Consider the following 72,089-nt stretch of genomic DNA (forward strand, 5'->3'; position numbering starts at 1 on the left):
GACTGCGGATGTTAATAGCATGGAAGGATATATTTTGTGGTGTAACGGATGAAGAATAAATATTTGATGACGCCATTTTAGGGAGGAATTTTAGGAGAAAACGTCACATTCAAGGATTTATGAATGGAAATAATAGTGATATAAACACCATTTAATGGGGAGATTCAGCTGGAATAGGGCTTAAAACAGGGGTGCGTTTTCTGCAACACCATTCAATGGGGAGATTAAGGAACATTGGATGAGGGTTGAAAATAGGGGTGCATTTTCAGCTGAGATTTATCTTTGCAATTTCAGTCACTTTAAGAAGAATATAAACTGTTGATTGCGAGAAAAAACTGATTTAGAGTCGTCGGATTTTGAAAAACACATTTGTTTTTGTAAGATAGACTAGTATATGATCCGTGCCGTAACGACCCAACATTCAAGCAATTAACCTCTTGTGGTGACTATTCAAAGTTTTTTTTGCTCGTAAAACTTACTCAAAAATTTAACCTATTTTCAACTCTTTTTTTAATAAACTGAAGTTTTATTTAAACAACTAACAACTGTACAACAAAGTATTATCCTGATTTTCAATTCATTTGACCCTGGCCACAATGGTATTATACTCATACAAACAACTACAATCAAATTTGTATCCTATAATTTATCTTCAGGTATTAACATTTTTTAGATATTATTAGAAAAAATTAACATGACGAAAATAAAATGTCAAACAATAATTTTTCTAATTTTATAACTATTGCTTAAATACATATAAATGAAAGGACACCGAGGAATGTCAATCCCAATGACATCCATACTACTAAATATACGTGTGCATCATACTCTAAAGGGTTCACTCAGTGGTGGAGACGGATGAAGGAAGTGACCAAGGCACCAATAGGCTGGAGCCAGGTTTTGAGGAATGGGTGTGCAAGTCGGCACAATGAGCTGGCGCAGAACGGGCTAAAATGGCTGAAATTAGGCTTAGAGCTTCTCCAATGGAATGTGTGTGAAGAAAAAAGTCCACATCCACATAGGATACACAACCATTTTTATAAAAAATCATCTCCAACCCATTGATGTGCGGATGATGTGGCAAAAAAAAAGTTAGACATCCTTTAGGTGAATTTCTAGTTTTAGACATTCACTTAAAGGATGTCTTCCCATCTTAATCACACTTTAATTAATAAAAATCATTAAAAACAAAAATGGAAATTATTTTAATCAATTATATACCTACAAATAAGTAAAAGAAGGATACAACCCTTTATGGGTTGGAGATAAAATTTATTTTCTCCTAATATTTAGGATTTTATACCTAGAGGATGTCTTAAAAGTGATGCCACATAGGAAACATCCACATTCACCACTGGAGAAGCTCTTAGATAACTAAATTGGCTTGGAATCCAGCTGGGCTGGTTTTCCGCCCCTGGATTCACACTATTTCTGACTACAACTAATCTGTTAATCTAACTTTGAATCATTTTCTTCTGCAATGGTCTATATGGTTCTTTTATTTTCTCTTTGGATTTGAAGGCTTCAAGCAAAACACCAACTGTGGTGAGTTGCCATTAGCAACATAAATCATCTTATTCTACCACCAACACGTCCACCTCCACTTGCAAATTCGGAATACATCTTTCAACTAAGCAGAATGATTTATTTATTTCATTTTACACTAATATGCTAACGAAATTAAATAAAAACGAAAGTAAGACCAAATAAAGGGATAATAGTAACACCAGATGCAGAATCGGAAACCTCCAAACTCCTCCATAAAAACTATTGAATTTATTGAATAATAATGGTCAAACATAAACCCCAAAGTGCAACAACAATAATTCAAGTCATAGTATGGAAAAACGTAAAAATAATCAGGCTTCCACCCACTCAGCCACTCTTGGTGAAGTGGTACCAAAGCAATTCAGCAATTTTGATGCAAATCCACCACGAGCAGCAAGCACCATCCGTTCTCTGTATCGAATGTTATCTTATTTGGATGATGCTCCACACACTTGGAATGGAAGGCATAACTCCTCACAGAGTTGGATTAGTGTTTGAACATCTAAGTACACAAAAATGGATAACAAAGAAGTTGTTGGACATTTAAGTGAGGAAGACGCAGATAGGTATAAATGAGCATTTGCACAGCACACAAAAAATTGATAATCAAATAAAAGTGAGAGTTTGATTTTCTTTTCAAAAGACAACTTTTACTGAGCTGAGAAATCCTTGTACATATTACAAATAATGAATTAATGAAAATTACGGTCAATATTATGTATGCTCAAGTATGATGTCTAAGGGCAGGAAAATATCCCATGAAAGCTACTCTAGGTGTACTATTATGGTTACTCTTGATTAAGGTGACATAGTTTCTTTACTGACCAATAAAAATAGAATAAGAACTTGTTTGTTTGCAGCTGACTCGGTGTCTGGGTCTGAGTCAACCCCTGACTCGCACCGAGTCAGCAGTCAGATCGTTTGTTTTCCACTTATTGTAACCCCTGACTCGTGAGATGACTCACTATCAACCTCTGACTCGGACCCTATGGACTCAGGTACAGAGATACCCCTAAATCACTCGCTCCAACTCCTGACTCGTACGAATTTTCGAAAATACCCTTGTTGGGCATATAACTCGTTTCATTTCCTTTCTCTCTTTTTTTCTCTCGTTTCTTCCATCCATCGAGACCAGCGATGGAAAATGATGAAAAACCCGATATGATATCTCATTCATCCCCTTCTCAACAAATCTAATCATCTCCTTCATCGGTATCAACTAATCTCTCCATTGTTTCAACTCATCATCTCGTTTTAAAAGGGTCATCAACGTCAGGAAATAAAGAAGAGGGATTAAAGGTTTCAGAAGGTATACTAATTTTGTTCCATCTTGTTTCTTTTAGATCCATGGGTTTCCTGTGATGATGGATTATATCTGGGTCTATTTTGTTTTGGGGTTAAACATTTGTGGATGTTTTGGGGTTAAACATTTGTGAATCCATTGTTCTGTATGTGTCAAGCTATTAAGAGATTATTCTGCTTTCAGGGTTAAACATTTGTAGATGTTTTTACAAGGTGAGAAGAAAAAACCCCTTTACTTTTCAAATCTAGGATTTTAATAATTTCTGTTTATTTTCGATGATTTTTTATTTTTTTGGAGATTTCTTTCTCGGCGTGGTATTGAAATTGCTGATTTCTACTTCTGATCCTTGCAATTATTGATTTCTTTAAAATACTGAGTTTTGTGTAGCATTTATAAACCCTAATTCACCTTCTACTTTTCTGATCTTTTTCACAACAGTTAAGATCTAGGATACCACCACTGCTGCTCAATTTCAGGTGATTCAATGTCCCCAGTTATTCTTTTGTTGAAGATTTAGATAGTTTCGAGACTTTTTTATTTATTTTTTACATTTCAATGGTCTGTGTTGCAGGTGGATTCTTAGTTTGCAGGACAATTTGGAAATTCTTGGTAACTTGTCATTTGAAAATTACTTCAAAACTCAATCTAGAGAATCTTAGATTGTTGAGATTCGTAGTTCCATCCGCAGATTGGTAACATGAAGTTAAAATTAAGAATCTCACTTCATTGTGCCTGTGATATCATGTTTGGAAGGAAGGAAGGAATTGTTTCCGTTAATTGTGCCGATTAGATCGATTATGCCAATAATAATTTGTAAATTGGGATTCTGTTGAATTTAAAAGCAACTTAGGATCCATTTTATAAGCACACGTTGAATGTTTAGCTTTTAATTTTAAGAAATGCCCATTGAAATCATACAGTGCTTTGTAGAAGCCCATGGGGTTTATCGAGTACTTGTGTAATAGCATAGTGGATTAAAGATTTTTATTTGTATATGTGGTTATGGTTGAAATGGTGTTTGCAATAGAATTTTTGGGTGTAATAGTATTAGTGTGGCCTAAGCAAAGTCTAAGGTCTGATTGTAATGGAAACAAGATAGGGATATATGTCAGATTTTGGCAACTAAAGTCGAATCATTAATGGTGTATGTAATGGAAACAAGATATGGATATTGTCTGACTTTGGAAACTAAAGTCGAATCATAAATGGTATATATGGGGTTGGCCCTGCTACATGTTCCAAAGCGTATGTCGCTGAAACTGGTGGTTTAAGTTTTCCTCTTGTTAATTTTGTATGAGATCAGTTCATATCTTCCTTAGTGTATGTATACCTGGTATACTTATTTAGATGATATTTCAGTGATATTAGTTAGATTTATAAGTGGTGTACTTATTGGTATACAGGACACTCTTCCTTGCTAGTATATGTCAATACATTAGGGAGTAGTCGTCTTCCATGCTTTTTGTCATTCTTTGAATACCTTAGTACCTCCCTCATATTTGTATCTTGCATAATCACATTGTTTATCTCGTCTGGTAGCATTAATGTTTTGATATCGGTATGAGTTTTCATTGGGTATGAGTTTTCACATTGTTTATAATTCTCCACATCATAGCTTGCTTGCTGGACCAAAGTGCATCAGTACTTTTCTTTTAAGAGCCAAAGTGCATCAATCCTTTACGTTTGCATAGGCCATTATCATTTGAATTTTCGTGGTCCAGGGCAAGTAGATGGTTGTGATCATAGTCGACAAGATGTTATCTGATGCATAAACATAGATGACCTATAGTGGTCATACCAAACCAGTATTTTCAATCTAGAGAATTCATTATCACTTAAGCACATAGCAGTAGTATCCCTAGTTGTCTCTGAGTTTGAATCTGACATCAACAACGGACATTTTTAATTCCCTCAGTTGACATATTGATTTATGGTTTAGCTTTAACTAATTATCTTTAATAATGTTAATTACTGAGTTAATGTTTATTGTTTATAAATAAATGTTGTTTGGCTGCATTGCAGGGATAGTTCGCATACAATCTTATACATTAACTCAGTACGCAGATATTTGTTGCCATCACTGGATCCTAAAGCAGGTATTTTCTGCTCGGCCTTTCTCCCGTTACATATAAAATAACAATGTACATACTATGTTTACTTTCTCAGTAGCTAGCACACTCTCATCTGTTTCAAATTACCCACGTCTTGTATTGTTTTACTTTATGCTAGTTCTCTATGGAGAAAAAAGAAGATGAAAAAGCAAATAAGATAACTTTTAGGAGCGTTCCAGAATTTAGAGGGTTATTTATTGACCAATGTTTGGAACAAGCTACTGAGCATGGGTTTTCTGGAACTTCTTTGAAGCAAACTTCGTGGGGAAATTTTTGCAAATTCTTTTCTGAGAAGTATGACTGCACTATCACCCAAAAGAAATTGAGAAACCACTGGGATTACTTGCGCGCCAAAAGGAATAAACGTCTTAGAGAAGGTTCTTTCAAAGGTGTTGTTGGTGCATTGGATGGCACTCTAATTAGTGCCAGCATTCCAGTCGAGAAGCAAACACCGTATAGAGGAAGGGGAAGAGGAGAATGTAGCCAAAACGTTCTTGCGATATGTGATTGGGATATGTAATTTTTGTATGTAGTGGTTGGATGGGAAGACACTTCTCATGACTCGAGAGTGTTGACCGAGGCAGTGCGTGATCCATCTTTCAAGTTTCCTCTACCTCCACCAGGTAATATCTCTATTTTAAGTCCAATTTTTCTGCATTGGGTTTGTTTTCTTTACTCAATTTTATTTAGATTCTTGTGCACTGCGTTCTTATATATTTGAATTGTAGGAAAAATAAACCGTGCTGCCATTATATCATTCAGTCCAAGTATTTTCCATCTTAGGCTGTGTGAAGTGTTCATCAATTGATCACAATATCGAACTCTACTTAGATTATTTCAGGCCACCCCTGCGCCTGTTGGGATGGGGAATCTGTTCTTTGAACCACCTGTTAAACTACCCACCAAACTTACCAGTGTTAGAATATATGATGTTGTAGTTAAAGTGTAAGCTTTCTCAGATCTGCATTTCTGCAAGGGATAAAGTAGAGATGCCTGATGTGGATTTCTTTGTTTGTCTTCCGCTTTTTTTATTTGAACTATCTTCTTTGTAGTCTTTTGGATATCAATTAATAAAGTTTTTGAATTAGAAAAAACAAAAGAACCCTCATTTCATAGAAAGGTGAATAAGGCTTTTGTCAAAATTGTCTACAAAGAGGGCAACTAGGATTTATTGTTGGTAATATCCCCTAAGCACAGTTTCATCTGAATGTTTGTATTCTTGGTTATAAAGAAATAAGAGATACATACCCAGTCTCTCATCATTCATCATTCATTGTGCCCTTTGATAATCATTTTGGTTTCATCCTCTGTTAGGCTCCATTGAGTTGTGTAATTTATTTTGATTATATTGGCTTGTCATTTAGTAACCAGTACTACTTCATAATGTTTTTGTTCAACTTCATAATGTTTTTGTTGAAAATTTGTAGAAAAATACTATCTATGTGATGCTGCGTACTCTCATACACAGGGGTTTATGTGTCCGTATCGCAACATAAGGTATTGGATAGGTGATTATCGAAGAGTACCTCCAATAGCAAAAGAGGAGAAGTTTAATCAAGCCCATGCTCAATTGAGGAATGTGATTGAGAGAGCAATCGGGATATTGAAAGTAAGATTTCCCGTCTTAATTAAAATGCCTTCTTACTCATTTGAGACTCAAAGAGATATCGTAATTGCTTGCATGTCAATACATAACTTTCTACGTCGTAATGCATTAGATGAATGGCTATTTAAAGAATATGAGAATGAGACATTTGATATGAATGAGACACAGGTGGAAGTCGAAGTGGAAGAGGAAACGGAAGAAAATGCACCTCGTCTGTTTGGACGACAAGAGCAGATATATATGAACAACTTACGTGATGAGATAGCTAGCCTCCTTTAAATTTTGTTGCTTCTGCTTCTTTTATGTTTGTAGGAATGAAGTCTTTAGATTTTATTGTTTGGTAATGTTTAATTCCATCAAAAAGAGAAGTTGTTTAGACTGGTAGTGAACAATTTGTGATGTTACATAAAACTTCTGTTACATAAAAAATCCGAGCAATTAACTTCTGTGTAATTTATTTTGAGAAGTTTAAGCCAATGTAATTTATTAAATTGAAATCTAATATAATTAACTTCTGTTTAGAGAAGTTGTTTTATGGAATTAAAAATATCATATAGCTAAAGTTTGCTCATGGGTTGAAGTTTTAGGTTGTTAGACTAGTAGTGAACAAGTTGTTTGAAATGTGCACAAGGGCATTTTCTGTCCAAAAAAATCCACTCAGCTGAGTCAGATCTGACTCACAAAACAAACATATTTTCTGACTCAGACCTTAGTGAGTCAGATCCAGATGAGTCAGGTGATTTAACTCATATCCAGACGACTCAGATCCAGACGACTCAGATGAGTCAGCTGCAAACAAACACCACCTAAGGTGACGTAGTTTCTTTAGTGACCAAGTCACACAAAGCACCAAATGGAAATGATTGACATAGAAATGAGATAGTGGCTTCTCCAACATTTTTGATACGCAGAAATGAGCAATAGGTTCTACGTTGGGATATGTCTAGAATTTGTCTAAAATGACAAAGTGAGAAATCTTCGGACGCCAAAGTGTCATTGTCCTCTTTAGGTCTTCTTAAAATGGTTTGTTACGGGTAGCAGATGTTGGAAAACGATTAATAAAAAAATAATTTTTTAAAGTTTTAATAAAAAATTATAATTTATTGTTTTATTTTGTGAATGAGACTTTTTAGTCCCACATCGTGGAGTTTCCAATTTAGTAGTTTTAAGAAACTATATAAACCTTTTAGTCCCACATCGGGAAGTTTTTCTTCTTAAGTTGTATTTGTCAATTATATAAACAAATTCATTATTTTTGTAAAATCTATGGGAAAGGGTTGCTCTATATTTAGAGGGAACCCAAAGGGAAAAAAATATTTTATATTGTTGTCTCAAGCGTTCGAGATTTTCTTTTATGGTTTTTTCGGAGTTGCCAAGCTCAAGTTGAGCATCTACTACATATGCTAGTAGTAGGTGTATTAGGGTGTTTTATCCTGGAGATATCCGTCCTGTGAGGGCTATAGCATCACTCTTGAGTGTAGCCGGGCGCTAATGTCTTAAGGGCAACGTGTTGAACACGTGACTCACTCTGTTTTTCCAAAGTTTTTCCTTGTTGCTGTTGCAGAGATATAGGGAGCTCATTCGTTTCATCAAATCGATCACTTCCACTATAAAGGAGCTAAGTATCAATAACTTTTGCTTATTTGATTTTTCCTTGTTTTTGATTATTGCACGCAACAATCTTAAGACATTAGTATTTGTAATAATAAAAAAATGGTTGGTTGGTTTGTGAATCATGGATGTTAATTGTGGAGTGAAAAACAAAAACGAATTTTTGGTCAGCTGTAGAGTTTCGAGTTTATCTCTTAACCTATAAGGAATTTAGATGAAACCTTTGACACAAAGTAGTATACATCCTCATAGTTACCCACCTAAAATTTCAGAAATTTTGGAGTTGTCAAAGTATTTTTTTGATATTTTACAAAACTGAGAAACGTTCCTGAAAAATACTGACGGGCAGAATTTTGTTGTTAACTAAAGTAGTTTTTATGGGGTAACCATGAGTTTTTTGATATGGTGGTTTAAACGAAGTTTATAAATCTAGATATTATCTTCAAAACTCATATTTTATCTGAACTAAGGTTTGTGAAATATGGTGTATTAGGTGATTGGGAAATTATCGTGTCCGTGGTCAGAGTATAAACGAAGTTTGTGACATGAAATGAAAAGGAACATGGCTACCAGGCGCATGTGGATGAACACAAGTCTTCCAAAGATGACAAAGGCGAGAACATCAAACACAACTCTAAGCATAGTCTTCATAATAAAGGTATGTTTCGTAAAACTGAATCCAACATTACTTTAATTAAGGGTGATTGTTATGTTTGTAAAATTCCTGTCCATACGGCAGTAAAGTGTAGACAACATAAAACCTTAATAAGTAGAAAGTTAATGCTAATTTAGTTGAAATAAAATGAACCATGATGTCGGAAGTTATTTTAATAACCAATGTGAGAGACTGGTGGGTGGACTCTGGAGCCACTAAGTATGTTTGTTGAAACAGAGACCTGTTCACCTCTTATTAGAGGATAAGGGATGTCGAGAAACTCTATATGAGTAACTCATCTGCGACAGAGGTTGCATAAAAGGGAAAGGTCGAGCATACGTTCATATCTGTAATATTCTCACACTGAATGAAGTTTTCATGTTCCGAGCATATGAAATAATATTGTATCTTGTTCTCTTGAATATGGTAAAAGATTGAAGATCTTAATTAAATGTGGAAAACTTGTTATAACTAAGGGTATTGATTTTTTAGGCAACAGTTATAGGACTTAGGGTTTATATAAGTTTGAAGGAAAATCTGATGAAGTGAACATAGTTGATTCTTGTGCTTTCTTTTGTGTGTCTTTGAATTTTTTGCATGGTAGACTTGGAACCGTAAAATTATAAGTCAATGTATAAACTGCCTAGCATAGGCTTCGTACCCAAATTTAGTTTGGATCTTGAACACAAAAGTGAAATGAATATGCTATAAAATCTTTTAGCACAAATGTTCATAGTAATTATAATCCCTTAGAATCAATTCAGTTAGGCCTAGTTGACATGAGTTCAACCCAAAACCACTATGGTAAAAGATGGTTTATAACTTCCGTAGATGATTGTACAAGGTACTATCTTGTATAATTGCTTAGGGATAATGATGATGCCTTAGAAGCCTTAAGATGTATAAACTTGAAGTTGATAAACCAATTAGAAGCCTTGAACATATTAATTGTATCCTTAAGGAAGATTACCATGTTGATTAGTTCAGGATTACCTGCGGTCTTGTGGGGGAGGAAGTCCTCTTAACTAGTATATCCTGAATATAGTACCCTTAAGGATCAGATGAAACTCCATATGATTTATGGAAAGGTAGATGACCTTCTTATGAATATGTCAAAGTGTGGGGGTGTTTGACTAAGATTGTCATTCCTCTTCCTAGAAGAACTAGATAGAAACCAAAATGGATTGTTGTCTTCATATAAGGTATGCTGAGTATACTTCTACATATAGATTTTTGGTTGTGTGTTCTGATTTTTCATACTTTTGGTGTGATTTTTGACTTTGTTGTGAATACTATTACATAATCTAGGGATGCTGAGTTCTTTGAACATGTTTATTCTTAAACCTGTACCTCATTAGAGATGTGTTGTTGATCCCCTAGATTTATTTTCAAATAGTCAGAACTTATCTTAAAGGAAGATGAAGTTAAGGTTGAGCCTAAGAGAAGTAAAACAATTAGACTTGAGACTTTATGAAGCCGACTTCATAACATGCCTAGCTGTAGTCTAAGCCCTGGACTTGTAAAGAAGCCTTGATATCTACTGAAACCCCATTCTGGTAAGAAGCTTCATTTAGTGAAATGGACTCAGTCCGTCGGAACCTGACTTGGGAGGTTTATAGTTTACCTCCAGAGAGTAAGACCATGAGATGTAAATGAGTCTTTAAGAGGAAACATTAGGTATATGGAACTGTAGAAAAATATTAGGCTAAGTTGGTAGCTAAAGGCTATAAACTAAAAGAAGGTGTATATTTCCTTGATTCTTATTCACATGTGACGAGATTTACTTACGTTGAGATGCTAATTGTTATTGCTGTCATAAACAAATTAGAGACATCAGATGGATGTTAAGACAACTTTTCTAAAATCGTGAATTAGATAAGAAATTTACATAGACCAACCTGAGGACTTTGTAGTGAAAGGTTATGATGACAAAGTTTGTAAGTTGAACAAAATTTTGTATGGTTTATAAAATAAGCACGTAAACAGTGACATGGAAAATTTGATCATGTGATAATGTGTAGTGGATTTAAGTTAATGAATCTGACAAGTATATTTACAAGTAACTTGTTAAGGATGCCTGTGTGATTGTATGCTTGTATGTTGATGATATGCTTATACTTGATACAAACATAGATGTGATTAATTCCACTAAAAACATGCGCTGAATGAGAACGTTGACTTGAAAGACTTAGGCCCTGTTGATGTAATCTTAGGGATGAGGATTAGAAAATAATCTAACATATGTAGTCTTAGTCATTTCATTATTTTGAATTTGTGCTTAAGAGATACAATCAGTGTGATTGTAAGCCTTCTTGTACTCCGTACGATTATTCTTGTAGACTCAAGAAAAAAGGGTAATGGAGTATCTTAACTTGAATACTCAAGAGTTATAGGATGTCTGATGAATTTAATGAACTGTAAGAGTCCAGACATTGCCTATATTGTGAGTAAGTTAAGTAGATATAATTAGTCCAGAGCAATAGCATTCAGATGCACTAGTAGAGTATTATGGTACCTAAAATACTCTATTACCTTTTATTTGATTTATCAAAGGTATCTTGCTGTCCTTGAGGGACTTTGTGATGTAAACTGGATAGTTGACTCAGAGGAGTCTAAGTCTACGAGTGGATATGTTTCACTCTAGCATCAGGGTTTGTTTTTGGAAGATTTACAAACAAACATATATTGCTCAATTCATTATGGAATCTGAGAGTATTGAGTTAGATAAAGCACGAGAGGGGGCCGAGTGCCTAAGATGTTTTTAGAAGACATTCCTCTCTGGCATAGGCCTGTGCCAGCTATATCTATACATTGTGTTAGCCAAGCTATAATAGCTAAAGCTGAAAATAACTAATCTCAATCGGTTATTTCCATTGATTGGATAAAGTCCAAGGAGAATATCGCGCAATCTTTGACGAAAGGTTTATCCCAAGAGATAGTTAGAAATGCATCGAGGGGGAAGGGGCTTAAGCTCATAAATTAAACTTTTCATGAAGGATACTCAACCTTGCTGACTGGAGATCCCAAGATCAAGGTTTCGAATGAGACAACTAATTTGTGGTGGATAAAGGTAAACACTATCAGAGAATTTTATTCTCTGTCCCTTCCCTATGGTGTAGACGTGATAGTGTGACTGCATGTGAAGGATGATTTTTAAGAAGTCTTAATGAGTTCTATAGTTTCAATTTAAGATTGAAGTGAGGTGTAGCAGTAACACTCTTTATGGAAACTCACCTATCTGGATGAGGAAGTGTGCCGCTTCCTATGAGAATATGAGATTTGATTCTCTAGAGCATTCTGAGAAACATGATTTGTCCAGGGCTAAATTGGACAAAACGGCACGATCTTGGCAACAATCTTGGAGATATCACCCGTGGTTGTTATCACGAATTACATCAAATGCTAGCAGTTCAAGACATAGTTCACTGTCTCTAGCAAGTAATTCTGGTAATATCTCACTAAGCAAAGGTTCAAGACCTCATGGACACCTCTGCCTAAAATGGTATTTCCTGTGCTTTTTATGTGATTTTCGTTTTGATGGTTTTGGTATTACTGGAACTTAGGACCTAAAGGTCACTAAGGGTTCACTAGTTCATGCTTTTTCACTTTGGTGAAAGATACCTATAGTCTCACCATGTGAGAACTAAAGATGAAAGCTCTCAATACTATTATGATTTATGCAATCCATAGTATGACCCTGGGGTCAACACACTTTTGTGTGAGGGAGAGGACGTAGAAATGACTAGTATGATTCAACACTTGCACGATCAGTCTGTTTGGATTGTGAGGTTGGGATGTTGATTTACCAAGATCTATCTGTGTTTTCATGTTTTATTGAGTTTTCATTCATGTGGGGGATTGTTGGAAAACGATTAATAAAAATATAATTTTTTAAAGTTTTGATAAAAAGTTATAATTTATTGTTTTATTTGGTGAATGAAACCTTTTAGTCCCACATCGTGGAGTTTCCAATTTGTAGTAGTTTTAAGAAACTATATAAACCTTTTAGTCCCACATCGGGGAGTTTTTCTTCTTAAGTTGTATTTTTCAATTATATAAACAAATTCACTATTTTTGTAAAATCTATGGGAAAGGGGTTGCTCTATATTTAGAGGGACCCCCAAGGGAAAAAAATATTTTATATTGTTGTCTCAAGCGTTCGGGATTTTCCTTTATGGTTTTTCCGGAGTTGCCAAGCTCAAGTTGAGCATCTACTACATATGCTAGTAGTAGGTGTATTAGGGTGTTTTATCCTGGAGATATCCGTCCTGTGAGGGTTATAGCATCACTATTGAATGTAGCCGGGCGCTAATGTCTTAAGGGAAACGTGTTGAACACGTGACTCACTCTGTTTTTCCAAATTTTTGCCTTGTTGCTGTTGCGGAGATATATGGAGCTCATTCGTTTCATCAAATCGATCACTTCCATTATAAAGGAGCTAAGTATCAATAACTTTTGCTTATTTGATTTTTCCTTGTTTTTGATTATTGCATGCAACAACAGAGACACACACAATTTACATAACAAAAATCCTGATAAATTGTCAACTTTCACATTGCGAATCAATTGTGCAAACTATTTTCAAAATTGAGATTATACTATACCTCCATGACAGGATGCGCAGTTGTTGCCAAGCAAGATTAGGAATGGCTGGGACATCCCTTTAGCTTTCTTTGGAAAAAAATTTACCTCATGAACTATCATTAGAATAACTCACTTCCGCACTTGTGCAGAGAGCAGTCGGATTGAATTTGGTCGACTTGAATTCCGATAACAATTCACATCCACCACTAACAAAAGCAAAGTTATTTCTGATGTGTTCAATCACTTCATCTATGTTTTCTAGAAACGGAACACCACCGTGGAAAAGTCTGCAAAAATGCATATTTTAAGATGCTCAGTAAAGAAAACATGAAGACAGTAATCCAATCAAACTAAATTGAAAGAATATAATTTCACCCAAATTAGACCAATGTTCTAAAATGAAAGCACTCAATTTGTGAAAGTGAATACAAAGCCCTACCGTAATAAAATCAGTGGCTATAAGATAAAGTTACAATTGAAACCCGCAAATAAGTACCCAAAGCCTAAATTTAGTAAAAAAAAAGAAGTGCCCTTAAGCTGTATAGGTGATATTCTTTATTCTTTTCCTACAGTAGTTTTCTCTTGCCATTAATTGCCTCACTTGTTGTACATGAAGATGTAACCTGGAATTAGGCTAAAAAGCTATAGAAAATAAGACATATTAGTTAGTATGATCTGTACTCGGTAGTTTTTCCTAGTACGATATCTAGCAAAACACAGTTAAACAAACCATAGTCAAATAAAATTGTATTTAAAAAAAAAACAACTTGTCAAGGGTACTACAACAAAAACAAAACAAACGAAAAAAAGACGAAAATGCAGCAACATTACCTGCGATGGATACACCTCCGATAAAGGTCTATCAAGAAACAGAGATACAATATAAGAGATGGGTACCTGATTTGAAAAGATATGAGGATTCATGAACTGAAAATATACCTAGTAGTCTTGATGGAGTAGGCGAATACGGTGAAGATGATAACGTTTGTTCGGGTTTATGTACGCAACATTTCAAAGGGAAAATTGTGGTTCTAGTGTAACGTATGAAATTGATTACCCTGAATCAAAGGGATTTAAATACAAATACCGGTTTTGGTAATTGAAAGGCAGAACGGCATATCCTTTAGAGGAGAGATTTTTTTTCTTTTTTCGTAACTGAAAAGAATCCCTAAATTATGGTTGTGATAACTGCATTTATCAGAGTTGAAGAAGGCAAGAATTGATCTGAGCGGTTGGAACATGGCTTAGAAGGGTGATCGATTTTCAACCACGATTTATCTTTTCCGTTTTGAGAAGAATGAGAGCCGTTGATCACAAAAAAGATACCATTAAGAACCGTTAGATGGTTCAAAAACCATTTGTTTAGACACCATTTTCAAGAACTTAACTCCATGTCTGACTGTAGAATACCACATGTCAAGAGTTTAACTCCATTAAGATAAACCGAATTAATCCATCTTTCAGACAGAGTGGCAGAACTAAACTCATGAACAAAGAGTTGTAGAATTTCTTTAAATGAAAATAAATATAGTCTAGTACTGAGAATATATTTAAAATACAAAATGGCAATTCTAAAGTAAATCTTTACAGTGAACTAAGAAGGGAGTTTGGATCACATTGACTAATTGACACAACTTGGATCACATTGACTAATTAAGCACAACTTGTTGGCCAGATTTGAGATGAAAATTATGGAATGTATTTATTATCAGATGAAAATACCATGCCATTCAAGAAATAAAAAAATGACATATTGAGATTGCCAGTTGGTTATAGTGAAAAGATTATTTGCTTGATTGTGGATTGGCCACTCGTATTTCAATTTCTTCGCAACTATTCCAATTAGCAAGCTAAAAACTATAAATTGCTACTCCAGCAAATATAAAATCACACTCTGTAACTGAAAATCACATTCCATAATTTTCATGTTCAACTTTGAAAATAAAATAAATACATGTACCTTTCTCAAGTAAAGGCAGGCAAATTTCATATTCTTGTTTATGTTAAAAAACCAAAAGATCCTCAAAACTTTACCCGTGCCGTAACGGCCCGGGCTCTGGATTTGTAATGGTGTTGCGTGTAGTTAGGACATATTTATTTTTTAAATGTAGCATTAAATGTTTCTTGATTGTACTCAAGTCGGGTTATTTTACTCTTAACAACCGGCTTAGCTGTTTTTTTTTCAAGGCATATATACCACTTAATAGTGCAACATCAGGTCATGTTTTTGCTTAGGGGTGTAAATTTTGCCCGGCAGCCCGAGGCTCAGTACCGTCCGTCCTGTCCCATGACAGTCCATGGGTGACCGTGGCCCTTTACGGGATGGTCAGACCTAGCCCATTTAAATAAGAGGGCGGGCACAAGTCATAATTCAAATTTTCTTGCCCGGTCCAATACCCTCCCTATTATCCCGTCAATGCTACCCGCCAGTGTTATCCATTTACCTAGCCTAAGTGACTGTTCCAATTTTGTTTTATCCAAGGGAACAACGGTTGCAGGAGAAGATCAAACGATTCAACTAACTTCTCCAAAGCTAAACACCTTATATCATAAAGTCCATCATCAGGCTATCATAACTCAAGGAAAGGTATGAGAAACTTGGTGCAGGTCCATAACTCCGCTCCTTTAAACTTGGTATAATAGCCTACAGTTTCAGGAATATTACCTCGACTTGGTGAGTCCATAACCATCAGTAACTCAATTTCCTTAAAATGATCGCAAGGAAATGCAAGACCTGAATGCTAAAGTAAGCTAACAAACATATAAGCTAGGAGACCCAAGTGTTACACCAAGCTCACAAACCATGTCCGCTAAAGTTTCAGAAAATATGGCCTCAACTTGGTCACTCAATTTTCTTTGTACTTGGAACTTCCATTTAATGTGCTTTGATGATCTGACCTTTTCGAAAGATATATGATATCATTGCAACTTAATCGCCATATATTATCAGTAAAGTTCAATTTTTATATGTTGATTCATTTCAATCTTTTTTCAACCTTTTGTGTCATTAGTTCTCATGCCTCTCAATTCTCTCATTACATTCTATGATTGAGAACAACACACTGGCCATGTTTTCTTAACAGTGATGATTCTTATTACTACAATCCTTGCTAAAAAATATGTGATACGTAGGGAAGAAAAAAGTACCATTACAAAACAAATTTAAAACATTTTTAGCAGGTTAACAGTAATAAAAAACAAAGTCTTTCATTTTTTTTTTGGGAATTTTAACAAACTGCCACACTTGCAAATCCCGATTCAAGAAACTGCCACCGTTTTTTTCAGAATTTATTTAATGCCACAACCGTTAGCACTAACGTCTTGGACCCACATGATTGGTCAAACTTTTTTGACTTTGTCCAGATTACTTACACGTGTCTTATGTGGACGGCTCAAGATGTCGTGCACGAGATTATTACACGTAGCACAGGGTAAATGACTATTTTATCCTTCGTGGGATTGAAAACAGTTTGCAACTTTGTATCGTTTCATTTTTCTTCTAGGGTTTGCTCGTTCTCTCTGTCCGCTCTGTTCTCTAGTGGAAGAAATTAGGGTTTGGGTCAGTTTTCAGCGGGATTTTGCTTAGGTTTAGTGTCTGAGTAAAGGGTTGGGGAGCGATCGAGATTCAGAAAAAGAAGGGGAAGGACAAGCAGCAGATATGGTATGATTGCAAACCCTAATTTCGTTTTTCTGAGTTGAATTAGGGGTTTTCTCTTAGGTTTCTGTTTCTCTTTCTTGTACTTTTTTTCTCTTGCTCTATGTCCGCTCTGTTCTCTAGTGGAAGAAATTAGGGTTTGGGTCAGTTTTCAGCGGGATTTTGCTTAGGTTTAGTGTCTGAGTAAAGCGTTGGGGAGCTGAAGATGAAGAAGAATAAGGGGAAGGACAAGCAGCAGATATGGTACGATTTCAAACCCTAATTTCGTGTGTTTGATGAGTTTTATTTTAGGAGTTTTCTGTGTGAAGTGTGGAATTTTTAAAACCCTAATTTCGTGTGTTTGATGAATTTTATTTTAGGGGTTTTCTGTGTGAAGTGTGGAATTTGATGAATTTTATTTTGTTTGTTCATTTACAGTGATCATACATATTATCCATATAGAGATATCAATGTGTTTGTTGTGAATAGTAAACTTAATTTGCTATTCCCTCACATGGATAGAGATAGAATTGACCTTAAGGAATTTGAGAAGATGTTGCGTGTTAAGTTGAATCTTGATGAAACAGAAATTCCAAATTTATATTGGACCATAGACCCATGTCTGCCTGAGTATTTGGTTACAAATGAAGACTTGTTTAAATTTTGGGAGCATGCTGTACCTGATGATAAAGAGTTTTAACAGATCCGCGGATCCTGAGTTCGTAAAAGATGTGGTACATGAGAAGTTAAAGCAGACAGCTGGGGCCTTAATTCCAAAGCCTAAACACATTGCAAGAGACTTTTTTGTAACTCATAACATCAATATACCTTATATTTGTGCATGGAAGGCTAGAAATCTTCTTTTAGAAGATCTATTTGGTAATTATGAAGACAGCTACAAGGATGTACCCATCTTTTGTGCAATGGTGGCTCATACTAATCCAGGGTCTGTTGCTAAATACACTTATGGGAAAAGAGGTATACATTATGTAACAGTGGTCTAGGGCTTATTCATTTATTTGTAAGTGGTGCTCAGTTATTTAATGGTTGGTTACTAAATGTGCAGATAAGACATTCATGAGCATGACTATTTCATTTGCTGCACCAATGAGAGGATTTCAGAAAGCTTGCAGGGGAGTCATAGGTTTAGATGCATGCCATCTAACTGGCAAGCGTGGTGGTGTTCTAATGGCTGCAAAAGCAATTTATGGTCAGAATTCTCTGGTGCCTTTAGGCATTAAGGTGGCTAAGAGTGAAACCAAGGAGAGCTGGACTGGGTTCCTCAAGGATTTGGCTCCAGCAATCAATGCACATCATGCTGGCAGAATTACCTTTATTTCTGATAGGCAAAAAGGGTTGTTGGAATCTGTTCCAAAGGTTTTCCCTGGTGCAAAAGTTAGATATTGCTTCAGGCACTTGTACAAGAACTTCAAGAAGTACCACAAGGCACCAACCTTGCACAACTTATTGTGGAATGCATGCAAAGCTTACAAAGTGAGGCATTTTCAGGTTTGTGCCTCTCTTTTTTAAATATCCCTATGTTTTTGATTCATAGTTAGTAGGTTATATAATAACTCAGGTTACTATAATGTAGGAGCACTTTGACAACATATGCAAAGAAAGTCCGGCTGCTGGTGAATATCTTAGGAAAGAAGATCCAAGTACTTGGTCTAGGGCTTATTTTGATCCCCTTAGCTGTTGTGAGCATATGAATAACAATTTCTCAGAATCATTTAATTATGAGTTCTAATATGAGAGATAAACCAATAATCCAACTAGGCATGATGTATGGTCAGTTAGTAATGGGTTTGTTATTTAAGAGAAGGGAAGAATCTGCTAAGTGGAATCAAAATGATTTGGTCCCTGCTGCTGTTAAGTTGATAAATAAGATGCTTGACTTGGTTGGGAAGTTTGATACAGAAGGAAGTGTGGTTGGACAGGTTTATTTGGTAACTAATGTGTCTACCAAGAAAATTTTCACAGTGAACATTGTAGACAAACAATGCACTTGTTTGCAATGGCAGCTAAGGGGATTCCCTTGTCAACATGCTGTATGTGCATTGAAACTGCTCAGGCCAAACTGGAAAGAGTAAGAAATTTTGTAATATGCTATTACTTTTGGGTTGTAATATGCTATTACTTTTGTTTCTGTAAACTGACACATTTGTTTGATTGGTTGAACAGTTATTGTGCTCCTTACTACTCTGTGGAATATTATAGGACCATATATGCAGATGCTGTAAATCCACTAGAAGACATAAGTGATGGAACTGGGAAGATAAGGTACTTTTTTCAGCATTAAATATATATTGAATGTGATGCATTCACATTTTCTCTACTTTATTATATCCTTATTTTTCTCTACTTTTTTCTCTACTTTATTATATCCTTATTTTTCTCTACTTTAACTTTCTCATTTCTTTTAGGGTTAGGGTTTCATTTCTTTACTTTAACTTTCTCATTTTTTCTCTTCTTCTTATCTTAATTGGCAGGCATCCATGGACATCAACTTAAAGCCTCCTCCTTATCAAAGAAAAACTGGAAGACCAGCAAAGAAGAGGAAGAGGAGCTATGATGAACCTGAAACTGTGGTGAAGAAAAGGAAATGTGGAAAGTGTGGATCTACTGCTGGTCATAATAAGAGAACCTGTGCTGGTGGTGATGTTGGTAAAAACCCAACTGGATTCATGCCAAGCACCGAGTATGATGCTGCAAACTGCACCTTCACTAGTAGAGATCATCCTGAAAGTAGCAGTGCAAGGGGTAAAGCAAAGGTGAACAAATCCAGAGGTACATCTTCATTTGTTGGTGAGTCAACAGGACCTAAAAACTTTGGAAGAGCACCAGCAGAACCTAGCACCCATGGATCTACACAAGATGTTCTGAATTTCAGTCAGAACTTTACTGGTATTGGATCTGTTAGTCAACATATTCCTGTCACAAAGGGAAAGAAAAGCAAGGCTAAGAAGAAGTAGAAGTGTGTGTGTGCTTCTTGTTGTGTTAGATCTTTTTTTTTTGCTTTAGACACTGATATCATAGTGTTAGATCTGTTTTTTTTTTATGTACCAGAATTCAGTTTTATTTTGATGGATAATCTTACTTTATGAATGGAAATGATATTAGTTAAGAACTAATTACATGTTAATAGTCTTTTGAAGTTCCTTACATATGGCATTGAGATTGAAACTTGAATGGATAACCCTATTTTTTGCTGCAATGAAAAGGTGGTCTGATACCCATCTAAATGCTTCACAATCTGTGCAGATCAGGTAAGCAATGTTTCTATTGTGTTCATTTTTGCATCTTCTCAGCTGCATTATTGACTTGCATTGCTCTTTGTAGCATTCTTGCTTATGCAGTGGGCATTCTTTGTAACAGTGGGTCTCTTCTCCACAAGCACAACAACAATTCTCTTTGGGTAGCTTGATATTCTTGGATTTGAGTGGATGACTGGCAGAATCAAACCATTCAAAGTAGGTGCAGGTAGGATTTGAACACTTCAAGAACATTTCTCCATCTGTTTCTCTTGTGCTGGATCTTAGTAGTTGTCTTATACCATTACAAGGTATATGTTTGCATCTAGAGTACATCCAGGGACAAACCTTAGACTCATGACTTCCTTGTTCACATGTTGGACATAGATCTGGGGTAGTTTGCTGTCTAAATTTGCTGCTGCTGCTGCTCTTGCTACTACTACTGCAACTGTTACTACCTGGAGAGTTTATAACCTTTTGGCTCATTTTTATGTGTTGAACTTCTGAAGAAATTGACTAATGAAGAGTTTGGGATCTTCATTAGTATATATAGAGCTTCAAGATGATGAATAAGACCGTTATAAATCCAGGTAAAATATGGATCGTCGATTTTTTCTCTTAGATTGATCCCACGTGTATTCCAACTGTTAGCAAATCTTGCACGTTTTTCTCACGTGCACCGAGTCGCGAGTTAACTCACTACTCTATAGCCGGTTAACTCAATCCCAGTGAACTGATTAACTCAATCCCTGTTAACTGATTCAGGGGCTTCTATGTAATTTTGGACGGGTTATTTAATGCCACGTATGCACTAACAGAGACTAACAGCCGTTAACCGTTATCTCAAAAAAACGGGATGAAAAAAGTCAAGAGTATGGCATTTAATAAACTCTGAAAAAAACGGTGGCATTTTCAGAAACTGCATATTGGAAGTGTGGCACTTTATTAAAATCCCCTTTTTTTTTAAAAGCATAAGAAGAGAGAACCGACCACTTCTAAAGTTAGGGCGACAGCAAAATCGACTTCTTACATCTCATAATCATCAAATAACCATGGACATGAAATTCAGGATTTAGCAAACTAATTTTTGAATAAATTTCTTAACCCATTCAAGAATTTATGGAACCTTAGTGATATCTAAGCCATCGATTTCAGGTCATCACTTTCTTTGCCGTTAAGAAGAACATAAAGATAATCATCAAGGCACCGTAGGCAAGAGTGCTAGGATCCTTTCGGAAAAAAAAATACAAAGCTATTAATTACCTCTTGGATCTGTGCGCTTTTCCATGATGAGCCATCTCCAGTTCTAATGCATTCCTTAGCTGAAAGTGCGGTAGAAAGAAAAACATCAATCAAGATGATTTATCCACTTGTTCTTCGATTCAATATAAACATATACCAACTCAATACGAAGTATGAACAGAAAGACATAATGATGATACCAATACTAAATACTAACTTGAAAATTATGTTATTCAGCACTAATGAATTCCAGCAAAATGATGCACAAATACCGTATAAAGTTACATCTAAGAGTTTATTATGCAAGTTTAGCTTCTTTTAGCTATACCAGGTTCTTTTAGCTATTTTATAGAATTAAAGGAAGAAAAATAGTTTACCGGTTTTTCTTAGTTGAATCCGTAGGGAATGAGGTTTTTAATTCAGCAATTACAAACATTTCTAAGTGCATAACGAATGTGCGATACCTGTTTGGAATAAGAGAATTAAAAACTCATTTGATTAACTAGGCTAGGGATAGGGGAAACTTGGAGGAACTAAGGATATTGGTCATGCCTTGGGTGAAATATTTACGGGCGAATTGTATGACGTTTACACATCATTTTTTGTGTTCCGAGACTTTAGGTTTCAAAGACAAGGTTATTGATAGTGATATTGGCATCTCAATTGTGCAGTTTGGGATTATTTATTCCTACATGAAACAGCAGTACACACAATTTTTTTTTATCAGACAATACACACAAGTTTGATCAGCTTTATACTTGATAGTCTAATTGAAAGAGACATAATAGCCTGGTGGTGACATTGGTATCTCACCTATGCATGTTACATTTGTGTGTTATAGTTTTTTCAAACGCAATTTATGAATGAAACTTAGTTTCTTCACTGATTTTGACTTACGTTTGTTGTAAATTTGAATCAGAAAATATCACAACGGCTACATAATGCCGGAGCACCAGTATATCCGACCCACAAGATTATGTTAGCCTTTCTACCAAGTCCTATTCCGATAGGAGTATCGATTTGTTTTTTGCAAACCCGTCCTTGCAATTGGTTTGTATTCATTGAACTGATCATTAAAAGTGTTGAATTAATCAGTTTCACACTAGCCACATATCTTGAGAATTATTCCTTTACAGCCACCATGGTATTTGGCCATATCCAATTTATTTTGATAGATTTTCGAGTTGTATGCCGAAAAATTAGTATAAGTGGGAGCGAGTTCTAGCTAAGTGCAAACGTGTGGCTACCAGTTTTACCAACACACACTTTTTCTAAAATTGATATTAAAATTTAAACCTCAGATAGGTCTATTACCTACAAGCCCAGGTAGGTAGGAAAACAAAGAGAAAAATTTCTCATTCCGATGCTGACGAGTTTCGAACTTAGGTCGCTGGTATCATCACCCAACGACTTTACCAACACACACTTATTAAAAGTGTAATTTGATTCATTACTTGAATTTGATTTTTCAAGCACATTAGAGTTGGAATGTTGCATTGTATGAAATTCATTTTGCTGCACATATTAGAGCAAGAATAGTGCATTTTATTATCGCCGGTCCCCGGAATTTGAAAATTGTTGACTAGAAATATTATATATTACTTGATACTCATAGACATGCAGTGTGGTACAAGTCAAACGAAGACTTGACATTTCACTTTAACATATGCTTCACTAAAAAATCAAATTCAGGTTGATAAGAGCAACTCATAAAAACTACTACTTCCCTAAGTTCCTTTCAAGAAAAGTCGAGCCTTTCACTTTTTTAATTGTGCCCTATTTTAAAGTAAAATTAGAAGTAAAATTAGAAAAGAAAAGGTGAAGAACTCACCATTTCCATCGCGAAGTGGGCATTGGAGTTCAAAGCCCAACTTGAGTAATAAATATTTATATTATTGTACTTATCAACTATAACATTTTATAAATCAGTCGGTAATTTTGAATATTGACTCCGTTATGCTGTAACGAGCAACATCATAATTAAGGAGGAGTATTAAAAATACCAGGAATAGCTAGGGTTTGTGGTGCGCACAATGCAATTGTTGGTAGTAATGGTTGGGTGCCTTTGGTGAGAATTAACGCTCTATTTTGAATATTTATGATTTATATGAACTTCACGTGATTGTAATTTTATGGGTGCTTTCCCCTTGACAATAAAAATATATCATAGATCTCATTCACCAAGAGACCAAATCTCGGACCGTTACGGCACGAGTCATATCTTAGAATATTAACTGTGCCGTAACGGCCCGGGCGGTTTAGGGATGTATTCATTTTTGCTTGTTTAGGGCCTTTGGCACTGGAAACAACTCAGGGTACCCGATATTACACAAAATTGTGCAATCATTTTCAAATAGTAGCACATAAAATGAAGAAAACTATTGAATGTGTTTAATTTACCCTTCCATTTTTGAAAACGAATAAATAACTTTCAAATAGTTTACTTTTTCTTATATCATTCATTGTTGTATAAGATGATGAAGAATGGTGTTAGTAGATTCTCCCAAAACTGCAGAGATAAGGCGAAGATAAACAACAATGGTAGAGTCGTCATCTTTGCTTCCATAGTTATCAACTTTTGTTGCCGATCTCTTCTAGCACGTTCAACGTTGCTTAACTATGTCTCTATGATGGATATAACATCCTTGATGTTCACTATTATTGATCTCACTCTGTTGATAAGACTAACTAAATGCAACGCAGGTACAACTGAATGATACTTTCTGAATCCATGTGTGATTTGGCAATGTGATATATTTTGGTTAGTTGTTGATAATTAATGGATATTCATGACTCTAATTTCATCAATATCTTTAGCAATTTTCTTTAGTAGTTGTGTGGATTCAAGAATTTGTAACGTAGTCGATAACAATTTTCTTGACTCGTCTAGCTTGTCGTTGCGGAATCCATCCATGGTTTGTATCCTTGCTCTGTCCACCGCGTGATTTGAATTAAACTCCTCCGAATCTCACAATAAGTTTGACTATGTGCAACTTGGATCAAGTTTATCATGTTGCGGAATCTTATATCGTATGACCCAAAATGAAAATAAATTTCCAACCACAACGTGAAAACAAATACAGCTGCACTTTTTCCATCGTCTCCAATTGAATGAGATAAACTAAAGTATTGTAGGAAAAAAAAGAAAGAAGATAAAGTTCATTCAAAGAAGAAAAGGGAAACGTGGATTGTTTAAGTTCATTATTTTAATTTCCATTTCAATCTTCATTGTTTCAACACAATCAAAGAGTAAATGACAACATGCATATTCATTACTAATTAACCCTTATGTTACATACTTTTCCACTGACCCTCTGAAAGCATTTCACAGTTTTCTTGTATGATAACCCTCACTAACACAATATCAATCACCTCATTCCCTCAGACAACATCTTGAAATCCCATTTCCAGATTCTCTGTCGTCCTCAAACAGGTTGAATAAATCCTTTCTAACAGTTTTCAAATTAGTCTCTAGCTTCTCAGAAAATACTTTCAGCTCATCAATTCATTACCACACAATTCATTTTTTCTCGGGTTTAAAAAAAAAGTATGCTTTCTGTCTGGAATAGCCTGACAATCAGTTAATCACCACTAAACTTTTTTACAGATAACTAAATAATGGTAGTTACATGCGCCTTCTGCGAGTAACTATACCATTCGAAATGTGATGTACCTTTTCATTGTCTTTATCTTCCGAATCACATCAAGTGCATCATGTCAAAGAGGTTTACTCCTAAAACTAAAATTAATTGTCTTTATAAAAATCAAAAGAGAATCATAACAAAACCCACCAATATCAACTTCAATACATTGTGACAATATCCCATACAATGCAGACGAACCCGTAAAATTCAATGCGGTAGCATCTAGGCTTCAGCAAGTAAGGGAATGTAGGTATTATGAGATTTCAATGAGAAAATAAAATAATAAATCAATGTTTCAAAATAATACCTCTACACGCAGTCCAGCAGGGAATGTAGGTATGATTGTATAATCCTTTGTGCCGTTGTATGCTACTGCTTGGATATCAGGGATAAGAACAACTAAACATGTGCCTTCAAACACTACTATGGGCTTGCACGAAACAGTATCGGTGAGATAGGTGTTATCAACTCGATTAGAGATCTTCGAATTCAGTGAAACTTCATAGAGAGGAATCAGCTACAGCGCAATCGAGAGGCTAAACCTCTATATCCCACCTGGAGAACAGCCACTGTTCGTTTCAAGTTGGAAAGGAAAAAATATTCTCAGCAGCAATGGTGAACTATCTAAGGGAATATACGTTACTGATGCAGTGCAGGGGTTCAAATCTCCATATGATGTTCTTAGAAACTAACGTGTGAATTTCGTCTCCCTGCCACAAATCTGATGTGCCCAGATATCAGAAAAGTAAGACATCAAGAGAAGAACACACTTGTACCTATAAAGATTCAGCCTAGAATATTGATTACATGGGTTGTTCTACTTTTCACCCTATTAACGGGTTCTAATCAAGCAACAAACAATGTTAATTATGTCTACATATACCACGCAACCCTCATGCCCATAAGATCTTCTTCCTGCAGAGAGCCTTTAACACTAAAAAAACCCCAAAACGTAAAACAAACAAAGGGTTTGTGGATTAATGCAACATCATTCTAGGTTATTTCAGTAGTTCTATATACTGTAAGATTGTATCAATATCCCAAAAAGGCCAAAACTCAACAATCAAACAAAAATATCAGTTGGCCGGACATAAAAACTCACATTTATCATCCATCGGCAACACATCCAAGCTGATGACTTTGCTGTTCCCCCTTGAAGTCTAGTTCATTATACTTTTTTAATATCCGGTCTCGAGTCATCCATGCCTACCATTAATCCATTTGAGGAATGTGATCCAAGGTCTTATAATGGTTTTTACAAAAACAAAATATAAAAACAGAAAGGTGGATCATGATTAGGATTATGGAAAACAATACAAATTTGGAAAAAATAACAACAGTTTTATCAACCAACTTGGGATAATAGAGTTGTGTAATTGACCGACCTCTGGAAATGAATGGAATCAGTGAATATTCACAGCACATAGGTGACAGATTATGAACTACTTTGGACAATTACGTTGTCATCTAGCATGAAATCGTCCAGGCTGGTGACCTCGTTGGTCGCCATGAAATCTAGTTCATTCCACTTTATTGATATTCGAACGCGAGTCATACATTTTGTGCCTTCTTCGGCCTCACCAATATGGGAGAAAGTTTTGTAGGCGGTTGGGAACTTTTCGAAGGGCTGCTGGCAATCTGGGAACCCATTGTAAAACAGTGATGGGGTATGCTCTGCACAAATCTAGAACCAATTCAGTACGCAAAATTCACTTGAATGATATAAACATAAAAATTTAGACAGGAATCAACAAAGCCTAGAAACCCCAAAATTTTCAATCGAACAATAAACACAATAAACCCTAGATGTTCACAGATTTTACAAACCGAAATCTAAAAATCAATAGATTGCTGTTTAGAACTCTGATGATTTAAACAATCCAAAGTTATAACATAACAATTAAATTATTACGAAATAAACTGAAACTAATTTGGCCATTACCTGGTATTGTTGAGAAAGGATTCGACTGAAACATGGCAAGATGATGATCTCGTCCAGGGTTTATGTAGGAATGGTGTTGCACGTAACGTCTGAGAAGTTATTACTGTGACTTAAAAGCAAATTGCTTTTTTTCCTTAAAAAAGATTGGAGGATCCAGGCAAGGAGAGAAGATCATGGGACGAATCGTAACGGAAGAGGATAATAGAATTGGGAGATTATTACTCGAAGATTGATGCCTTAGATTGGCGCTGTCATAATTAGGAATTTTATTGCAGTGTTTTATGAATGATAACGGAAGGGATAAATATTGTCTGGGTGATTATGAGCTGTTGGATGGGGTCGTCAAACGTGGGTTGATTATCAACCACGATTAGTCTCTCCACCTTTCCCAGCTCCGAGAGCAAATGATGGCCGTGCATAGGAAAAAAAGCCACACCGAGGACCGTTAATGATACTCGGCAACGGTAGCTATACCAGTGCAAGATCGAGGTACCTGACCACAAATAATGAAAGTAGATCAGACAAACAACCTTAATTCACACGAAAAGAAAACGGAAAAAAAAGAAAGAAAACAATCAGATTTGGCATTTGCTCGGCCGCTTTATATAGAGACACCAAACTCAGAAATCCATAAAAGAGAACCGTCTTTATTCTAGAAAAAATATTTCTGATATCTAAAAAGTATAAATTTTTTACAAAATCGCCTTGTTACGGAATTTCCCCCCAATAAATATTGAGTATCTTTTCACAACTATATAAGAATTTAATCAATTTAGGTATTTCTTTTCAAAGACATATCTATAATATTTTATTTTATGACAGTTTAGGAATCTACATTATCTCCGTATCACCGTAATTAGTGGTTGCAACTATTTTTGTATAAAAAATATTTTCACTTGGAAATAAAAATATTTTTACTTAAATTCTTTTCTTAATAAAATATATTACATATCAAGATATAATGAAATTAAAATCGACTTAATTTAATTTATTTTTTATTTTAGACTTATTTCCTTATAATACCATAATTAGTGGTTGCAAATATTTTTGTATAAAAAATATTTTCACTTTGAAATAAAAAATTCTTATTTAAATTACTTTTTTTAGAAAAATATTACATATCAAGATATAATGAAACCAAAAATCGACTTTATTTAATTTATTTTTATTTTAGACTTATTTTATTTTTTATTTATGATATGAACAAAGTTAAGAAAAATAATATGAAAATGAGGTTTATTATTTTGTTATTGCTTAGATTTTTGTATGCTTAACTTTATATTGGCTTGCTTTAGATTTTAATTTTTGCTTCAATTTTTTGTTTCAAATTCTAACAGTTATGTATTTTTTTACTTTTGGATATGATCACCAAATAATTTATTTGCAAGAAAGACAAAAGGTTGGGTTCAAAAGTTAGTACCACTATCAATTTTATTTTTTCTAATTCTCATCGGGAGTGTAATCTTATTTTTTTTAGTTTTAATTGGTAGAATGGAGTTGTAATTTGGAAAAGAACGCTTCTAAAAGTTGTAAACGGGCATTGGACATTTAACATTTTTTTATTTATCAATTATCTGATTGATCTTCATGCATGATTGATTTACTCTTTTGATTTTTATGATGAAATTGTGAAAGTGTGATTTTTGATTTAATGTATTTTTGGCAACATTATATTTTTTAGTAATTGCTTTAGGAAATAAAAAATTCGTGGGACCAGAAAATAATTTTCACATTTTTTGTTGGGCCACGTCAAACAAAATTCCTTTTTAAAAAATTTAGTGGGGCCAGAATCAACCAAAAGCTCTAGTTAACAATAACGCTCGAAAAAACTCTATTTTTATATAAAGAATAGGTTGTGCAATTCAAAAAGGGCTTGCAGCGCAGCTTGTTGCTCGCTTGCCTGCTATGTGATTTTTTTGGTTTATAATTGAATTGATTTTTATTTTATTTTAATCATAAATTTTCGAAATTAATATAGTAGTTTCCTTTATCATTTTTATATTTTTTTTCAGTATAAAAGATCAAAAAACATAAATCTTATTATTTTATTCCATAAATATGTTAAATTGATTTTATTTTTATTATAAATTTCCGACATTAATATAGTGTTTTTTTTGTCATTTCTAGCTTTTTTTTCTTTTCCTTACAACAGATTTTAAAAATATAAATCTCATTAATTTATCCATAAATACGTTGAATTGATTCTTTTTATTTTTTTCATAAATGTAAGAATAATATAGTATTTTTTTTACTTTCTGGATTTTCCATAATAAATACATGAAATTATTAAAGATTCAAAAAATACAAATTATATTATTTGATTCCATAAACGTGATGAATTGATTTTTTTTTTATTTTAATCATAAATGTCCGAAATTAATATAGTAGTTTTCTTTATTTTCTGGATTTCCACAATAAATACAGGGAATTAATATAACAACTTTTCTAAATAATGAGGGTCGTCCATCGCGTGTGTTCCAACAATCCACTCAATCTACACCGCACATTATCAGATCAATGCACTATATCTAACAAAATTTCATCCGACGAATACGAATGGTTTCTCAATTAACCAATGAGAGCGCGAGGTTACGCTCACCAACCAATAGAAGAGAGGGTAAACTTCGCCAGTGCTACTTTTATTCTGGAGTGAGGGATGATATTGAATTTTTAGATTGATGATTTTTAAACAACTTTTCATCGTGTAAAATAAATCTTGACCTCTAAGATCTAATTTATTATGTGAGGTTTCAGTCATATATTTTGCATTCATCATCTATAGAGCATTGTTCATTGGTTTTGTCCCGATCAAACCTATTTGGTATGCCTATGAATAGCGTCACCATTTGAAGCCTTCTGTATAAGGCTAATTTACTATTTAGGGGAGCCTCTTCTTTTAATTGTTTATGGATGATATAAATTTGTTTACCCAAATTTCAGTGTTCCATGTGTCTTAAGTGCTCAATATTAAGATGTTGGAGTGAACTGATATTGTCATTTGCCATAAGGTGTGTACCTCTGGTAGTCTAATTTAAGAATGTTCCGTGATTAGGCTCGTATTTTAAGCTTGTCCATCTAAGACCGTCCATGAATCCTATCTTATAAATAAAGAAGTATATATTTATCTTTATGTGGAACTTTACATTTTTATCTTGTATATATAAAACACCCACGAGAGAATAAGCTAGGCAGACATCAACTACTTACTATTATCCCGTAAGCAAGAAGGAAAGACCACGATTTATAATTAGCGGGGATGATACCACTTTATATAGGAAAAAATTATGTGATCTCAAATTGGTATCCCCTAGTAGTTGGGGTATCAGCCAAGAGCAGTGTTATTCCGTACGACTTTGCGGGAAGTTATTCCGCTCAAGCGACTTCTTTATCGTTAGATCATGCTAAAACTCAGATCTAACAGCCTTGAACCCTTTGGGGGAAGTGGTGGGCCTTCCCTAAAAGTGGTGGGTCCTTTCCTGAAAGTGATGAGTCCTTTCCTGAATGTGAATCTAACTGTTGATTTGATCATCCAACGGTAAAGAGGCCGCTTTTACGGGAAACCATCCCGCAAAGTTGTGTGAGATAACATTTGTCATCAGCCAATATAAATCATGAAAATGACAGAAACAAAATTTATTTACAAATTACAACAAAGCTCTTTAAATGTTGCGTCGTTAGGTTTGTAGCGAAACAGTAAGGAAGAAGGAAGAAAAAAAAAGTATTTACTTGACTATTCTCTCGAACTTGTTTAACAATTCCAAACCCCGCAAAATTCCTATTCACTCTGTTTTAAGAAAAGAGTTATTTTTCCAATTTGCACAATTATTAAGACAAATATGTGAGAGAGTAACTTTTTAAATTTATTTCCAAAACCACCCTCAACAAAACCCTCAAAAAACCATTTTATTACCATAATTGTCACTATTATCATTAGTATGGAGAATGACGGTTCTGGATGTCCAACCTATTATAAATGAAAATATCTCTTTTAGGGATACAAAATTTAAAAGGAAAAATAAATCTTTTCCTAAAATGGAAGGAGTAGTAGATATCTGGCCTATCCGCCTATGACCAAAAGATTTTGTTTCTCTCATGGAAAGTGGTAACTAGATTGAAGGAGCCGGAGAAGGCCACCAAAGTCTGTTAGAGTATCAAGAGATCGATGTAGCACCTCGAGTACGTTGTATTCCCTTGACTATCCTTTGGCTCATGGGTGGGGACTGGGGTTGTTTTTCTTTCGGGATTATTACTGTTTCGTAATTATTATACGAGAATTAATTTACACAAGAAGCCATTGAGATGCGCAACACGTATGATTCGTCAGCAATTATATATGATCACAATAAGAAGCAAGACCATGTACCAGTATATTCAGGTGACAAATCATAATTATATATAATTCAAATCAAGAAGAGTAGTACAGAAATATAAGTAAATTTTTACTAAATCTAATGTGTCGCACTAGTTATCTTTGTCCTGAAGATGGGGGTTCCGAGGCTGGCCAGGTATTAAGTCAGGCACACGCTTCGGACCACCAAGAGAGTTCCCTTTCTCTAGTACAAACACTAATGCAATGAGCACTATAATCGCAAAAAAAGCCACACCCTTGAAGTCATAGTCGCCGCCGTCATCATAGTCATCATGGTAGCTGCGACTGCGACGGCGACCACCACCACCACCATAGTTGCTGCGCCCGCGATTTCTCTTCGCTGTAACCTGTGTGATAAATACAAGGGATACGAAGAGGAAGAGAAAGAAAAAGAGAGCTGCTTTCCGTGAACTGATCATCATCTCTTATGAGGTTTTTTTTTTTTTTACCGTAAGAATAACTAATAATAAGATAGATACATATATAATGAACCAAAAATTCTAAGTTAACCAAATTTAGAGAACTTCATAATGAGAAGTTTATAGATTTCTTAGTTAAAATTACTACGTCAAATTTGGAAACCAAAATAAAGAAAAAAAGGTAAGAAAATTGTGCAGACAAGGAAACTAGTTATAGAAGGCTATTTCCACATTAAAATACAATCCTTGACAATGAGCAGTAGCAGAATATATTCTAAAAATAGGTAAATACTTCTACTGATTATATCTAGATATATGTATGTAATTTAACGCCCCTCAGTTTCCAAGGCCAATATGCCTTTGCTGGTATCGCCAATCGTAGTCATGCTATCTGTGTAAGATAATTCTGAGGATTCTAACAAGTCCAGACGTATTTTACTATCGTCTTCATCTATATCATCATCATCCAAGACATCAGGTTTATTAGAAGACAACACCATTAATCCATGCAGCACCATTGCTACTTCTTTCATTGTAGGCCTCTTTTCTCCCTTCACTCTTAAGCATTTTTGTGCCAGTTCACCCATCAGTTGGATCTGTTGGTGCCCATGTACACTACTGATCAGTTCATTCTCATTCCTTACCAAACTACTGTCAAGAATCGCAAACAACCTGCCTTTCCTGATCGAAGATAGGAAATAACTTGACAGGTTTTTATCTTCGACGGGTCTTTTGAAACAAATTACTGCTTCACCTGTCAGTAATTCTGCAAGCAGAACGCCGAAGCTGTACACATCGCTTTTTTCTGTTAGTTGCTCTGACTGCATGTATTCTGGATCCAAGTATCCAAAAGTGCCTTGAACTACTGTGCTCAACTGATCCTGGTCGGTAGGAATCAACCTGGAGGCACCAAAGTCCGAAACTTTTGCTCTGTAATCCTTGTCTAGGAGTACGTTGCTTGATTTGACATCTCTGTGAATTATGGGTATGGAAGCTTCAGCATGCAAGTATGCTAACGATCCTGCAACTTCTGCCGCTATCCTTAAACGATTCTCCCATGAAAGAATATCGGACGCAGCTTGGCTCTCCCGACTCTCGTGTAAATGTTGGTGAAGGGTCCCATTGGTAACAAATTCGTAAACCAGTAGAGGAACTTCGCTCTCTAGACAGCAACCCAAGAGCTGAACCACATTTTTGTGATTGATTTGGGATAGAACAACAATTTCATTTATGAACTGCTCACTTTGTTTCCTATCGACTACTTTCGTCTTCTTGATTGCAACCACTTCTCCGTTCAGTAAGGTTCCTTTGTATACTGTGCCAAAGCCTCCTCGCCCAAGAATTTGACTTTCGTGATAGTTGTTAGTCGCCTTGCTCAACTCCTTCTCCGTGTATATAGTGACAATTGATCGCCCCTTTCGCTCTCTACTGCTGCCACCGATACTACTTGCAGTATCCTCTTCACGTTCTTTAAGGAGTCTATTTAGAAATAAACCGCCATTTCGTTTATAGAGCTCCTCCTTGAGTTGCATGTGTTTTCTTTTCCTATATCCCCAATACAACCAAAAGCTAGTCACAAGCAGAAGAGTGAAGCTTAGGCAGGCAGCTGCATATACAGTAAAATTAAGGTTAGGTGGGCAATAACACGTGTAAAATTAAGCTTAATACAGTTTCCACCCCTTTTTAGAATGATTTGTATATAATGCACCCAGGTTCTGATTGCATGAGTACAGATACCGATAATAATCTTGTAAAATTTGCCCTCGTTGCTTTGCTCCAAGCAATTGATCAGGATGCCATCATTGTAGTGAGAACGATGTTTAGGTGGGCAATAACACGAGTAATCCCCATCCGTGTTATTGCATAAGCTTCCAGGTGCTTTACATGGGTAAATATCCTTGCTGCATTCATCAATATCTGTCTCCCAACACCAGAAAAAATAAAGGAAAAAGGGTCAACGTATTGCAGTAACAAATTCGTAAATCAGTACTGGTGATCGATCATTCTTATAAAAACTGTTGAATAATTGTAAAAAAGGGTAAACATTATGTACCTTGGCAACCACCAGTAGTACTGTTGAGAAAAGGATTCCCTTCGTAGCCCTTTTTACAGGTACAACGATACCCTGGGACACTATTACTACCCGATATGCAATCAGTATTAGGTCCACAGGCATAACTTGCCAAATTTCTTTTAGCGTCATCGCAACTCACATAACCAATAGTCCAATCGATTACCACGGGAACAGTTTCAGTTCCGTTATTCTTGAAATTTTTGAGGTATGCCGTAGAGAAGTTAAACGAACTTTCTTCAGCTAAAAAAGCATAACTGATTGGATTGAAATTCAAATCTCTAAGAGTGTTGTTTATGTAACTAATTGATGCTAAATATTTCGTTAGCCCAGGTGGGATTGAGGCCACACAACAACCGGTGCCAGTGCAAGACCCATTAGTAATACCTTTTGTTGTACTACTACAGGTTGACAAACAGCCTGTTGCAGTATGATCATCCACTTCATTTAGTCCTAATAATGCCACGATGTTGCAGCCGATAGCTATGAACTTGTTTTCTGTACTAGAGAAGGTGAATTTTCTCAAAGAAGCAGAGGAAGTATTGGTTGTCTTCGCATCAGAAAAACGTCTGGCTATGGAGACTTCTGCAGTCATCTGGCCATCGGGTATTGATAGATTTGAGACGATATTGTCTTCGTACATTGGTTTGGGTGGGTTGAAGTGAGTTTCATTACATGTTATTTTGAACCATTCGTCTAAGAAACAACCATCACCGATACCGAATGGATAGGGTATGCTGACGTTCCCGCACTTATCTTGGCAGCCAGGCTTGGTTATTATCCCAGAAGCAACATTTGGTGTTTCTGTAGAAGATGATAATGGCAGCCACAGTAACAAGAGGAAACAATGAAACTTTGGGAAAACATGTAAACCCATGGTATATGAGTTTTGTGGTTTTAATTATTTTCTCTGTATTGATAAAATATCTCATACCTTGATGTTACTTATATCCCTCATATGTGCGATCACTAGGTGTTGCAGCCACACACTACGCAATCACTGATCTTTAGCATTTTCTTCCTTTTTCTGTGAAGTATCCTTTGACAAGTCGTAAAGCAATTAGCGGCAACTCCGGACGTGGAGGAGTCCACACGCACTGCTCTTGTCTTGTCTACAAGACTTCCAAGTCTTTCCAAAAAAAGTTACGAATTGTATTGGATTCGAAAAACTAAAATGTACGGATCTCTTTACCATAATCACCCAAATTTAATGTTGACAGCGAAGATAACTCCAATAGGCAATAGGAAAAAAAGAATTTAATTGTTTTGGTTTACTGACCCTTTCCCTAAACCAAGCCCAAAAATCTAGGCTTTAAGCTAAATTGACGAACTAATGAAACCCCACAAATAAAGAAAAAAAATAAAAATCTAGAGTTAAAAGGGCAGTTTGGAATGAACAAATTCCAAGTTTGTTCATTTTGTTCCCACCATGAAATGATCAAACATGAAAAATGGATGTTCAAGTCAACGGAAACAATTTGAACACCGAGAAGGAACATCCAGCACGCGCTTGTACTAAAAGCGTGCGGGCTTGTCAAAGACGCTGGTGTTGGAAAAGAACTCGCTGGACATGAAAGAAAAAACTCTAGCGTTAAAAGCAAAAACGCCTCTTGCTTTTTTCTCTCCAAAACCTGGTTATTATATTTAGGGTTGGTATTTTATTATTTATTTTATTATTAAATAATCAAATGGAACCCAATTTTTATTAATAAAATCATTAGTGAGATCTAATTCTTATTAATTTATATTAACAAAATCATTAATGGAATCCTAAAACATCACATTTGTTCATTTTAACTTGTTTTTCATAATATAGAATGGAGTTTGTTCATCCACATAGCTCATCAAAACAATAAATTTGTTGATTACCATACCAACCGCCCTAAAAGGATAAGATTGGAAAAACTAATGAAACCCCTCGATTATTCCTGCTTTTGATGATGATCCCAATCCAAAATTCTACAGTATAATAAAAAAAAATAAAGAAAAAAACAACCAACATTCTTGTTTTATATATTGCATTACTGTACACTTGGACCGTAGTAAACAATAATCTCCATTAGTTTATTTGCAAATCTGGTGGTCCAAAATGTAACATGTTACTAATAATATGTCTTTTTTATTTTTTTGATCAATCAGCTGGGATTACTAATAACATGTCACTGGTGGCTGCATTCCAATCCCCACCCACCACCACCAGGCTGCTTGATGGGGGTTTCTTGAATGACTGCTATATTTGATCTTAATTTGACTAGTGTTGGTGAAATGTAACACAATCGACTTTATTGAAGTTGCCATGTTATTGACAGGTCACAACCTCCAAAAGAGGACCATACACCTTCCAAGGTACTTTCTTAAGTGACAGCTATTAGAATATTATAAAGGGAAAAATATTGTTTGGTCTTCTTTAGGTGGTCCATTATGTGTTTGGTCCTTTGGTTTAGCGTTTGACCCATAATTATTTAAAAATATTAAACTCGTAAAAATACCCTTCTATGTTAATTTTATTTATTTTCTCGTAACAGTTCATTTTAGAAATGAAGTCCATACAAAAACCTAAAAAAAACAGACTTCATTCCAGAAATGAAGTAAGGAGGAAGTCAGGGGCATCCCATCAACTCCAGTAAGGAGGAAGTTAGGGGTTCGATTCCCACCATAGCAGAGGTTTGTATTTAATTAGTTGTATAGAGGGGTTTGGCGGGGTTGGGTCTAGCAGTGGCGCTAGTCCAGCTGGCTACATTTGGGTAGTGGCCTGGGTCCAGCTTCAGCCTATCAAAAAAAAAAGAGAGAGCATAGCTCAGTGGTATCCCATCAACTCCGGTAAGGAGGAAGTCAGGGGTTCGATCCTCACCATAGTAGAGGTTTGTATTTAATTAGTTGTGTAGAGGGATTTGACGAGGTTGGGTCTAGCAGTGGGGCTAGTCCAGCTGGCTGGATTTGAGTAGGGGCCTGAGTCCAGCTTTAGCCTATCAAAAAAAAATAATCCAGAAATGAAGTCCATATAATAACCTAAATAAACAGACTTCATTCCAGAAATGAACTCCATATAAAAACCTAAATAAACAGACTTCATTCCAGAAATGAACTCCATACAAAAACCTAAAAAAACAGAGTTCATTCCAGAAATGAAGTTCGTATAAAAACCTAAAAAAACAGAGTTCATTTCAGAAATGAAATCCATATAACAACCTAAACAAACAGACTTCATTCCAGAAATGAACTCCATATAAAAACCTAAAAAAATAGAGTTCATTCCAGAAATGAAGTCCATATAAAAACAGAGTTCATTTCTGGAATGAACTCCATATAAAAGCAGAGTTCATTTCTGGAATGAACTGCAGCATCATCATCTTCATCATCTTCGTCGTCTTTAACAACAGCAGCAACATCTTCGTCTTCAAAAACACCACCATCTTCATCATCAACGGCAGTAGCAGTAGCAGATCTTTATCTTCTTCATCTTCTTCATCAAAATCAAGATTAACACCATCGTCTTCATCGTCAACAGCAGAAGAAACAACATATCTTCATCTTCTTCATCATCTTCATCGTCAACAGCAGCAGAAAAAAGAAAATCAAGATTAACACCATCGTCTTCATCTTCTTCATCATCATCATCAAAATCAAGATTAACACCATCGTCTTCATCGTCAACAACAGCAACAACAACATATCTTCATCATCTTCATCGTCAACAGCAGCAGAAAAAAGAAAAAAAAAACCTAAAAAAAATCGTATTCAACAGTACCAACATCATCGTATTCATCGTCTACAACTACCGATCTAAATATCTAAATCGATTTTCACCTTCATCACCATCATTTACAACAGCATGAAGAAAAAAAGACGAAAAAAATGGAGACGCCATTAACAGGAGGAAACAAAAGAAGAAATAAAAAGAGAGAGAGAGATAGATCTGGAAAGATGAGAGAGAAAGTAAATCTGAGAATGATTTATTCTCTCTTACTTTTTGACTATATATATGATCCTTATCCAAAAGGGTATTTCTGCCACTACAAGGTGACATTTACATCATCCATGACATCACCCTAGGACCAAACCATAATTTTTAGGACCAAATTATAATTTATATTACCAAATAGGACCAAACAGACAATTGACTAGGTCCACTGAATTAGACTGTCTCTAATATATTATTTTTAGGACCAATTGGTATTTCCTTGTATTATAAACCGGGTCAGTTTGCTGTTGTTCAGTTTTTAACGGGTATTAGAATATTATGTCATTTATCAACTTCACAAGGGCGTTTAAGTAAACAACTTAGACGGTCAAAGTTAGCCTTCGACCCTAATGCATCAACTGCATCTTCTACGACCCATTAGGCAGCAAACATATGACATATTTACAAAATATCTCAATTAGTTACGGACGAAGAGAATAAGATGTTGGACACAATTCCATCTCCAGAGAAAATTAAAAAAGCAAATTTTGATCTTAACCCTGATAGATCACCATGACCATATGGGTTTGCAGGTTGATTCTATAGATTGGCATGAGACGTGATTGGTAAGGATTTTACTTTAGCAGTGCAGTTGGGTAAAAAAATTTATACCTAGAGGATTAAATTCAAACTTCTTACTATTACTACCAAAAGTTAAGAATCCAAAGAGGGCAACCAATTCAGGCCAATTATTTTGATGAACTTAAGCTTTAAAGTGTTCACAATAATCATCACTACAAAAATAGATGTATTATAAATAAAATTGTCACACCACATCAGGTTTTTTTTATAAATGGCAGAAATATTCAAGAAAAGATTGTACTAGCTTCAGAAATAGTGAATTATATGGAGACCAGAAGGAGGGAAGGAAATCTTGGATTGAAGCTGGATATCACACAAGCACACGACTCTTTGAGTTGGGATTTCTTAGTTCAAGTCATGAAGCAGCTGGGGTTTCTCTAACAAGTATACACATTGGTTAAAGGTGTTGATGGTATCTGCTAGAATATTCCTTTTAATCAATAACGGTCATGTGGGTTATTTTAAAGTGAGAAGAGGATTAAGACAGGGTGATCCCTTGTCCTCTATCCTCTTTGTGATAGTTGAAGGCTTGTTAGGAAGAACTTTAACTCAAATGGTTCATGAGAAGAAAATAATTCCAATGATGAATGGAAAAAGTATAGCTCATACACCCTTATTTTTTGTAGATGGCATTTTTTTCCAGCAATGGTGATAAAGAAATGGTAGGAAGTTATTACAAGTCCTAAAGGATTATCAAGCTCTTCTGCTCAATGCATTAGTTTGGAGAAGAGAAAGTGTTTCATAAGGTGTACAAGTGAAGTGAGAAAGTAAAAAATTGCTGAAAATGTAGTACGCCTTTGTCGATATCTCCAGATAAATATATGGGAGTGACTCTAACTCACGGTGCTATCAAAACTCATCATGTTTGGATTTGTGTGAAGATGATGCAGGAAAATTTAGCACGGTGGAAAGAAAAATTGTTGTCTTTTCAAGAAAGGCTTATTCTGGTAAAATGTGTTTTATGCAGCATACCAGTGTACAATATGTCTGTGTACAAATGCCCTAAAAGAGTACTTAAACAATGTGAGAGAATCATAAGAAATTTTTTGTGGTTAGGTGACCCAGCAACAAGAAAATTTGTGACTCTGAAGTGTGTATATGGTGTGTTCTTCATTGTAGGAAGGTGGTTTGGGGTTGAGAAGACTTGAGATCGTTAAAAAATCTCTTCTAATGAAGCTATTCTGGAAAATTCAAAATGATTATAATGAATGGGATAGATATTTTCAAGAAAAATTTCAAGATAAAAATGGAGAATGGATAGGATATTACAAAAAAAAATATTCAGTATGAGCAGCTTAAGAGGTGTAAGAAAACACAAGGTGGCTATTAGGTGATGGTGGAAAAATATCTCTCTGGAAATACAATTGAATAAAAGATAAACCACCACAAACCTTATATCATGTGAATCAGTTATATGTTACAATATCCAGATATGAAGATATCAGATTTATTTCTCTCCGGTGAATGGGTGATACCAACTAAACTAACATCTATGGTTGAGATAAATGGACTTCCTATAGTGGATAACAATGAAGATATAAGGGTTTGGTGTGTACCCTCATTGGTGATTTTTCAGTTGCCTTAGATGTTGATTGTATCATACATAAGTATTCAAAACTGAGCTGGACAAAAAAGGTATGAAATGCCTCTACTTATCCAAGTGTTTCAAGTAATGTGTGGAAATTATTCATGGAAGTAGATGCTACTGATGAAAACTTAAAGAAAACAAATTTGAACATAGTTTCAAGATGTGCATTGTGTAAAAATTATGAAGAGGATTTGAAGCATATTCTATGGCAGTGTGAAAATAGTAAAAAGATTCGGCAAAGGATAGGGAATATATCTAACTTTGTGAAAATTATTCAATTTGCATAACATAAAAGCCCAACAGTAAAAGAGATATGGAGGAACTCCTCCTTCATAACAATGAAAGAACTCTGGATCATGAGAAATAAATGCATACTTAATAGGTATTTTTAAATAAAGGAGTAATCAATAACATAATTTTAAGCTTTACTCTGGAATGTGATGTGAAGATGAAAGAATTCATGTGGAATATTGCTTATGATATGGAGATATTGAGATTTTTTTGGATGAAGTACATGAATGTCCGAGTAATAGAAGTTTTGCTTCCAACTGCCATCATTTAACAAAGTGTTATTTGAAAAGGCGAGGGTACCCAATTATACCTCAATCTAAAACTTTTCCTACCTATAAGTCCTTTCTCCGAAAGTGGTTGTCTATGGATTGGGTCGAGACAATACATTAATCGGTTCACACTTCATGTGATCGTATATGGATACGAGATCGAGATAATACAACAACGAAGTATGTTTACTTGATATAAAGGTTCAGACTTAACCAAACACAATAGGATTGCTTATCAAGTAAATAGGAATTGACGTTTGTGTAATTTACTTTACATATAATAAAACAATTATAATGTGGAAAATAAAAGTAAATGACACAACAATATTTTGTTAACGAGGAAACCACAAATGCAGAAAAACCCCGGGACCTAGTCCAGAATTGAATACTCTCAGGATTAAGACGCTACACAAAATTACACTAACTTCGGATAGTTGAGACCAAGTAACTAACCCTATAGTTCACCTAGTTCCTTTTGTATTCCCACGCCTCCAACTTATAACTAAGTCACGTACTTGGAGCAATTCCTTTGGTTCGTATTCCAAACAGTAAAGGAACAACAAATCTTTTTGGTATTAACTCTATTCAACCAAGTGATATGATTCGGACAAAGGATCTTCCGTTTATCTCAACATAAACTCCTTCGTCAGGTCCTTAGATCTATCTTATATTCAATCACCCAAAGGTAATCGATTAAGATTAATCCAACAACACCTTTAATCCGAAGAATCGTGTTGATGCCGATCTACTCAATTAATAAATCCAATTTACCACAAAGATAAACCGATTATTAATCCTCTTTTACCGAAGCAAGTGTTGTGCAAACCAAAGATTATAAAACCCAAGTCAGATCTTCAATATATTCTTTGTTTTCAAATCTTCTTAAATCTTCAATAAAAACCTGCGCACAATCACTTGAATCTCTTGTGATCAATCACACAGATGACGGAGTCTGTTAACAATGGATTATCAAGATCATATGTAGAACTAACAACAGTCTAAAGATCCCTGTCGAAACTCTGAACTAGTTTGAGTGAATCTTATATCAGAAGAGAAGATTCTCAAGAATAAACAAACTAGGTGCAATCAGATTTCAACCACCGTTAGTCAATCAAATCAATCGAAGACAAAAGATAAACCGCAAATATCTATTTTCCCACCAACGGGTCGCGCTAGAGATCCTCAATCCAAAAGAAGACTTTAAACTGAGCGGTCGTAAGAGATTTCGCCTAATTAGGTTACTCTCCTCTCCGAATAGGAGGCTACACCATTAACAACAACAAAAGATTAAATTTGTTGTTACGAAGGATTAGTTTGCTAGAAAGGCAAACTTCGAGTATTTATAGACAAGGAAGTTTGGACACCAAGGAATTTCCAAAACCGGAAATATTCTCAAAATACTCATTAAAGCACAGATTCGGTTTTCATAATTCCTGGAAATGCTTTGTCCAAAAATAACGATCGAAATCTCTCGGAAAATCTAATTAGTAAATGCACATTACTAATTCTGTAATTTCCCTACAAAATGAAATTTATAACCTTAATTAAAAGATTCTTAACTTACTTATGTTTCGATTCTGGGATTCTCTTCCCTTAGCCGTTAAGGAATATCTTTGAACAATTAAATAAATAAACATTTACAACACGTGTTCAAAGTTTGTCGACATCTTAACTTTGTAAGTTCTCTTTCACACTCACAACCTTGAAACCGATTTGCTTCCAAGCAAGTTTAGAATTGGTTCCTATGACTTTCAAGAACTATGTGATTGATCAAGCCAACATTCAACCACAATCATGGGATACGGTTCTACCAAAAAAAGTTTCGGTTCTACCTCCATGTGAGTACTGTGCATAGTCACACTAGCTTTCCAAAAATTCAGTTGACTAGGTAGTAGGATCGGTTCCCCACATATATATGGTATCTAACTTATATGTGTTGCACATGTCCATAGGATCGGTTCCCCTTTGCCTAAAAACGTGTTGCACATGTCCATAGGACCGGTTCCCTTTTCTGCTATAAACCTTGTTGCACCCATGTTTGAGGGTGAAAACAGTTTCTGCTGATTTTGGTAATTTCGAGTGCGTGGGTGAAAAACGTGTATAAACTCTAAACAATGTACTGCAAGGGAGTACTTTGATTCGAGAGATCAATCTGTACAAATCCGGCCTAAACCAAGAAATGGCCATTCCAGACTTGCTTCGGTCACAAAGTGAAGGAAAAGGGTTGGTCTAGGGAGGGAAGCGAAGAGAGTGTTGAGACCAGAATAATTGATTCGTGAAGAGTAGTTGTTTGACGACTTGTATCAGAAAGTGGAAAACTAACAGATGGGAAAGCTAACAAGTGATTTATGAATGTTGTATTCTCCTGACCCAAAACTTGTCCTTTGGTGGAAATATATGAGACCTATTTATAAAAGTCGCGAAACGTACCCTGGTATCGTAAGAAGTGGAAAGGGTTGAGTAAATGGAAGAAAGCGGTAACGGGTAACGCATGGAATTGATGTTTCCATAATGAAGGAAACGTTTCACCATTACTTATTGTATTTACTAAGTGCCTCACTCTTATGACACTTTCTTGTAACGGGCGTAGTGTACGTCGCACGATGTAAACCGCCAGACCAATACCCTGATGAGCATTCCCCCGTTTGTGACATGTTTTGATGTCTCGAGTGTTTTGTGTAGCATGTTACTATTGTTTGGCAAGTTGATCTTGGGATGCTTTCCGGCTTGGTGATGACCTTCGACGGTCGAGATTTTGCATCTTGAGAGGAAGGTTACCCGTTGATTGTGGTTACCTTCCTTTGGTAGCCAGTGGTGTGGCCACAGTGCTGGCATGGCTTGCGCATGCTCTTGGCGTGGCTAAATAGGGTATGGTGCCGTGACCATAGAATTGGCATAGATAAGTGTGCGCCGTGTCCAAAGAGTTGGCAGCATAGCCAAAGGTTGTCACAAGTCGTTTGGTTTAGTGGCGAGCTTGTACGGCTGAGATTTGCATCTCAGAAGGAAGGATAGCCGTTGATTGTTGCAACCTTTCGTTTGGAAGCCAGCGGCATGGAGGCATGGCCGGCATGGCTTTGGCGTGGCCAAATTAGGGCTTTGGCACCGTGGACAAGTGTTGGCACCGTAGCCAAGAGATTGACACGAGTCATTTGATAGAAAGTTTGTACGGCTGAGATTTGCATCTCAGAGGGAAGGGTAGCCGTTGATGGTTGCAACCCTCCGTTAAGCATCCAACGACATGGAGGCATGGACGACGTGGCTTTGGCATGGTTTAAGCGCGTCCAAGCTAGGATTTTTGCATAGTTTTAGGCGCGACCAAAATTAGGGTTTTGGCGCGGCCAAAATTAGGGCTTGGCATTGGGCCAAAAGTTACCACGCATTTGGTGGCGAACTTGGACGGCTGAGATTTGCATCTCAGAAGGAAGGGTGGTCGTTGATTGTTGCGACCCTTCGTTTGGCAGCCAGTGGCATAGATGCATGGCTTTGGCGTGGTTTGTGCGCGGCCAAGCTAGGATTTTGGAATAGTTTTAGGCGCGGCCAATATTAGGGTTTTGGCATAGTTTAGGCCCGACCAAAATAGGGCTTGGAATTGGGCCAAAAGCTGCAACGTGTTTGGTGGCGAACTTGGACGGCTGACATTTGCATCTCAGAAGGAAGGTTGGTCGTTGATTGTTGCAACCCTTCGTTTGGAAGCCAGTAGCATGGAGGCATGGCCGTCATGGTTTTAGCGTGGTTTAGGCATGGCCAAGCTAGGATTTTGGAATAGTTTTAGGCGCAACCAATATTAGGGTTTTGGCATAGTTTAGGCGCGGCCAAAATTAGGGCTTGGCATTGGGCCAAAAGTTGCCACGTGTTTGGTGGAGAACTTGGACAGCTGAGATTTGCATCTCAGAAGGAAGAGTGGTCGTTGATTGTTGCAACCCTTCATTTGGCAGCCAGCGGCATGGAGGCATGACCGACATGGCTTTGGTGCGGAGGTGTGGCTGGCATGGTTGGTATGCCTTTGGCGCGGAGATGTGGCTGGCATGGCATGCCATTGGCATGGTGGTGAGGCGGGCATGGTTGGCATGCCTTTGGCGCGGAGTTGTGGCTGACATGGCATGCCATTGGTACGGAGATGTGGCTGGCATGGCATGCCATTGTCACGGTGGTGCGGCTGGCATGTTTGACATGCCTTTGGCGCGGAAATGTGGCTGGCATGGCATGCCATTGGAACGGTGGTGTTGCTGGCATGGTTGGAATGCCTTTGGCGCGGATATGTGGCTGGCATGGCATGCCATTGGCTCGGCGGTACGACTGGCATGGTTGACATGCCTTTGGCGCGGAGATGTGGCTGGCATGGCATGCCATTGGCACGTTTGGCTAGCATGCGCGGCTGCATGTGTAGAGATGATGCCAGTCAGTACCGAGGGCTCTGCCGTGGAGCATGGCATTTACATAAAAAAAAGGTACCCCAGTAATTTTACGCAGACATGTTGAATGGTTTAATAAATGTGCTAGTGGCGACATTATTACTCAAGTGTGACGTCACTGTTTGACTAAGTTTTTACGATTTTAACCCTAAACTAAAAACCACCATCAATATTAAGTCCTATGCTTAGCTCGGAACAGGGGCATTGTTGCGAGGTAAGCATAAGATGGTGACAGACAAGGACAAAACGAAATGGCAAGTTATGAAAAGATGGTCAGGAAGATCCGTCTAACCTTTTAGAGAAGTAAAGAGAATTCGTGATTCCTGTGTTGGTGGCTTTGCGTAGATTTTGCTCGTGGTGCTGCTAGCTAGGATGTGGAGTGGTTGGTGTTGCTGCCTTGGCTTGGAAAGCCCTTGGAATGGTGTGGCTTAAAACAGAGCCGCTGGCGTTGGTCAGCTTGGAATGGGATCCGCAGGTATTGTGCGGCTTGGAATAGAGCCGTGGGAATTGTATTGGCTCGGAGTGGAGTTGCCAGCGTAATATTGGCTTGCAACGGGGCTGTTAGCGTAAACTTGGCGTGGGCGATGGCATGGTGTGAGCGTTGGCATGGGCTCGGCATGGCATGAGCGTTGGCATGGGCTTGGAATGGCGTGTGCGTTGGCATGGGCTTGGACGCTGGCTTGGTGTGGGTGCTGGCGTGGCGCAGCGTTGGCTTGGCACGGCGCTGGCTTGGCGTGGCGCGGATTGTTGGCACCATGAAGCTTGTTCTTGCGGGCCCAATTGCCTTTTTCCATACATAGCTCAAATAGGAATTCCTTTCCTTATTCAAATTCCAAAAGTTTCACGCCTATAAAAGGGTTTGCTCTCCTTTTTATCTCGTATCTTTGTTCTCATGTCCTTGCGCTAGCGGTAGAGTGGTAGCAACAAAGCGGGCAAGCATATTCCAGATATTTATTCCTTCTTTCTCTTTCAATATTTTTTTCTCCGCAAACCCTGGCCATAGGTGTATCTTCCATGAATTTGTAGAAGTATTTCAACGTGAAAACCGCAGTAATGTTAGCCACCTCAAGTATAATGCAAAATAGGCATGCACGGGCAGGTGACTGCCACCAAGTCCTTTCCCACGAAGACCTAGTTTTTAGGGTTTCCTCCTTTTCCTTGGAGTGACTGCGTGCATAGTTTCCGCGGTGGGGCGTACTTTCTTGGCCGGGTGCGTACTTTCCGCTGCAAGGTACGACTTTGGCAAGGGGCATGCTTTCCGCGGCAACGTAGGGTTTGCCAGTCCCCATTTCTTCGGTTATGAGCGTTATGACTTGCAACTTAAAACAAATTGGTCCACGTCCAAAATGGATTCTCCGTTGTTGATAAAATAGTTTTCATGCACTTTTTAGTAACTTATCTTCGTACCCATTTCTTTGTTGTAGTTGAAAACGTAAGCAACTTAAGAAGGTTTCGTTGGGATGTCACCTGAGAAAATCCTTGCCGCGGCTTTGAAAAATATTGGAAGATCTAATCCAAACATGGATGATGAATTTTTTACAACGTCCTCCATAGCTAGGAGAAGTCATCCTAAGTTTGTGCCTGTCCTTCTGACTGGTTCATAGGGTGAAGGAGACACCCAGTCGGTTCCACCAGGTTGTGTAATACGATTTTTCCTTCAGAGGCAAGAGTATCCCGCTTCTTCCATTGACTTCAGAATCTGTCAGAGTCCATTGCGTTCTTTCGACAAGTGGATGTAATTCATGATAAGTCAGGATTGCGTAAAATTTTTTTTAATCAAAGCGCAAATCATTGGCGCTGTCACAGCTTCTGCGGCGCCTCAAAGCAGGAAAGATATCCCGAGCTTAGTTGCTTTCATCTCCCGATGGTGTCCAGACACTCGCACGGCCATATGCAGGTGGGGAGAAATGACTGTATCTTTGGAAAGTGTGGTTGTCTTGCTGAACCTTCCCATAACAGGGAGTCTTGATATCACCTTGTCTGAAGATGAAGAAAAAATGCACGCTGCTCTCGTTGCAAAGTCAAAAGGCTTTTTCCGGAAGGAAAACGAGACGAGGTGTTTCTACAGCTGGTGGGTGTATCAATGGTTCCTAGATGAGTCGGAGCCAGATCAAAACAATAGTACGCTTCATGTCGCGGCATTCTTGATTCTTTGGTTATCCAGGGACATTTTTGACGACGACTCTGGTAAGAAGGAAATAAGACAGGGTCTCATTAAGTTTGCCATCCGATTAGCGAAAGGTGTTTTTCTCCCCATTGGCGGCTTGTTTATCGGTTCTCTGTACACACATTTGGATCATCTGGTTACGGACATGCGTGCTTCAAATGGCTACATGAAAGTGGACTCGTACGTCCATGTTTCTTTTCTTCAAGCGTGGTTGTGGGAGCATTTCGAGAAGTACGCTCCCAAACCGCTGGCTTTACTTCCCGAGTCTTGGGGTGGTTCTAGGATACTTCGCTGGGTGAACAGGCGCCCAAGACACTACACCAAATTAATGGATTAACAACTCAAATTCGCAACAGGTATAAAGCAGTTGCGAATTATCAACCAAATGTCGTTGTTGCTATATTTTCGCAACAGCTTTCTTCTGTTGCGAATTTCGTAACTACTCAGGTTCTGTTGCGATTCGCAACAGCTTTCATTTCAAGTGTGCCACTCGTGTGTGTGGTCGGTCACACATTGACCCATCTTTACGCCCCTATTTTCAAGTGCTCCATAAGCAGCAAAATTTACTTCAACCCATTGACCAAAAACCAAGTACACTACTGTACCCGACCATTCTCAGCCACAACTCATTAACCCTAGTCATATACCTTAACAAACTTCTCCACTTAAGAAAATCATCAGCAGACGAGAGACCCTCTCTTTCCCAACTCTCGTTTTTTTTTTCTTCTCTCGATCTGCAGTTTCTCAACCTTTAGTCTCTTGTTGATCTCTGTCTCTTACTCTTTATGTTCCTGATTCATGATGTTTGTTTGAAGCGATCGACGAAGAACACCTAAAACCTAGAACACAGACTCCTCGTCAAACAACATCATCAATGGTTGACGATTTTCAAGACTTGGGTGATATGGGGTAATTCTCTCTTCTCTATTATTGTTATCGATTTTCCCCAAAATCAATTAGGGTTTCCAATATTCTGCTATTTCGAATATTGAACTGATTTGTTGAACTCTCTTCTTTGTTTTTCATCAATTTTCTCCAAAATTTCAATCAGGGTTTCCAAATTTTAGCACTTCGAGCTTTTTGAACTGATTTGTTTAACTCACGGATACGAGGATGAACCAGTTGATGATGGTTATGGTAAGTGAATTTATCAAATTTTTTGTTGGGTTCTTTATTTAGGTTTAAGTTTTTTGATTATATTAATTTGTGATTGTAATTGTAATAATTGTGGTATTTATAGGAATGAGATGAAGAGGAGGTTGAAATTAACAATCTTGCTGCTGGTGGGGATGTGGTTGTATAAGGTGAAGAGAAAGAAGAAGTTGAACCAATTCAAGAGATAGGAAGATGTCTTAGTTTATGGCTAAGTATGAACATCATCAATTCATTGTGTGACAGGTCATGGGATGTGATTACAAGGAACTCCCCATCACGAGATCATATAACAACTTATTACCGGGTCACATACATCTCACTAAAAGGGGTATAAGTCTTTATCTTCGTATCTTTGATCTATTGATTAATTCTGTTAGTCTCATTCTATGCATGCTATACTAGAATGAATGAAGATATGATGCATGCTCCTTGATGTACGTTTTATATGTTGTAAGTCTAAAATCTCTATAATGTGAAGCTAATCAATCTTTATAATAAGAAGAGAGTTTGTATCCAATCCCGGAAATGATATCATTTGGGATAAGCTTCCTTCAAATTGTAAACTTTTTCACGAGAAGAGTTTAGACATCAGGTTCATTTCTTTCAGTCACCAGTTAACAAGCAGGAAGGAGATCTGGTTTTATTGCCGTAGCCGTCGAGACCAAGCAGTGATGTTATGGATGTTCACCATGGAGCAAGACTCCGGGAAGAATAAGAAGGAAGATGGAGTGTATCTGTTGGTGTTGAAACTGAAGAAACAGGGAGGAAGTAAACTCTGCTGCCATACAAATTCAAAGTGAAAGAGGAGATCAAAGAAGGGATAACTAGTCTGCAAAGGATTAAGATGAATTGGGGTTTATCTATATTTCATATCTGTAGGGAAGGAGACACAATTGTCTTTTAAACCGACAGCATGCTCATGTTTCCTTCATCACCAGAAAATGCACACTTGGTGCCTGTAGAAATGCCTGAAAGACGTTTCTTCACAACTCAGAGTGGCTCGAGCGTATGGTTTGTTGGCTCGAGTTCAGAGCTGGATTGAGCTCGATTTAGAGCTGATTTTAGGTGTTGAACTGGAATTGTATGGGCATCAGAAGTGGTTAAATTTGTGGTGATTTGGCTGAGTTCTGGCAGTAGCATAAAAAGAAGGAATGAGTAGTTGTTGGACTGAGATGGGCATTAACAAGGATTTTGGGTGATGTTAGAAATCAAAGAAGACAGAGAAGAACCTGATGTTGTTGTTGCTATAACTGACGTGCCATAAAACTGCAAGATGGACACAGTTGAAGCCATAAGGTATCCCTTCTTTTCTTTCAAAGGCGTTAATTATTTTACTTGGTTTCAAGATTCTCACCAATGAATTGTTTCTTTTTTTGTTACAGTAAAACACTTGTGGTACAATGGCAAAGATTTCCTCTAGTCAGGTTTCTCTATTGCCTCTAAAACTTTAAACAGCTTAAAGCATGCAGTAGCTTTTAATTCTTGAATAGTGGACCATGTAGCATTTATAAATGGCTAGGGGATATGCGTGGATTACTGAACACTTAACAGTATGCCCAAAAACTGATTGTAGAATCCAAATGGCACCTATTTTTCGTTCCATTTCCACTCAGATATGCTGGAGACCTCTAAGATAATTGATTATTTTACATGGTAGTTTACACAAATCTCAGAATTCTTCCCGTTTTCTCCGTTTTTGTTTGGTTTCTCATGTACCTCCCGTTTCAGGTGTCGATGGTTCTCATCTACATGCATATATATTCATGGGACCAAGATACTACCAGAAGCTGAAGCACATGGTAAAAGGGTTTTTCAGTTTTTCTTAGTTTATATTGTAGACACCCATATTCTGGTCATTAAGCTTAGGTTGCATAAACAACTACCTGTACAACTTTGATTTGAGTGAACGGAGTGCTGTTTATAGGCACATTGTTCAGAAGATCTTAAATTAAAAGTTGGTTATGATTCAGCGGTGCGACTTGGCTGGGCATCTCTTTGGGTAAATGTTCCTTACTCTCATTTCTCAGTATCACCTATCTTACTCTCAGATATGATAATCTCCCACCCGTAGGGAAGAACAGAAAGAGAGGAAAACAAAATTGCAGCAGAAATCAAGAAGCTTCGATTGAAATATTAAGATCTTCACAAACTGCAGATTTGGTGTGTTTCTTGCTGTCACCTACGTACTGTATCAATCAGGTTAGTTTCTCTATCGCCCCATTTTATACAAACAATAATCAAAACATTGGCTTTGTTTCATTGTTTACCAAATTGGTCTGATTTACTTGAAATCTTTTCACTTTTAGTTGAAGAAGACATCTATATGGGAGGTGCAGAAATTGTTTAAGGGAATTTTCTGGTAAAGCCCTATGATAATTCGGTTTGGTTCAAGCTGTGGTTTTTCATCTTCTACATTTTATCCTATTCCAGGTAATGTAGATTATAACTGCAGTGATTAAATTGCAAACTGTCAAGTTGTTCTAAGGTTTTATGCTCAGCTTCCTCATAATGTACTATTCTGTTACAGAACCATTACTTTATCATCAGTAGAAATGCATAAATGCACAAGTTGATTGACTGACATTGCACTTTGCAGGCTGTAGCTGAGAGTTTACTGAGGGGGTCCATGGTACCAGTGATTGGGTAAGTGATACACTTATTCAAGTCCCTATTTTTTTAGGTAATATATGAAGTGACTTGTGTGTCCGAATATGTAATTTCTTCCACCGCCAAAATCTTGCATGATTTATGTCCATTTTTTGTTTTAGAATGAAGCTGTTCTGTTCGCTTTTATAGTTACTGATTCTTAGATTATGTGTGTCGTATTGTGAAACCTAAATTGGGCTGCTTGTAAAAATTTTCGGAGTTTGAAAAATATCGCCAAGATGATCAGTTCAGTTCTGGAAACAGACTAGCTCAACTACTGAGCTTCACTCATCAGAAGTCCCAACACTTACTCGAGTCTCATTGGTCTCTAGTATCTTTCAGGTATAAGCAAATCATTAGCAATAGAGTATATACTCTGAATTATGAAGTATTCTTGCTTTCTTTATTTGTTATCTCTGACTATATGTATCTGTGACAGGTTCTTCATCATCTTGGTCGTATTTACAAGACGAGAATTCAGCATCCTCGTGTGACCATCCTCTCAAAGCCACAATAATCTGCTGCATTCTGATTACTCACTGTAAGAGATTGTAACATTCTGTTTCTATATGGAATCCTTATAAGCTAAAACAAACATAGTTGCACCAGCACAGTGTAAGAAACAAGAACATTTTTACATATGCAATTCAATCTTTCTTAATGCAACCTGTTACTTGTCTTTGATGTCATGAGTTCCCTGCTTTTTATTGCATTTGGTTCCCTTTTTGGTGTAGAATGTCTTTGAGGTTTAAACCTGTGGGAATGTCTGTGTGAATATAGAATGTGAGAACTATCAGATTGAATTGCCGGATATAAAACGAATCAGGGTTTTGCAGGGAACTGGGGTATTGCATGATAAATTGGGGGATATCAGTTTTGACTAGGTCAACGAAGACTTGACCTTCTTTTGGTTGCAAAAACTTTAGCAACGACGTAAATATGTTGCTAAATATGAACCGGAACAACTACATCATGTTCTACTAAAATATATCCAAGAATAAAATTAGCAACTAAGTAGCAACAGTTTATTTCTGTTTTTATATTTTAATTTCACAACAGCTTGTTTCTTGCTAATGCCGTTGCTGACCGAAATTAGCAACAGAGCTAGAGATGTCGCGAAAACTGCTACAATGTGTTTAGCGACGGCAAAAATCTGTTGCAAGCCTGGTCAGCACCAGATTTAAGCTGTTGCTAAACGTTAAATTTGGTGTAGTGAGATCTGGCTCAAACCTGGTTGACTTCCTTGACAACTCCTACACAATCAGCTTTCGTCCATGGGCTCCGGTGCATGGCTCCATAGTTCAAATAGACACTTTTGCCTCTGTTCCGAATACATATTTGCTTTCTGAAAAGAATACGAGCATTGGGGAGGTTGTGTTCATGCGAAGTTGCACGCCTAGTTATGTACCGTCTTTCTTTCGAGGATCTTGTCAGGCAGTCTCTTACAACAATGATAGGGCGGTCGACATATGGGATTTGACCAAGGGGTCCCGCTCTTTCGTCAGTTGGCTGTTCCAGAAAACTTGTTGCCAGCTGCTCTTGATGCTAGTACTCTTGCGCCGGGTATAAGGCTTCCCTTCTTGCTCTCGGCACGAAATTCTACAACAACTTCTAAGTATAACATATTCTGGCAGGACGAGTCCTTTCCATTCATGGATTCGTGAATGACATAGTGAAGAATACCTGTGGTAAGCCTTCTACTGCAACTTTAGCAAGACATCCATTATTAAGGGATCCTTCCTCTCTCAAACGGAAATCTCCTAATACGGACACAGACAGTCCCCGAAAGAATGAGCGAAGGTCGAAAGATCGCACGGGTGGTTTTCGATCAGATTCAATGGCCCTTGTGACTTTCAGTTCTTCCAACGTTCGGGTATGTATTCTTTTTCTTGCCCACTCAGTTGGATTGCACAATTCTTTCGTTATTGAAAATCTTTCCTTATTCCTTAACCAGGACGTAAACGCCTTTGCCCAGCTTGCACGTAGTCAGAAAACGGCGGCTCTCGCAGCAGAGAGTGGCAATGCTGAGCCTCAGAGAATGGCGGCTCTCGCGGAAGAGGATGACAATGCCAAGCCTTCTTGCGGTGAAGAAGAGCTCGAAAATAAGGAAAGCTCGGAATCTAGTGATGATGAAAATAACTCTTCCAACAGCAGCGCTGAGTCTTCTTTTAGTCGGTCTGAAAGTGAATCAGTGAGTGTTCAACGCGTTTTTCTTCTTCCTTTCTCTCTCTTTTTTTTTTGAAAAATGTCTAAACCACGATATCGCAGGGAGAAACCGCACCTGAAGATGGCCCTGAGGCGGAAAACCATGCAAATGCAGCTTTGTCTCCAACCGTGGAAGCTGCGCCTGGCGACCCGGAAATGGAGGTCGATCAAGATAAAGATGTTGTTGCGGCTCAAGTAGCGGAGAGTGCTCCAGCGACCGCTGGAGCTATTTTAGTTAGGAATCCCTTTCCAGTTGCCGGTTCGGATGCGGGCGCCGTTTTCGCTCCTTCATACTTAGTTCCTTATAAAGATCATGTGTTGATCGGCGGCTTCAGCGTGCCAGCCAAATACGAGACGTTATATACCAAGATATGGGAAAGGTATGGACACATCGCCACAAACAAAAAATTACTGATCGGTTTGTGCTGGTCAAGCGTGTGGAGGAAGCTTTATTTTCGATTGACGACATGTGCAAAGTGACTGTCCATCGTGATGTGTGCGTAGACCACATGTTCAACGTTCCCTGGTTTGTTGAAGGTTTCTCTGAGATCGAAAAGTTTCAGACCACGGCGGCTGAAGGCCCTTCCACGGATGAGGTCGCGCAGCAGGAGGCGGACATCAAAAGGTTATCCACGGAGCTGAAGCTGAAACGGGCGGCTCTTGAAAGCACGAAGGAGGCTTTCTCCAAGAAGAGCAAGCCATTACTAGATGGTTTTCCTTGAATGTACTCTTGTCTTCTGAACTTTTTTATTTAGGTTTTTTTTTTTGTTTTTGAAAGGCGAACAAAGCGCCTGGTTCATGGTTCGATTTGAATTGTTAGATAATCGTCTCTTATGAAGGTTTTGGATTATTCTTTTGTAATTAATTGTTTTTTTTTTAGAATAATGTTGTTTTTGGTTATGACAATATGTGGCCTAAATACCTTAGGAGAGTCATGGAGTCGTGAATGTTGTGTTGTCAGTAGCAAGTATGGGATGAAACATGGGGATAGTATGGCTGTCAGTTTCTACTATTTATGTGAAAATTCCAGGTAGTAGAACATGCAGCTCGTCTGACGAGACTTACTTGCTTTTAGAGTCTCCCAAAAAAATGGATCTCCCGTATGCAAATCTGAGTTTTTGTGGGCGGCGGCGCCGTGACTGTAAAAAGTCCCCAATCATTCCTAAGTCCCCAGTCCTTCCAGAGTCGTCTGATAACCGAGGCGGCAGCTAGTCTGCTTCCATCATCTCGATATCTGGGTTGAAAAGATGGAATCGGAAATCGGGAATTGATATTGTGACCTATAGATTAATCTCCCACTGTGGTCGCCAATTGTTTGAGAGTGAAAACAGTTTCTGCTGATTTTGGTAATTTCGAGTGTGTGGCTGAGAAACGAGTCTAAACCCTAAACAATGTACTGCAAGGGAGCACTTTGATTCGAGAGATCAATCTGTACAAATCCGGCCTAAACCAAGAAATGGTCGTCCCTGACTTGCTTCGGTCACAAAGTGAAGGAGAAGGGTTGGTCTAGGGAGGGAAGCAAAGAGAGTGTTGTGACCAGAATAGTTGATTCGGGAAGAGTAGTTGTTTGACGAATTGTATTAGAAAGTGGAAAGCTAACAGATGGGAAATCTAACAAGTGATTTATGAGTGTTGTATTCTCCTGATCCAAAACTTATCCTTTGGCGGAAATAGGAACGTACCCTGGTCTCGTAAGAAGTGGAAACAGTTGAGTAAATGGAAGAAAGTGGTAACGGGTAACGCCTGGAATCGATGTTTCCATAATGAAGGAAACGTTTCACCATTACTTCTTGTATTTACTAACCGCCTCACTCTTATGACACTTTCTTATAACGGGCGTGGTGTACGCCGCACGCTATAAACCGCCAGACCAATACCCTGATGAGCATCCCCCAGTTTGTGACATGTTTTGATGTCTCGAGTGTTTTGTGTAGCATGTTGCTATTGTTTGGCAAGTTGAGATTGGGAGGCTTTCCGGCCCGGTGGTGACATTCGACGGTCGAGATTTTTCATCTTGAGAGGAAGGTTAGCCGTTGATTTTGGTTACCTTCCTTTGGTAGCCAGTGGCGTGACCACGGTGCTGGCGTGGCTTGCGCATGCTCTTGGCGTGGCTAATTAGGGTTTGGTGCCGTGACCATAGAATTGGCATAGCTAAGTGTGCGTCATGGCCAAGGAGTTGGCAGCGTATCCAAAGGTTTCCACAAGTCGTTTGGTTTAGTGGCGATCTTGTACGGCTGAGATTTTCATCTCAGAAGGAAGGATAGTCGTTGATTGTTACAACCTTCCGTTTGCAGCCAGCGGCATGGAGGCATGGCCGGAATGACTTTGGCGTGGTCAAATTAGGGCTTTGGCATTGTGGCCAAATTAGGGTTTTGGAACCATGGCCAAGAGTTGGAACTGTAGCCAAGAGATTGCCACAAGTCGTTTGGTGGCAAGTTTGTACGGCTGATATTTGCATTTCAGAGGGAAGGGTAGCCGTTGATTATTGCAACCCTCCGTTTGGCAGCCAGCAGCATGGAGGCATGGCCGGCGTGGCTTTGGCATGATTTAAGCGCGGCCAAGATAGGATTTTGGCATAGTTTTAGGCTCGGTCAAAATTAGGGTTTTGGCATAGTTTAGGCGCGGCCAAAATTAGGGCTTGGCATTGGGCCAAAAGTTGTGACGCATTTGGTGGCGAACTTGGACGGCTGAGATTTGCATCTCAGAAGGAAGGGTGGCCTTTAATTGTTGCAACCCTTCGTTTGGAAGCCAATGGCATAGAGGCATGGTCGGCATGGCTTTGGCGTGGTATAGGCGCGGCCAAGCTAGATTTTGGCATAGTTTTCGGCGCAACCAAAATTAGGGTTTTGGCATAGTTTAGGGCTTGGCGTTGGGCCAAAATTTGACACGTGTTTGGTGGCGAACTTGGACGGCTGAGACTTGCATCTCAGAAGGAAGGGTGGACGTTGATTGTTGCAACCCTTCGTTTGGCAGCCAGCGGCATGGAGGCATGGCCGGCGTGGCCTTGGGCATGGTTTAGGCGCGACCAAGCTAGGAATTTGGCATAGTTTTAGGCGCGGCCAAAATTAGGGCTTGGCATTGGGCCAAAAGTTGCCACACGGTTGGTGGCTAACTTGGACGGGGTGAGATTTGCATCTCAGAAGGAAGGGAGGCCGTTGATTGTTGCAACCCTTTGTTTGGCAGCCAGCGGCATGGAGGCATGGCCGACACGGCTTTGGTGCGGAGTTGTGGCTGGCATGGTTGGTATGCCTTTGGCGCGAAGATGTGGCTAGCATGGCATGCCATTGGCACGGCGGTGCGGCGGGCATGGTTGGCATGCCTTTGGCGCGGAGATGTGGTCATGGCATGTCATTGGCACGGAGATGTGGCTGGCATGGAATGCCATTGGTACGGTGGTGCGGATGGCATGGTTGGCATGCATTTGGCACGGAGATGTGTCTGGCATGGCATGCCATTGGCACAGTGTTGCGGCTGGCATGGTTGGCATGCCTTTGGCGCGGAGATGTGGATGGCATGGCATGCCATTGGAACGGTGGTGCGCCTGGAATGGTTGGGATTCCTTTTGAGCAGAGATGTGGATGGCATTCCATTGTCACGGTGGTGCGGCTGGCATGGTTGGCATGCCTTTGACGCGGAGATGTGGCTGGCATGGCATGCCATTGGCACGGTGGTGCGGCTGGCATGGTTGGCATGCCTTTGGAGCGGAGAAGTGGCTGGAATGGTATGCCATTGGCACGATGGTGTGGCTGGCATGGTTGGCATACCTTTGGCGCGGCAAGGTGGTTGGCATGGCATGCTTTTGGCGCGGAGATGTGGATGGCATTGCATGCCATTGGCACGGTGGTGCGGCTGGCATGGTTGGCATGCCTTTGGCGCGGAGATGTGGCTGGCATGGCATGCCATTGGAACGTTTAGCTGGCATGCACGACTGGCATGTGTAGAGATGATGCCAGTCAGTACCGAGGGCTCTGCCGTGGAGCATGGAATTTACATAAAAAAAAAGTTACCCCGGTAATTTTACGCATAATTGTTGAATGGTTTAATAAATGTGCTAGTGGCGACATTATTACTCAAGTGTGACGTCACTGTTTGACTAAGATTTTACGATTTTAACCCTAAACTAAGAACCACCATCAACAACCCCGTACAAGGATCGGTTCCCTTTGATGTACTGCACCCCTTACAAGGATCAGTTCCCCTTTCCTTTTAATTGGTAAGACATAGAAAATCCGATCATACCACAGGTGATTACTTAAGATCGGTTTTACTAATAAAAGTTATACCAATACATAAGTCAGGCCTTCGTGAATAGTTCTACCAAGAACACAACAAGTTGTGAGCGGTTATACTCTATCACACGTATTGGTTGTTCACAAGATATGTAATGAATAACAAAACCAATAATACCTGGAAATTTCCTTTTCGGTCCACAAACAGGTTTATGAACTTACTTCCTTAGAAAACATGTAAACATTGTTCCCTAGGATGAAATCCTCACCTCATACCCATACATAATCACAATATCATTCAAATGATTATGGCGATGTCTTATCTACAAAGTTTAATGGTTAAGAAATAAACCTCGTATTGTATTCCTTAATACTATGTCTATCTAGAGTTCAAATATGCTTCGCAGTTATGTTTTCAATATGCACGACTTGAAAGATATGTTAGGGAATGAAACAGTTCAAGTCAAATATCACTCACCTCAAGTGGAAGGATGATTGTTGTCCTTGTATCTCCTTGCTTCTTCACATCTTCAAGACTTCGGAATACTTGTAATGTCTCATATCCTAATACTTTCAAGCTAACCTATACGAAGTTGACTCTAGTACATAATCAAGCGACTCTTAACATGAGTTTTGATTCACTAAAATATGACAACCAAACTTGACATACCAACGCTTAGTGGGTTCAACCGAGAAATGCTCTAACAATCTCCCCATTTGTCAATTTTAGTGACAAAACTCTTACATCATATGGATAAAAAAATTACAAGAATTCATTACAATCCGCTTGATTCCCGATTCAACAGCACAATAAAACTGCTTACATTCAATTCTTGAAAATGCCGTTGTTGACATTATAATAACAAAGCTAATACTCCCCCTAAGGAAGATAGGTAGATATTCAATCCGCAAGTCTTTGTTATACCAATTTATATGACATGTTATTCCCCCTTAGTCTGTGCTTTCACTCTTTCGTTAGATAAAACATTCAAGTACAAATGTTCTTTCCCCTAGCGATGCCAATCAATATAAAATCAATTCCAGCATCACCTGTTTACTCCATATATTTTTCCCCCTTTTTGTTACAAAAATGACAAAGAAACGAAAAAATAAAGGACAACACGAAAAAAATCTTACAAATCTCAGAATAGACTTGCTAACCTATGGAGTTAGGCACGAGGATTCCACACATCACGTTCTGATAACCAATATCAAAACATAAACTACAAGTAGTCTTATTTTGATATGTTACCAAGGAAAAAATTGTCCGATTTTTTTTTCCAATTTAGTTTAGCAAACCAAAAACAACTAAGCACATTAGTCCCTTTGCTAAACCAATTGTTCAAAAACAACCGCTTAATTCGATAAGACCAAAATAAAGATAAACTCCATTTTTATCATCAAGTTCTAATTATCCATAAACTTAGACCTTTCAATTTTAAACAAGACAAGTATTAGGTTAGTTAACTAGCATTCCTTGTTTAGGCATTCGATTAGACTTGAATAACCGAAACCTCACTTTGATAAGACAAACTAAGATCAGAATTAACCTAATTTTTTATCCGGAATCGAATTGGACTAAACAACTCATCCCGTACACAAATTATTTCGTTAAGCCATAAATAATTCATACAAACCAAAATAAATCAACTTGCATAATTATTCACCTCAATCGGAAGCAATTGAAACAACATAGACATTAAAAGCACCGCAATTTCACCGTAATTTAGTAAGCCTAAACAATTGATACCATACAAAAGCAAGATAACAATGGTTTTTCTTAACCAGAACCAATTGAATCACACACACATCAATTGTACAGAAATTTTGTAAGCCTAAACTATTGATACCACACAATAAATCAAGATAACAATAGTTTTTCTTAACCGGAACCAATTGAAATACACATCCACACACACATCATGGAATGACAATTGAACCGAAATTCTGTTAAGAAAAAGCAACAAATATATTGATAGACGCATTTATGTGTCTAATTTGTCCTCAATGTTTCGTATTGTTAGTACTTGTTTTCTTCCTTATTATGGTGTTTTGTGTGTTTGTAGGTATTTGTGGAAAATAATTATTGTTGGAAAATTCGTCTCGAAAAGTTGCACGGAGTACCCCCGGAGGAAATTTGTTATTCAGACTCTCATCATTGGTTAAGGGGCACTCAATTACTAAGGGGCAACCCAGGTCACCCCAAAAGGCAGATGCTATTCGCACCCCAGGATCGGATAGGGGGACACCATCTTCAAAAAATTTGAATTTTCATTTTGGCGGGAAATTTTCTTCTTCAACTGGCAGATGTTTCATCGATTTTTGGACGTGATTTTGTGCGATTCAATCGCTGAAACATTGTGGAAAGATGTGATATAACCATATTAAGCTATTTCAGGTGTTATCTCGGGCCAGAATTGGCTGAATCAAATTGTGGAGCAAAACAGGGAGCACGTCATTGTATGGAGACTGTCATGGGATTTGCATGAGTTGGAATGAGTTTGCGTATGTTAGGATGACTCTAACAACCATCTAGAGTGTGAAGAAGATAAATATAGTAATTTGGCAGCTTCAGAACTCGTGGAGAAATCAAATATCTAAATTATTTCCTAAACATACAGTGAAGAATAATGGAAGATTATATGAAGTTATGGAGAGATATTTTGGCCCTGTGGAGTATATATAGGGTGTTGGGAACTCAAAGAGGGTCTGTCGAGAGTTTGGGGTTGAGAGGAGAGCTCAGGAAGCAGAAATCACGAGTTGCAGAAACTCGGTTCCTGCTGCTGCTGCTGAAGAACGCGAAGAACATGAAGAACGGACGTCCAGGAACCGTCGTTCTTCAACAATGACAACGACAGGTCAGCGTGGGTCATAGGTGTCGGTCTTAGAACCACATCGACAATAGAACTTCTCTTTTATCGTTCTTTTGTGACGCTTCCTGTGGGTCGCACATTAGCTGTTTACACCATTTTCTCTTCTTCTCTTCATTGTAAACACCATTTTGGCAATAAATAAATATTTTGAGCGTGTTTTTATCATGATGAGATAAACCCAACACTGGGACGACGGAGGAGGGTGAATTTCATACACGGGTAAATTTATTTTATTCTTTTTTATGACTTTTGCATTAATTTAAAATTGAAATATGATTTGAATTAATTGGTTGTTATTTAATTTGATGATGTATGCTTAGCTTAGGTGTTTTGATACATCATGCTTAGGACTTACAATCGATGTTTTGAGAATCTATCTTGGAAAAATCAGAGTCCATGCTAATTTTATTGAGTTTTAAATTGTCAAAGAATATATGAATGAACCCTGTGTAGTGAATTCGGCCAAATCCTTAGTCCCAGTACCTCTCGCCCATTGTTAATATTTTTGTATATATAATTTTATTAAATCTAAAATTCCATTTCCTTCACAAGTCTGAAACGAATCTTTTTACCACTATCACTACAACAATTTTGAAAATTCCATCAAATTTTTGGCGCCGCCGACGCGGACTTGTCTTTATGATAGAGTTTTTAGATTTAGTTTTTTTTTAGTTTTTTTTTTGTTCTTCTTTACGTTTTTGGGTTTTTGTCTTTTGCTTTCATATTTTGGGAATTTGGAGCGAAAGACATTTTTGCCAAAGCTTTTGGCGAATATTTAAAGAGTTGAAGTAAAAGGCAAAGTGAAAGAAGCTAAAGAAGAAGATTTTTTTTTTATAGAAAAAGAGAGAAAAGAAAAAGAGAGTGTTATTTTATTAGATTGTATTAGGAATTCTTTTTATTTTGTATTTTTCTTTTTCTTTTTGCACTTTATTTTTTGGACCTTTCTTTTAGACTTTGGACATTTGGACATTAATTTTTTTTAAACCCTACGGAAGGATAGATAAAATATTAAACTGTTTGCAGAGAAGGACGGTGATTACGATATCACCCCGTCCCCTCGGGTTCGTACACAACATAGGAGTTGTGGCCCGAGTCCACGACAACGGTTCATCCCCCGTCTGGAACGGGAGGTAAGTCTGTCGAAACACTCGCGAATCCCCTGTCAGCGAGTTATTGTATTCCTTCGTTTGCATAAATTCTGAGGAACTGAAAACGGTTGTTTTAAATTCCTACTAAAGGGCAAGGACTGGCCATACAAGATAAGGGTTCGGATTTCATCACCGTTCTCTTCTTGCCCGCCTTAGGAAAACGAAACCAAACGCGAACCTAAGCTTTAAAATTTGGAATAGAACGAGACCTATAGGGTAACGAGCTTAGTAGGAAAGTCGTTCGAAAAATATTGGTTACTCTTTTAGCATACTTCGAAGTTCATGATGGTTTCTGTGAGTTGAATGTGTGACTGCGCCGCCTTGTGATAGCGGTGAGGCCTTGGGTATCAAAGATCCACTGAGCTTCCCTCGCCTCAATTCAACTTACTTTGACTTGGATTGATTCCAGAGGGGTTTCTTAAATTGTAAGGAATTCCCTTTCGAAGGATTAGAAGATGGTCTAGAAACAATCTAAGTGGAACCATCATGCTTTTTGTTTGCTAGAAATCAGTAGGTTTGCTGTGGTGGAGTCAGCCTTGTTTGTGTTTGCATAGAACTTCCCTTCCTTTTAGGACTTTTCTCTTTTTTTTTTAGTGTATGCCCGAAAGGGCTTGGAAAAGAAATACTTTTGGCCGTTTGATTAGTGACGAGCCTAGAAGTTATTCTTGTGAAAGCAGGGAGCTCGAAGACTCTTCTTTTGAGATCCCCGTTTTTGGAAATTTCAGTTTTGAAAATCTGTCTCTTCGTGAGGAAGGTACCCATAGTACTTCAGCTGTGCCAGCGATGGAAACTTTGAAAGATTACATGTTCCCAAATAGGACCAACCGAGCTTCGTGCATTAAATTTCCAGCCAGTACGGCTAATTTCGAGATAAAACCTAGTATTCTTAAGATGATCCCTATGTTCTTAGGAAAATATGATGAAAACCCTTATTTTCATATTAGGGACTTTGAGGAAATCTATGGGACAGTTAGAATAAAAGAAATGAAAAGGACTCAACGAGATATGGTGCAACTATCATGTTATTTCTAACACCTGAGCTCTGTGCTTTTATGAATAGAATTTATAGATGTTTCCATCTAATCATATTGGTTCCTCAACTCCTACAACCAAGATGCTTCCATCCAATTAGATTAGTTAGTGCCATCCTGAATACGCATCAATCTCTAGGCTCTGGAACGTATTTATTTATTGCAACTAAAAGATTTTCCCATATATATAATATAAACTCAGGATTTTCTTAAACAGGAAAACAATTAACTAACAAGATTGTTACCTCAAATTTTGCATCCACTTCTCTAATATGATAGCATCTTCGTCCAGGGAGAATTGATATCGAAATATCACCACGTTGTCATCCTTATGCATAAACAAAAGAATAACAACACACCTCAACCTTTACCATAGAAAGGTTGAAAACCAGTTTTAACAATTGCAAGCAAAAATTGAAAACCGTCGAAACACATATGCTTTTATGCTAAACCAAAACCGATTCAACATATTGTGACTTTTTCACATATTGTTTCTATCAGAACCCCTCATGATCCTTTGATAAATCCTACCTACTAGGGATAGAACTTAATCCCGTTAAATCAAAAAGTCACCCAAACCATAAGGGTCCACAATATATGAGATCGAATATTAAGGTAGTAAAACCGAAATCAAACATCCCATAAACATACATAGCAATAAGATAAAAGCACTTAAGCACAATCTATGTTTAAATCGAAAACTATCACAAGAAAACTTACTAATCAAATATGAATAAAATAGTTTTATTCATAATAGACCAATACAATCAATGAAAGGAATCAAAAATTGATGTCTATTATACTAGATTAAGTATTACAACAAATCACTTAATCTCTAGTGGTGCTCTTGTTGTTCACCGAGGTCTCTTCAGTGTTCAAACTCTTAACGCATGTCTCAAGAGACTTGTCTGCAACCACTTCTTGTTTTTCAAGTTCTTCAATTAGAGCTTTGAGATCAGCAATAATTCCTCTTGTTCGTTCGTACTTCTCTTTTACCCAATCTTGATGTTGAATAGTCACAGCAAGATTTGTTTCTAGTTCATCAAAATCTTGGATATAGTATACATACTATTAGAATGAATCCATTGGGGTTTGGTTGGATCTTGTTTGTTGTAATATAACATACATGACTCATCTTGTGATCCAACTGAACTATCAGAGTCATAATCAGACATAATGCCTTTATTCTTTCTCTCTGTATTGATTCCTTGGCAACCCTTAACCTTTTAAGCTTCCTCCTTATTAGTCTTTGAGACACTGCGAGTTAATGGAGGCATGATAGATTATGAACGAATATAAAGGATTCCTCAGGGTTTCGAATACAGACAAGAAAAAGTTTCTCCTCTTAAAAGAGACAACTTTCGGACCAAAAGACCTCTGGAAAATCCAAAAATATAAAACAATATATGTTGTTCCCTTAATCCGAGAAACTTAAGTTGGAAGGTTTATTAAAAACATCCGAAAATTCCAAATAACTCTAATTTGGAGAAACATGTTTAAACATGAAATTTTTCTAGACTGCCATGGATTCGCAGCAACCCATATATTATCACAGAGTTTCTGATAAACTACTAAACAAGGTACATGTGCTCCTGTTTTATTGTGCCTTTCCCATCAAAGATTATGAGCACGAAAAGATGAGAAAGCACAAGATATGATACAACTAAGTTGCATCGGAGTAAGCTTTTTCCAGCTTACAGTGATTATAAGAAACATAGTTCATGTTTCTTTTAGGGAACTTCTGCCCAAAATATTTTCTCCCAAGATGATGATCTTTTTTAACTCTAGAGATTTGATCATGTGGAGAAAATGTACTAATGTGAGAATTCTCGGAGACAGCTAGATCTCTCTTAATTATTTCAATGAGATTTTCATAAGATTTACTCATTCTAAGGACTTCCTTATTATTCACATTAGTGTGATCATTTGAAACAACTATCGGAAAATCCTGATTGTTTCTTTTGGAAGAGATTCTCTCTTTCCCTTCCTTCTGAAGTCTTTCCTCATCAAAACCAGAACTATTTCGATATGGGTGCGGAGGAACCTTCTTCCAGAAGCGATTATCAACTCTTTCCTCTGATTCCTTTGAGTTGATCTTATTGGGATGTAGTATACTCTGTCTTTGTACTGAGGAATAATCTTTCAGTTTTTTAATACAAGAAACTTCTTTCAAAAATTTTACCACCGAATGTTGAAGAAGTATAAGTTTCCTGTCATGCGACTGAAAATTTTATTTCTTAGAGTCATCACGAAGTCAGTTTAAAGTTTTCTTTGGACAAGATTTCATTTGATCATCAGTAGATCTAGAAGCTGGTTTCTGATCCTCCTCTAACTTGATGTAGTTAGGCAAACTACTATCATCTTGATCTGTTTCAGATGTGATTAACCCGGTTTTGTCACAATCTGTAAAAGTCGAGCAAAGACTTTTAGTTTCCTTATCAGAAGAAATCACAACAACATCATTAGTCAGAGTCATAGAATGTGTCTCTTTATATGTAAGAGATTTATCAAGAGCTTCTAGTTTGACAGCGAGATCAATTTTCTCTTTGGCTAGACAGTTCAGTCGAATGTCTTTTTCTCTGATCTCCTGCTTAAGAAGATTTGACTCTGTCTTTAAAATAAATACTTTAGAAGACAGAGATTGTATAGGCTTTAGGAGTTTTACCAACTCTTTATCAGCATCTTCTTTTTCCTTAGAAAAAGACATAAATGTTTTCGTAACTCTTGGATCATGAGTCAATGAAGTATTAACATCTTCAACTTTTGAGCATTCAAAATCTTGCATAACGTTAACTGAATCGGACATTAGATTCAATTCTTATAGGTTGGATCGCACCAAACATAGATTATTATATCTTTTCGTGTTTGCCTGCTCTGATACCAATTGAAAAGGCGAGGGTACCCAAATATACCTCAAGCTAAAACTTTTCCTACCTATAAGTCCTTTCTATGAAAGTAATTGTCTATGGACTAGGTCGAGACAATACAACTAATCGGTTCACACTTTGTGTGATCGTCTATGGATACGCGATCGAGACAATACAACAACGAAGTATGTTTACTTGATATAAAGGTTCAGACTTAACCAAACACAATAGGATTTCTTATCAAGTAAATAGGAATTAACGTTTGTGTAATTTACTTTAATTATGATAAAACAATTATAATGCGGAAAATAAAAGTAAATGACACAACAAGATTTTGTTAACGAGGAAACCGTAAATGCAGAAAAACCCCGGGACCTAGTCCAAAATTGAATACTCTCAGGATTAAGACGCTTCATAAAATTACACTAACTTCGTATAGTTGAGACCAAGTAACTAACCCTATAGTTCTCCTAGTTTCTTCTGTGTTCCCATGCCTCCAACTTATAACTAAGTCATGTACTTGGAACAATTCCTTTGGTTCGTATTCTAAACATTAAAGGAACAATAAATCTGTTTGGTATCAACTCTATTAAACCAAGTGATATGAGTCGGACAAAGGCTCTTCCGTTTATCTCAACATAAACTCTTTCGTCAGGTCCTTAGATCTATCTTATATTCAATCACCCAAAGGTAATCGATTAAGATTAAGCCAACAACACCTTTAATCCGAAGAATCGTGTTGATGCCGATCTACTCAATTAATCAATCCAATCTACCACAAGGATAAACCGATTATTAATTGGATCCTCTTTTACCGAAACAAGTATTGTGCACACCAAAGATTATAAAACCCAAGTCAGATCTTCAATATCTTCTTTGTCTTCAAATATTCTTAAATCTTCAATAAAAACCTGCACACAATCACTTGAATATCTTGCGATCAATCACGCATAGAATGGAGTCTGTTAACAATGGATTATCACAATATCGTATTTAGAACTAACAACAGTCTAAAGATCCCCGTCGAAACTCTGAACTAGTTTGAGTGAATCTTATATCAGAAGAGAAGATTCTCAAGAATAAACAAACTAGGTGCAATCAGATTTCAACCACCGTTAGTCAATCAAATCAATCGAAAACAAAAGATAAACTGCAAATATTTAGCTTCCCACCAACGGGTCGCGCAATAGATTCTCATTCCCAAATAAGACTTTAACAACAACAAATAGGCGGCTACACCAGTAACAACAACAAAAGAGTAAATCTGTTGTTACGAAGGATTAGTTTGCTAGAAAGGAAAACTTCGAGTATTTATAGACAAGGAAGTTTGGACACCAAGGAATTTCCAAAACCGAAAATATTCTCAAGATACTCATTAAAGCACAGATTCGGTTTTCATAATTCCTGGAAATGCTCTGTCCAAAAATAACGATCGAAATCTCTCGGAAAATCTAATTAGTAAATGCACATTACTAATTCTATAATTTCCCTACAAAATGAAATTAATAACCTTAATTAAAAGATTCTTAATTTACTTATGTTTCGATCCTGGGATTCTCTTCCCTTAGCCGTTAAGGAATATCTTTGAACAATTAAAGAAATAAATATTCACAGCACGTGTTCAAAGTTTGTCGACATCTTAACTTTGTAAGTTCTCTTTCACACTTACAACCTTGAAACCGATTTACTTCCAAACAAGTTTAGAATTGGTTCATCTGACTTTCAAGAACTACGTGATTGATCAAACCAACATTCAATCACAATCATGGGATACGGTTCTACCAAAACAAGTTTCGGTTCTACCTCCATGTGAGTACTGTGCATAGTCACACTAGCTTTCCAAAAATTCGGTTGACTAGGTACTAGGATCGGTTCCCCACATATATATGGTATCTAACTTATGTGTGTTACATATGTCCATAGGATCGGTTCCCCTTTTCCTAAAAATGTGTTGCACATGTCCATAGGATCGGCTCCCCATTCTTCTATAAACCATGCTGCACCCCATACAAGGATCGGTTCCCTTTGATGTACTGCACCCCTTACAAGGATCGGTTCCCCTTTCCTTTTAATTGGTCAGACATACAAAATCCGATCATACCACAGATGATTACTTAAGATCGGTTTTACTAATAAAAGTTATACCAATACATAAGTCGGGCCTTTGTGAATAGTTCTACCAAGAACACAACAAGTTATGAGCGATTATACTCTATCACACATATTAGTTGTTCATAAGATATGCAATGAATAACAAAACCAATAACACCTGGCAGTTTCCTTTTCGGTCCACAAACAAGTTTATGAACTTACTTCCTTAAAACACATGTAAACATTGTTCCCTAGGATGAAATCCTCACCCCATACTCATACATAATCACAGTAGCATTCAAATGATTACGGCGATGTCTTATCTAAAAAGTTTAATGGTTAAGAAATAAACCTCGTATTGCATTCCTTAATACTATGTCTATCTAGAGTTCAAATATGCTTCGCAGTTATGTTTTCAATATGCACGACTTGAAAGATACGTTAGGGAATGAAACAGTTCAAGTCAAATATCACTAACCTCAAGTGGAAGGATGATTTTTATCGTTGTAGCTCCTTGCTTCTTTCACATCTTCAAGACTTCACAATACTTGTAATGTCTCATATCCTAATACTTTCAATCTAACCCGTACGAAGTTGACTCTAGTACATAATCAAGCGACTCTTAACATGAGTTTTGATTCACTAAAATATGACAACCAAACTTGACATACCAACGCTTGGTGGGTTCAACCGAGCAATGCTCTAACACTATTTAGCTGTGATGGAGCATCAAAAGGAAACCTTGGAGATGCAGGATATGGATTCATAGGAAGAAATAGCAGAGGAGACTACATTGTTGCAAGTGCAGGTGGATTGGGGTGGCTACCAATTATTTTGCAGAGATGATGACAATTGTGCAGACAGGTGAATGGGAAGTGAGGAATGTTTTGACTCCTCTGATTTTTAAAACAGATTCAAGACTTGTTATTGAGGCTTATACAAAAAATTGTATTCCTTGGTAGGCAATCATAAGACGGAGAAAAGTTTCCTCTAGTATATCATCCTGGGAGTGTATTCATGGCTACAGAGAAGTGAATTTCTCTACAGATAAGTTAGCAAAAAAAGGACTGAATATGCTAATGGGCCAAAGTTAGATTTTTGATGCTAAATCGGTATCCTTTAGAGTTTGTTGAAAAGGTGCATATGTAGGTATTTTCAAATTTGAGTTATAACTTCTTTGTTTTTGTTTATGGCAAGCTCTTACGGGTCTTCTTTTGATATTCTTTGAGTGTAGTCTTTGGAAATAAATAAAATCAATTATTACTGAGCAAAAAGAAAAAAATCATTTACATACGGGCTTATTGTGCAGTAGTGGTTTAGCCCCTGAACTCCGGATCCAATGTAGTTCAGAAAATGGCCCCTTAACTTCGGATCCAATGTAGTTCAGAAAATGGAAACAAGGTAAGTGATCCGTGGGTGGAAGTATCAATCCCTGGTAAAGCCTTCCAACAGGTTTTCGATCCAAGAAATCAATCATCCAACTCGAGCTAGGGAAAAATGGTTTGGTCGTTCATTCAAGAAGAGTAAGAACGAAATAGTCCATCCTTTGATAGAAGGAGACTGGAATCTGGATCACTTTTCCAATTTTGAATCAGACATGAAAGTACCAACAACTTACCTCATTTTCTATTTACGGTCACATCAATTCTCAAATAATATCTTGGACATTTTATCTCTAATGTCTCAACTTAAAAGGAAACATTTCACCTAGTGCCTAGTTATTCCACAAAGCCCAAGTGTTATTGCGCTCAGTTTCAACCTTCAAAGCCCACTAGATCCATTTGACATTATCTCTCAAAAAAAGAAAGCCGGGCTACCTATGGCTTGATCCCGTGACCTGCATGTCACAAGGTTAACATCTTAGGCTCTTAGCCGCTGAGCTACTTTCTGATAATGCTTCATTTTGACCACAAATTACCAATACAAATGCACACTTTATCATTTAATATATACGGGATTGTGTGCGACACATTTATATTGGTGAAACGCATTATACGCGAATAGACAAATTCTCAAATTTTGACGGCATTATGAATTTTTGATCGTATAGTTGACCGAATTTATATTTTACCTAGCTGATTAATACGTACATTTTCACAAGTCTGAATTTTTATCATATGCCGAATTGCTAATTAGGATCTAGTGTCTCAATCCTAATTAGCAATTCGGAGATCGGTAAACGTACAGAACGGTAATTGTACGGGTATTATTCGGATTTGTGAAAGTTAAATTCAGTCAAAAATTCGGTCAATAGTTCGTGAGTCGGCAGTGATTCGGGACGGTATACGTACGTGTATTATTCGATTCAGAGATGTGAGTTCGGTGACGAAAATTCGCGATACATGGATTACCTTTTTATATACAAATACATGGAGTATACACCCAAATAACTACATATAATGCGTATTTGACAAGGTTATACGGGGTATTAAGTGGAATTATGACGTTATTCACATCATTTAGATCTCCACTTTCATTAGCCGTTTGATCTTAGGGTATACTTCATAAAGAAATTGCCCGAGCTAGTACGTATCTAGGCCGTCAGATTTCTTCCACTTTCTACTTCTTTTCCTCTTGCCTCTCCCTGAATTCTCTTTTCTCTATTCCATCTCGACAGTTGCAGAGAATTTATGCATGTCTTAAATGTAAGAATCAAGATCGTCAAGGCTTAAGATAATAGACTTGATTTGTTTTGTTAAGTCTCCAAAGCTCTACAGCATATAATTAATCATTTTATTGCCTCTTTCTCTCAATCTGTAAAAGGAAGAGATCTCTCCGTTTTAATCATCAATTTGATATCTTGGCCTTTTTCCAATTTCTTATCTTGGTACGGAAGAATTTCTTTGATTTTACAGTGGAATCAAATTAGAATCAACTATACCTTTGCATCTTTTGCCGGTTTCTCTTACCGAATTTTCATATAACCCGGAGCGTACGCGTATAATCCGGCTAGCCCATAAAACACGCGTTTCTAGTCCGGAGTTGGGTTAGTTCGGCCGTATAATTCTGTCCCGACCGAAACGGAAAAATTCGCGAATCATTTGACGAATTGCTAACTAGGGTCTCAACAGTTACTCATTGTAAAATGTCAGAAGAAACAATCAAAAATAAAAGAGCGTATATCTTAGACATCCTAGAACATTGTCAAAGAAACTAATTCGATTTTGGAGAAATTACCACAAGTCCATGTTTGATACATTAGAAGAAACCACAACACAACAGCAGATGCAGCGGCAAAAGAAGCTAGAATCAGAAATCTTTAGCACATGTCAAAAAATATGTGCACGAAATACTTGTAGAACCAGCTTGGTGTAATACCTTCTTTTTGTACAATAAACATAAATTATGTGCTAACAGTTATATACTGGCACCAATATTTGTGCCATACTGCCGCCCATTTTCTCGAGCATCAAAGTAAATAAACAAACTGTCTCTTGATATTGTAGGGACTTAGCCGCATAATTTTCTCATCCCCTTCATTCCCTATAACAACCTTTTCTCCAAGTCGTTGCCATTTGCGAAACTGTTCAACTCTCGTACGGGCGAAATATCGCACAAGACAAATATACAAGTTCGCTCTGGACAAAACAACCTTAAGCATAATAATTATCTGAAAACAAGGCGAAGGGTAGTAACGTGCCAATATGAAGAGATTACGAATAATAGTTACGCGATAAAAACAACACGATACTAATTCTATCAGAAGAAGCGCGAAGAACCAATCAACAATGCGACAGAGAGAGACAGCTTCCAAAAGCCTGGCGTATAAGACAAACTGAAATAGAATCCGTCAGCTATAATCTTGCACGTAAATTATGATTGTCTTCTATTGATAAATTTGCCTATATAACGACTTAAAAATGATAGAGAGAGAGATATCAATTGAGAGAGATAAGTTAAGGAAGTTATCAGAAAAGAAACAAGTTCCATCTTAGAACTTAGCCTTCATCTTTGTATTTCTCCAGTGTTGTATACAAACTTAGCTTGAATCTACTGTAAGAGCAATATACATTCATTATAAAGAGTTTGGGAAGATCTTATAAGTGTCAAAGTGGTGAATAATACGATTAATGTTTGGGTTGATCAATATGACCTACCCTTTGTGATATTATCATTACAAAGGGTGTATTTGTGAGGGATTTTCTACAACTACATTTCGGCGCTAGAAACAGGGAGGATTATCCTCACCTGATAGTCGATAGTTTGGAATCATCGTGTTCAAAATTTCTTTGTCATCTTCATCTCTTTCATTTTTCTGTCCAACATGAAATCTTGACAAACATATCACCACCTCTTTACTTATTCAGAAAGTTTTCTCCTTAAGAATCTATCCATTTCCCAAAGTCTCAAGAACACAATGATAAAACCCTCTTTCGAGATACCTTCTCTCTGACCAAAATCAACCAAATCTCGTTCACAAATCCCCCCACTAGCAGGATGTATGAGTCGCCTCAAGGGAAAGACACGTTGTCGCTACACGAAGAAGCAACATGGTTGCAGGAAGAATAGGAGTAAGAGATGAAGGAGAAACCTCAGGTGCAGGAGAAAGAAGAGCCCATAGTAACATAAACGCGATCGCAG

General features: G+C 37.3%; 4 protein-coding genes and 1 long non-coding RNA gene across 16 annotated transcripts; 3 read left to right on the forward strand and 2 right to left on the reverse strand.

Moving 5' to 3' along the window:
• Positions 1-6,436: 6,436 nt before the first annotated feature.
• LOC113306320 lies at positions 6,437-6,847 on the forward strand. Its single transcript, XM_026555272.1, has one exon. The coding sequence runs from the start codon at positions 6,437-6,439 to the stop codon at positions 6,845-6,847; it is 411 nt and encodes a 136-aa protein (XP_026411057.1).
• Positions 6,848-19,323: 12,476 nt separating this feature from the next.
• Positions 19,324-20,027, forward strand: LOC113306321. Its single transcript, XM_026555273.1, has 2 exons — positions 19,324-19,335; positions 19,545-20,027. Exon 2 carries the CDS (start codon positions 19,551-19,553, stop codon positions 20,025-20,027), a length of 477 nt encoding a protein of 158 aa, XP_026411058.1. The 5' UTR covers positions 19,324-19,335; positions 19,545-19,550.
• Positions 20,028-24,736: 4,709 nt separating this feature from the next.
• On the reverse strand, positions 24,737-27,640 carry LOC113303741. 4 transcript variants are annotated; one of them, XR_003337733.1, is made up of 5 exons: positions 27,135-27,638; positions 26,295-26,866; positions 25,831-25,913; positions 25,500-25,747; positions 24,737-25,419 (listed from the first exon to the last, which is right to left on the reverse strand). It is a non-coding gene; the product is annotated as an uncharacterized LOC113303741 (long non-coding RNA). The 4 variants fall into 4 exon arrangements; XR_003337731.1 differs by having other exon boundaries at positions 24,737-25,747; positions 27,135-27,640; XR_003337732.1 differs by lacking the exon at positions 25,831-25,913 and having other exon boundaries at positions 24,737-25,761; positions 27,135-27,640.
• A 4,384-nt stretch (positions 27,641-32,024) lies between these two features.
• On the reverse strand, positions 32,025-34,901 carry LOC113303742 (wall-associated receptor kinase 2-like). The gene is made up of 3 exons (XM_026552814.1): positions 33,976-34,901; positions 33,660-33,839; positions 32,025-33,528 (listed from the first exon to the last, which is right to left on the reverse strand). Exons 1-3 carry the CDS (start codon positions 34,868-34,870, stop codon positions 32,249-32,251), a joined length of 2,355 nt encoding a protein of 784 aa, XP_026408599.1. The 5' UTR covers positions 34,871-34,901; the 3' UTR covers positions 32,025-32,248.
• A 13,098-nt stretch (positions 34,902-47,999) lies between these two features.
• On the forward strand, positions 48,000-53,919 carry LOC113303743. 9 transcript variants are annotated; one of them, XM_026552821.1, is made up of 14 exons: positions 48,000-48,172; positions 48,315-48,400; positions 48,504-49,714; positions 49,801-49,842; positions 49,992-50,071; positions 50,147-50,217; positions 50,343-50,617; positions 50,725-50,848; positions 51,015-51,406; positions 51,504-51,605; positions 51,901-52,627; positions 52,699-52,937; positions 53,019-53,255; positions 53,333-53,919. In XM_026552821.1, exons 11-14 carry the CDS (start codon positions 52,534-52,536, stop codon positions 53,747-53,749), a joined length of 987 nt encoding a protein of 328 aa, XP_026408606.1. In that variant the 5' UTR covers positions 48,000-48,172; positions 48,315-48,400; positions 48,504-49,714; positions 49,801-49,842; positions 49,992-50,071; positions 50,147-50,217; positions 50,343-50,617; positions 50,725-50,848; positions 51,015-51,406; positions 51,504-51,605; positions 51,901-52,533; the 3' UTR covers positions 53,750-53,919. The 9 variants fall into 9 exon arrangements, with proteins under 9 accessions (XP_026408606.1, XP_026408608.1, XP_026408604.1 ...); XM_026552823.1 differs by having other exon boundaries at positions 50,467-50,617; XM_026552819.1 differs by lacking the exon at positions 49,992-50,071 and having other exon boundaries at positions 51,015-51,061; positions 51,285-51,406.
• Positions 53,920-72,089: the final 18,170 nt, after the last annotated feature.

Source organism: Papaver somniferum, chromosome 8, assembly GCF_003573695.1.
Source record: "Papaver somniferum cultivar HN1 chromosome 8, ASM357369v1, whole genome shotgun sequence".
Taxonomy (NCBI): Eukaryota; Viridiplantae; Streptophyta; class Magnoliopsida; order Ranunculales; family Papaveraceae; genus Papaver; species Papaver somniferum.

What these genes read in the sequence shown, in the direction of transcription:
- LOC113306320 (XM_026555272.1), top strand. Translation starts at nt 6,437, where the DNA reads ATGTGTCCGTATCGCAACATAAGGTATTGGATAGGTGATTATCGAAGA.
- LOC113306321 (XM_026555273.1), top strand. Translation starts at nt 19,551, where the DNA reads ATGGACATCAACTTAAAGCCTCCTCCTTATCAAAGAAAAACTGGAAGA.
- LOC113303742 (XM_026552814.1), bottom strand. Translation starts at nt 34,870, where the DNA reads ATGGGTTTACATGTTTTCCCAAAGTTTCATTGTTTCCTCTTGTTACTG. An exon ending in TACTACTGGTGGTTGCCAAG is followed by an intron (nt 33,840 to 33,975) that starts GTACATAATGTT and finishes GTTGGGAGACAG; the next exon opens with ATATTGATGAATGCAGCAAG. An exon ending in ATTTTACAAGATTATTATCG is followed by an intron (nt 33,529 to 33,659) that starts GTATCTGTACTC and finishes CTGTATATGCAG; the next exon opens with CTGCCTGCCTAAGCTTCACT.
- LOC113303743 (XM_026552821.1), top strand. Translation starts at nt 52,534, where the DNA reads ATGGGATTTGACCAAGGGGTCCCGCTCTTTCGTCAGTTGGCTGTTCCA. An exon ending in TGCTAGTACTCTTGCGCCGG is followed by an intron (nt 52,628 to 52,698) that starts GTATAAGGCTTC and finishes ATATTCTGGCAG; the next exon opens with GACGAGTCCTTTCCATTCAT. An exon ending in TCAGTTCTTCCAACGTTCGG is followed by an intron (nt 52,938 to 53,018) that starts GTATGTATTCTT and finishes TTCCTTAACCAG; the next exon opens with GACGTAAACGCCTTTGCCCA.